At 40.0% G+C, this 72,089-nt stretch overlaps 1 pseudogene; it reads left to right on the top strand.

Moving 5' to 3' along the window:
* The first annotated feature begins 62,230 nt into the window (after window positions 1-62,230).
* LOC127187104 (ral guanine nucleotide dissociation stimulator-like) lies at window positions 62,231-66,930 on the top strand (annotated as a pseudogene).
* Window positions 66,931-72,089: the final 5,159 nt, after the last annotated feature.

Here is a 72,089-nt window from a genome sequence, read left to right as displayed (position 1 = left end):
ACAGCCCGAGCATTGAAATGTATTGAGACAAAAAAGGAAAAGGCAACAAAGGAACTTTGGTTTGCATCAGCAAGGTCATGGTCACTCGTCCCTAAATGACTTGTCAAATTTTAACAAAGAACCGTAAGCTAATATATTAAGCGAAGGGGTATCTGTCACATGTGTAAACGAGGGGTAAATTGGCCTTTGATAGATGAGAACATTCCTATTTCCAGTTGGTCAAGAGCCAACAAAACTCTCAATCTTTGTTCAAGCATTGATCTCCCAACTTCAGTCTTAACATCTCTCAGACAGGGTATTTTTTAATCATTGGCTGGCTGGTTTTGTAAACGCAATAAAATTATCAAGATGAAGATTGATCTTATCACCTAGTGGGTTCTAAGTACTCAATAGAAGACAGTCTGCTCTGTCTCTACTTAGATATAATACTATATTCCCCAAACACCAACAGAAGCCAGTGTTTGGGATGGGTTGATATTAAATAAGAAAACTTTTTGGGGATCCGATCACATTAAAAGGAATTTTATTTTTATAGCAAAACCCCCTAATTTTCAAATAATTCCGCTAAAGCGAAACTAGTAAAAGAATTCCAAGAGCTGGCCAAATAAGATGAATGTTCAGGAATCTATCATCATCACTAGTAAATCCTCCAATTCAAGGAGTTAACATGAAGAGTAATAGCACAAGCAAGTATAGGAAACAGCAAGGGCTTCCATCAAGGGAAGGCAAATGGGACATTTTCCTTTCAGTCACATTCCTCCCACAGCACATGGGAGACTGCTCTACATTTAGACATTCCTTCTCTTTGGTAGCACTGATTTGCTTCTTCTCTTTTTAGTTGCGAGTCTAGCTTTTAACAGCTGAGCCGTCTCTTCAGCCTACCAATTTGTTTCTTCATCCTACAGGTATAATAGGTGGGGTTTAGGAGGTATCTATGAGCAGCTCAGTCTTCATTTGGTTGCATCTCAGATGGAGTCCCTTGATACAGGCCGGCAGGGTGTCTTCCAGGTGCATCCCATGTATAGTCCACTGATACAGCAGGCAGCGGTGGTATCTCTAAGCCTTTCTCCTTGAAGCTTCTAGAGCCTTGTTCTCCATCCCTAGTTTCAGAGGCTATTGTACAGCAGCATGGTAAGGAAAAAAAAAAAACCTAAGCCTCTCCTGTTGTACTTGCTGCTGCTGGGTCTGGGTGAGGACATTGTCAGCCCCAACGTAGAAGAGAAAGAGAACCATACCTTACCCACTGATCTCATAGGAGATTAGTTTGTGTTACTTGCGCCTGAGATTTAGAAGCGATCCCCCTAGACAACGAGGGAAGAGTTAAGCATCTCTTCACAGGAAGAATAAAATCCTGTAGCTTATGAACAAAATCTGAATACATAGATACCAGAGCCAACCAAATAAAAGCAATAAAAAATAATAATAATATAAATAAAGAAATAAACAAATAAAGAAAGAAATGAATACTCTGTAGAGAAGTAAATCAGAGGAACAAAAGATAAAGTTAAGAACATATCGTACTAAGCCCCCATACCACCTCATCCTTCATTTTCTCTACACAATGTTACCTGTTGTGTTAATTCATGTCCTTTTACTGTTGGAATGCTGAATATGGACAATATACCTCAGTTATCTTTGCATTCCTAGTGTCAATTAGTACATTGCAGGAATAAACGAAATTTCAATGAATAGAAAAATAGTTTAGAAGTAAATGATTAGATATAGCATGGAGATTCATGCACCAAATGCTAAGTATTTACAAACACAAACATAAACAACTACAGATGTAATAGAAGAAAACTTTGCAAAACTGAAAATAAGCATTAAAGGATGGGAGATAGGAAAGTGAAAGAAATCATTAAAAGCTCACCAAAGTTAATCACAAGAAAGTATGCCAAGGCATATCCTAAGGGGAGGGGAGATCTTTCCATTTCAAAGATAAAGACTCTTACAAGCTTTCAAACCAAAAGGAAAAAAAATTGACATGCCATCCTTCAAAAAGATCCTTTGACTTACAAGAATAAAACCTTGAGCGTTCCGGATTCAAAGTAGAGGAAAATAGAGCAGTTGATGCTACAGACAGAGAAGGTTTTAAGAAGAGATTGCCTTTGTTTTGGCATAACCCCTTAGCCCTGGGAGGAGGACGACTCCCCCCATGAGACTACATCTTCAAAGAGAACCTGCTGTCTCAGCCTCTGCGGGGGAAGGCAAGCCCCATGGCACCTTGCAGCTCTGGGATCCCACTGAGCTGTTAACTGGCCCTGGGAGCACAGGATACATTATGGCATTGAAAAGACTTAGCATTTTAGGTCCAACCTGCTATACTTTCAAAAATCACCTGTTGCAAGACGTGCTCTAGGGTCATACCTAGGAACATACACTTCAAAAGATTATGGGTTCCTACCACTCACTAATAATCATAGTGGTTTTTTATGGCTAAACTACTTGTGCAAAAATAAAAAAATAAAAAAAGTAGTTTAGCTGCATTTTCTTTATGTAGTCTGAAGTTAGGATGCACCCTCAGCAGCCTATGTGGTCAGCATGGGACTCAAAGTGTTGGTTGTTGGATCTCTAATGGACTTCCCTGGCTCTCAGGACTGTGACTAAATTAAATCTATCTTATACAATGCCATTGGGGGAAGATTCTAGAAGCCTGAGACAAATCTCTCAGACATCCTTCCAAACATGGGCTTCCTTATTCTGATCATTGTGTTTGTTATCCTTTTGTGACAATGAATTATAGCTCTGGGTACAAATATAAGCTGAGTGCTGTTTGTCCTCCTGGTGAAGTCAACCCAACAGCACTACTATTTCCATTGTGCCACTCACTGCACTACACACCCAGTTCCAATGAACTCTATCTGCAAAGAGGAAATTTTTAGAGTAATGGCCTCTGAGAAATATGATAGGCAGATAATCTGGAGAGGAGTGAGATAAAGTGAGGAGGAAGCAGGAAAAAGGCAACCTCGAGGACATATGGCTACCATGCAGAATCTTTGCCAAGCTAGATGCCTGCAGATGATTCTGGAAAGCAGCACCAACATGTCGAACAGATGCTCAACATTCTTCTTGAGCACCTTGGTGTCCTGCCAGGTTCTTGCCCATTCCTGCTGGGGTGATAAAGAGCTTTATAGACCCTGTGAAGCACAGACATTTTTTCCAGCTGTGCCATCTGGTTGACTTTTTTTTTTTTTTTTTTTTTGATAGGCAGACAGCATAAGACTTATCTGTGGAGAAATAGATTGCATTCTATCTCTCTTTCATGCGTGTGTGTGTGTGTGTGTGTGTGTGTGTGTGTGTGTGTGTGTGTGTGTTTACTCACTCATTACCATATGTTATATACGTAGAGAAAACTCTGTGGGGGTGTGACAGAGGAAGATATCAAAGCACACTGAGATACAGGGGAAAGGTTAAACCCCAAGTGACTCGATTGGTTCCCCAATGTTAAATTTGGAATAGTCAACCACAGCTTCCTTCTGCCTCACCAGCCTTGTTGGGGCTCCTCTACTCTCATTTTGAGAACAAACCCAAGACTGTCCATATAATCACAAGAAAAGGTATTATGCTTAAGAGAAAATGCTACTGCCATTGGAAAGGTTAAAAATGACCACATCAACTCCATAAATCAGCTAGCTACTATGTTTTCTGAATGCATCTGCTGTCAATATTTGCCTAGTAATGTGAGGGTGAGGTCATTTCTTCTTGGAAACCTTATATTACAGATACGGTATTGTTTTATCTATCCCCCTGACTCTGCCTAAATATTTAAGTATCTTAAATGCTCAAAATATCTGCATATGTAATAATAAGTATCCAACAACGGTGACTTCTTTTTCATAGATTTGGAACGAATCAGTTCCTCTAAAGTTGCTGATCTAGTAATAAGGATTATTGCACATTTACAGCATATGTAGATGCAGGAACTCATTGGAGTTCATTTAGGAAGCTCTCCAAAGAGAGGAGATTTCAAGTACACAAAGAGCATAGCAGCAAACAAGTGAAATAACTATGGTTTAAGCACAGGTCCACAAAATTACAGCCTGTTATCCCCTTAAGCAGGACATGGGCCAGGTGGTTTTTGTGGTAATGCTGTCTTTCCCATTATAGGATCTTTAGCAACATTCTTGGCCTCTACCGACTAGATGCCAGCAGCAGCAGCACTGTAGCTGTGATGCCTACAGGTCTTTAGACACTGCCAAGTATCCTCAGGAAGGAGAGGGAAAGCTTACTTTCAGCCCCAACTCTGTGTTGAGAACCTCTGACTTGTAGCAAGGTACCTTGGAAGCTTTGTTGCTTGACCTGTATTGGGGATGAGTAGCCTACACATCATTCAAATGCTTATTTAAGATGCAGAATTTCAAACCTCTTCTTAGTCCTACTGAATAGAATCTTCATTTTAACAAAATTATCAATCGAATCTGTATGCACATTAAATTTTGAGAAATTTAAATCCATGGTACTGGGACCTTATGGTCACAACTCTTTCTCTATGAGTTTTCCTGGACAAATACAGTTTGTGGAAGTAAGACTCCAAGAAAATTGCCCCTGGACCAAACCACATTGTTTACATTGTTCACAAGATTTTTGACAAGTGACTGTATTTTCTTTAATTCCCATTAAAGAATTATGGGAATTATGTTGCCACAATATTTCTCTGAAAGAGACCCACCTGGGATAAGGCAAATAGAATAAGACAAGGCCTTAATCAACTCATTTGTTCACTTATTTGCTTTTGCATTAGCAATCAATAAGAGCCTGCATTGTCTAATGGGAGCCTTTTCTGGTGTTGCAGCTTCCAAGGTGCTCAGCATTGATGTGAACAGCTGGACAGAGATTTCTCTGTCTGTCTCTGGTTTTAGTCAGTGTAAATAGCCCATGCACGTCTGAGAGCACAACTTGTCCTGAGCTCCCACGGAATCCGTAGCCCAGGAATTCACCACTGCCTAGGAAAAAATATTGACCCTCACTTTTGCTTCATTTGAAATATATGACAAAATCAGACATCACCGTCAAGGTTAGTGTATCTGATCCGCAAATGAGAAGGACTTAGTATGCCATAAGATATTGTAGGGAGAAAGTATGAGGAAGACGTGAGCCCGGTGATCAAGGTTAGTCTGCTCTTCTTCCCAACAATTTGACAGAACAAATTAAGCGTGCTACATTTTACTGTCTACTGATACCAGAATTCTTTTAACTGAAATCAAAAGTAAGGAGAGGGGCAACAGAAACGAGGGATGTCATTCCAAAGGAATTAAGGGCAAAAAGTAGAATGGACGGTCTTCAGAAAATAATTAGCTCTCATGGAAAAAAAGATTTTCACAGTCAGTACTCTATGACCACACACCTACTAGCAACAAGTTTTACATGTAGAGAGAGAATGTTCAGATCCAATAGGACTGGAACTGGAACCCAGACGCTGGAAGAACCTGTGGGCAATACATTCTTGGAATTGCAAGAAGAACTGAGGGCTAGAGAGGGTTGTTGCTGGGAAGCAGGGTTGAAATAGCCCAGAATATTAAACAGCAGAATCACCAGACAGGGAGGTCTGAAAGAAGAATACAAAATGAGCAGAGAGAATTAGATGATTCAGACAAAAGGGGCTGATGTTGTAGGAAGATGCCTTAAAATCAGTTCAATCCCTGTAGTTCTCAGTCAAGACTAGCCCAGTTCTGCTCTGATCCTGTATGCTTGTGCTTCAGGAGCAATGGGAAAAGTCTTTCTCAGAATGGGAGAAGAGATGTACCCAGGACCGTTCAACAGTTACAACTCACATATTCTCAACAGTTACAACTCACATATTCTCTTCTTTATATTGTAAAAATGAGAGGTCACCATCTTCGATTTTTTTTTTTTTTTTTTTCGTTTTTCTATTTGGTTTTTCAAAACAGGGTCTCTCTTTGTAGCCTTGATTGTCCTCACTTTGTAGACCAGGCTGGCCTCAAACTCACAGGTGCTGGGATTAAAGGCATGTGCTACACCATCTCCCAGTTCCACATGCAGATATTTAATTGTTGGAGATAAAATAAAACTATCTAGTGTAGTGCTGTGCCTGTGCACACATAGGTACCAACATTGAAAAGTGAGCCAGATATTATGTATGAATATAATTTTATATTTAATATGAATGTGCATATGTATTCATAATGACTGTGTATTATATAATAGATTCTCATAAACAGAGAAGGCTTTTAAATTAATTATTGAACTCCCAAGTCGAAAGTCCATTAAAATAAACAACAATGTTGCCATATTTCAATGGATGATTTAATTAGTAATAGTTTTTTATGCTTTCTCAAAATTCAAGAAGAGAAATGAAGTGATTTTTGTAGAAAAGCTCAATGTAAGCTATGTATATATAATTTAGCAAGATCAAATTCTATTTAGATTGATGACAATAAAATCAAGGACATATACTTTGTGGAAAAAAAATACATTGGATGACAGGCTTTGTATTTTGCATGAAAACTGCTAAGATAAGAAAGTCACAACCTCTCCTTGAAAGAATGCAAATTGACAAAAGATGACATAGAGAATTTCTCCTCTGCTGTGTAATCATATTGTAAAGTAGGTTCAAGAAGGCTCATTGGTACCAACACACTCCATATTCAACCAAACATTTTAATCAGAGCTCTGGAGAGTCTTTGGTCAAACTGATATAACAGTGACCAATCTGTCTACCTTGCAGTCATTTGGAAGTTATTTATTATATTTCTTGTTTGTTTAACCTCACAGTGCTCACTGCCATTAACAAAAAGATTGACTAATCATGCCCCAACTTAGCACACACTAGTTCTAAGTATATATTTGAATATTTATGTATTTGTGCATATACTTATAGTTACATAGTTTAGACCTATGGGTTTATATGTATTTGAGTATATATAAATATATAAATATGTGTATATATTTACACATATACATTAATAGAACCACCTGAAGGTACAAATACAAGCAAAGCACATTATGGAATGTAGGTGTTAATAACATATATATGTATAATGTGTGTATGACTATATAAATATATATTTATATAGATATAGATATTCTATCATGTACAATCCCCTCTATGTTGGGGATTAGTCTGGTGCTATGTATTCTGATGCTAATTACTGGCTCCTAAGATCTGGTTGCCATCCAGAGGAGCATGTTCTCACGTATACCTTCCTTGTTGTGTAAACCTTGCTCTAGCTATTTAAAGTTGATTGGTCAATTTTTTTTTTTTTTTAAATTCTGAAGCTTGGGATTTGGCAGAAAAGAGAGAGGCAGAGTTGGAGGTGCACAGACCTTGGGTTGGGGTGGGAGTAGGGACCATGAGGCAGAGGGAGAAAGAGAGAGGAGAAGACAGGTACAGGAGGAGGAAGAAGAAGAAGTTGCAATGGGTTAGCACGGAGAGAAGCACATGGCGGGATCGGTGTAGATGGAGGAAAACAGTCCAGATGGAGAACATTAGCAAACATGTTGGGATCATGGATGAGAAGTAGCCCAGACAGGAATGATTAAACAGATGGCCTGAGATAGGTGCTGGGAGGTGAGCTGCATAGTTTAGAAGGTTAATATCTCCCCAGTCCCATGTAAAATAAGGCAAGTGTCTGTGTCTTTCTTGATTATGATAGCTGTTTAAATAATATCACCATAATAATTGTAGGCTAATTTAATAATAAGCATTAGTAGATATTTTTATATATTTTCTACAACACCTCCAGGGTTAGGATCTTTCTATTACTTTTTTTTTTTTTTTCAAGAGCTTGGAATATTTCATTCTTCTCCATGAATTTTATTATTTTTTTATTTCTTAATTTTTTTTATTAATTTATTCTTGTTACATCTCAATGGTTATCCCATCCCTTGTATCCTCCCATTCTTCCCTCCCTCCCATTTTTCCCTTATTCCCCTCCCCTATGACTGTTCCTGAGGGGGACTTCCTCCCCCTGTATATACTCATAGGGTATCAAGTCTCTTCTTGGCTACCTCCTATCCTTCCTCTGAGTGCCACCAGGTCTCCCCCTCCAGGGGACATGGTCAAATATGAGGCACCAGAGTACATGTGAAAGCCATGCCCCACTCTCCACTCAACTGTGGAGAATGTTCTGTCCATTGGTTAGATCTGGGAAGGGGTTTAAAGTTTACCGCCTGTATTGTCCTTGGCTGGTGCCTTAGTTTGAGCAGGACCCCTGGGCCCAAATCTGCCTATCATAATGTTCTACTTGTAGGTTTCTAGGACCCTCTGGATCCTTCTACTTTGCTATTCTCCCATGCTTCTCTCATCTAGAGTCCCAATATGATGTCCTCCCTTCTGTCCCAGTTTCCTGGTAAGTGAAGGCTTTCCGGACATGCCCCTTGGGCTAGTATGCAGATATAAGTGAGTATATACCATTTGATTCTTTCTGCTTCTGGGTTAACTCACTCATTATGATCATTTCTAGCTCAATCCATTTGTCCACAAATTTCGGAAACACATCTCACCCATAACGATAGGCATTACCTCAGGGTTCTTTCTATTACTTAACGCCTATATTCCCATGTGTATTTCTTGGGCATTTGACATTGGGGTCAAAGCAAACTAGAACCCCCCAATTTTCTTCTGAGATTATAATATTCAAATCTATGCACATGTATGTGTGCATATGAATACATATACACCTAAAGCTGAATATATATGCACTATGGTATGTAGGTGTTAAAGCAATAGCATAAACCATTCACATGTGTGTTAATAGTCATAGATGTATGAATTCCATATCATTCAATCCTCTCCAGGTTCAGGGTTTTGCCAGTCAATTTGGAGAAGAGCCCAAGGAAAAACCTGGACCCCAATTTTTTTAATAGAAATGTAGCCTTGTAGCCTCCTTCCCTGTTCCCCATCCCCTACTCCTACTTTCTCATAGCCCAGCACATCAAGTCACTTCAGGACTATGTACTCTTTCCCTCCCTGGAGAAGCAACTAAGAAGCAGGCTACAGAGTCCATGTCAGAAACAGTCCCCACTCCCATTACTATGGGACCCACATAAAGACCAAGTTGCCCATTGGCTACATTTGTGTAGGGGTCCTATGTCCAATCCATGAATGGTCCTTGGTTGGTGCATCAGTCTCCACCAGCCCCCATGGGCCCTGATTAATTGGTTCTGTTGATCTTCTTGTGGAGTTCCTGCCTCTCCCAGGTTCTTCTATCTTTCCCCAGACTGACTCTTCCACAAGACTCTCTGAGCTCCATCAATGTGAGTCTTAGCATTTGCTTTGATCAGCTGCTGGGAGGAGCCTATCAGGGGACAGCTATGTTAGGCTCCCATCTGCATGCCTATCAGAGTATCCTTAGTAGTGTCTGAGGATGGTCTCTCCCATGGAATGGGTCTCAGTTTGGGCCAGGCATTGGATGAACATTCTCCCAACTTATGCTCTATTTTTATCCCTGCACATCTTATAAGCAGAGTAAAATTTGAGTTTTTGTTGTTTTGTTGTAAGTTTTTGTGGGTGGGTTGCTGTTCCCCTCTCTCTACCAGGAGTCCTATCTAGTTAAAGGCTGGCCTCTTCAGTCACCATGACCCTGGCTACTAGGATTCTGAGCTAGAGTTATCTTCATATCATCCTAGGAGTGTACTCCATTGTAGGTCTCCAGTTTGTCACTGAGGTGCCCCTGCCCATGATTTTTATTCTCTCTGAAAGCCTCTGTCCTCCTGTCCCTACTCTTCCCAAGTCTGATCTCCACCCTCATTTTTTTTTGGGGGGGGGTTTCTTCTTCTACTTTGTTCCTTCTCTTCAACCACTTCTATTTCTATTTCCTCTTCTGTGTGAGATTTAAGCATCCTCCCTTAGATCCTCTTTGTTACTTGGTTTCTTTGGGTCTGTGAATTGTAGTATGGTTATCCTCTACTATATTGCTTAAATCCACTTATAAGTGAGTACACACCATGTGTGTCTTTCTGGGTCTGCATTACCTCACTCAGAATGATCTTTCCTAGCTCTGTCCATTTGCCTGCAAATTTCATAACGTCCTTGTTTTTAACAGCTGAGTAGTATTCCATTGTGTAAATATATCACCGTTTCTTTATCCATTCTTTGGTTGAGGGACATCTGGGTTGTTTCTAGTTTCTGGCTATTATTAATAAAGCTGCTGTGAACATAGCTAAGCAAGTGTCCTTGTTGTATGGTGGAGCATCTTTTGGGTATATGACCAGGAGTGGTATAGTTGGGTCTTGAGATAGAACTATCTGTAATTTTCTGAGAAAGTGTCAGGTTGATTTCCAACTTGTTGTAAAAGTTTTCACTGCCACCAGCAATGTAGGAGCATTATCTTCTCTCTAAATCCTTGTCAGCGTGTGCTGTCACTTGAACTTTTGGATCTTAAGCCATTCTGATGGGTATAAGATGGAATCTCAGAGTTATTTTGATTTGCATTTTCCTGATGACTAAATATATTGAGCATTTCTTTAAGTGCTTCTCAGCAATTGAAGACTCTTAACATTTTTGAAATGCAGTATATGGTCAGAATAATTCAATTTTTAACCAATAATGAGCTTTAATGGTTGGGTGTGGTCTCATAAAAAAGTTCCCCAATAGAACACCAGTAGGGGAGAAAGGGAAAGAATTCACTAATTCTAAAACCTGGAGGACAGGAATAAGCAAAACTATCTAAGCTGAGATGCTTCAATGACTTCAGAGTGGCATTTTTAATGGATAGGCAAATGAAAAAAGAGATAGAATATGACAGAACCTAATCAAAGGTAGATTATCAGGTACCAGAGCTCAAGCACAGCAGTTAGCAGAATTTCCCTACATCTCTTGGGAGCATCTCAGCATGAATGAATTCCAATGGGATGAGAAAGAAGAATATAATTACTGAGGAACCCTATAATTGTCCTAAAAGGAGGGAGTTTACAGCCAGGAGCTACAATACCTTTAACTGACTATTAGAGGCCATTACTCAATAAAAGCAAAGTTGGATTTTGAGATGTATGGGCTTAAAAATTATAGAGGTGAGTAGTTTGGTATCTTGAATTCATTTCTCTTTAATTCATTCTATCTTCGGACGATCCTTACCGTGTAATGCAATTTTTCTTCTCTTCATTTTTGTTTTCTGTGTTACACAGTAGTGTTTCCAAATCAAGCTTACCTTCCTGGATCCTGGATCTCCCATTGTAAAATGAGTGCAGATAAAATAATCTCCACCCCTCTGGGCTCTGAGGTCTGTCATCTCCTTCATCCATCACTTGATGGTCCCCTTTAGTCCTATTCCTCTTATCCACTCCATTTATACCACAGTCATAGTTCTATTGTATAAGCCCAGAGTTCTTATACAACTCTTGAGCATTATTTATTCCTAGGTAGGCATATTATACGACTCTGTTCTCTGAGAAGATCAGGCATCCCTAACATTGGAGCTAGACTTTACTGTATGTGGGTATGTCAGGTAGGAAAGGGAAGAGAGGGCTCTCAGGAAAAGCAGCAGCATCTTCAAGACACTGAGGTTCCTGAAATGTATGAGGGACTGAAATGCAGTGAGTGATGATGAGCAGGTGTATCACAGGGCTTACGAGAAGACAGTAGATGATACACACCTAAAGTAAAGTGATGTCATAAGGGAAAGTAGTGATGCCATAAGTCACCGAGGGGTCAAAACAAACTGAGCCTCTAAGATTTATATCTGAGATTATACAAATTTCCAGTGGATGGTTGTTAGTGGTTAAAATGAAACAAGAGCTGAGACTACCTCATAACATTATTTGTACTGCAACAAAAAGTAATGCTCACTACAACATACCCCAAATCTTAAGTCTGTTCTATATGGATTCAAAGTCCCCTTAGTTCTGCTTTAGTCACAGTTGGGGATCCTTACGCTCTCCAATAGTCTGTTCAGTCTAATATGCCAGGGTTTGGGAAAAAACAACAGGGAAATTAATCTTCCCACAGATTTATCTGGATTCTGTTATGTTATTCACTATTCCAAACTCTGTGAGATATTATAAGAAAACTGGGTTATGGCTGAGAAATGTCATGGGATATTTCATGTCATTTGGGTCCTCTTGTTATGATGAATCTATCCTTTGGGTTGGAAATGGGCCCTTTTTGTGGTATTTATAAAGCCAGGCCAAGGTGCCCAGCTGTGCAGGCAATGACAGGCCAGGAATTTGGATTTCATTTCATTTGGGTCCTCCGATCCAGGGCTGATGGCCTGTCTACAAGGGGGGAGGTGGTGCTGGCAAGAAACATCCCCAAACACTCAGTTGCAAGTGGTAAATTTCAGCAAAGCTATTCAATATTCATGTAATTACCCTGGAAAGCACATTTGACATTTCATAAATACGGCAGAATATTAAGCATTTGTCTCTCTTGAGCGCTGCTACCAAAGCATACATGGAAAAATAATCCCCAGGGATCCCTACAGTCTGAAATGGCAACAGTTATTGAATCCATAAATTTGATGGATCAAAGTCTTCTCTCTTCATCCCATTCATAATTTACAAATGGAAGTGAGGCCACATAAATGAGGTCGCCTGCTGGTCTTCCTCATGGAACATAACTGTTTCTGGGAAAAGACCTGCTTCCCTCTGGTTCTGGTTACAGCATTAGTCTTCTAGGCTGGATCTCTTCTCCAAAGTGAGCTTGCAGATCCAGGCAGGGCACAGACCTGCAGCCAGACCTTAGCAGTGCAGCAGCACTGACTAAAAGCTTATGTAATAGTCCCACGGCCACAAGACACATTGGATTTCCCAAGGACTTTAGGGCTCTGCAGATACGTAGAGAGGACTCATGGTTTTTAAACACAGTCTTGTCCACCTTTCCATTGCCTCTTATACACAGGAATAAAAAGCACAATTTCTCAACAGTTCATGCTAGAACATAGCACAAAAGGAAAAAAAAAAAAAAACCACATCTTTTTTTTTTTTTTTTCTGATCAGGCCTGGTCTTCAGAAACCAGCACAGACTAAGATTCTATAAGAGAAAAGCAAAGGGCAGGCTGGCTTTTCATGCTAGACTGAGATGTCTAGGAAGTTTTATCCATCTTGCATACTTGCCATGAAACAATAATCTCCATAAAGAAATTATGCATGTTTACCCCTGGCAAAAAAGTCACAGCACACCCCCATTATGGGCAATAAGGAGAGCAATCAATCAGAGGTTATTTTTTAAACCATGTAATGAAATAAGACCATTTGTCTTTGAGGTAAAGAAACATATGTACTACGTAAAATGTGAATTTTATTGACATTCATGAATGCACATACATGCTCACTTACCTGTCATCTAAAGGTGGTGTGTGTATATATATATATGTGTGTGTGTGTGTGTGTGTGTGTGTGTGTGTGTGTGTGTGTGTGTGTATGTGTGTGTTTCTACTCAAACATATATGCCTGTATTTATATGAATGTATGTGACTATTAATGCTACCCATGTATACACATTAAAATCAGTATGTATACTGGAATTTATAGCTATCACATGGTTATGTGTATACATATTAGTGAGTATGCAGAGATTATCTACATGTGGTTTATATCAATTTAAATATGTGGAAGGCATTTACAAAAGACTATATGTTTATTCTCACGCCGTCTGTCAATAATTCCTTTCATTTTGTGCATATAGCTAAGAGTTTGAATGGTTTGTGGAGGATTGCAGGGGCAGCAAAGTCAAAAGTGAGATTGAATCTCTATCTCACATATTGTCAGTACCCATTGTTCCTAAAATATATCACACATGAGGATACACACACACACACACACACACACACACACACACACACACACACACTACCCTCAGGGGGTTGGTGCCAAAGTCCATGCCAGGTCTCCAAATGAGTGATGCTCAAGGCTTATGTCCCTTTCAAATCCATGGCCTCTCTTTATTAATTGTTATTACATACTGTAATGTAATTTTAAGGGAATAACGGCAAGGAAAAACTTTCCATGTCTGTTCAGTACAGGCAAAAGGTCTTTCAGGATACTTTTCATCCAGTGGATTGAACCTATGGATGCCGAACTCTTGATGCAGTAAGATCACTGTATACATATGTACATTGTGTAAGGATATGGATGTGTGCACATATGTGCGTGTGTACATGTACAGATGCGATGAAATGATATCCTCGTGTAGGGGTCTTTGTTTACAGATAGCACCTGGTGATTGCTGCACACAGGATTCTTCAGACTACAGTTGTAGTCTCACTGCCATCTCTAACTGACTCTTTACTTTCCCTCAAAGCCCTGCCGTCCTCTTTGCCAGAATGACCATCTGTGTCCCCTTGGCCCCTTGAAGAACTGCTGCTACAACAGAAGCAGAAAGCAGATGTGGGACCAGACACTTTCATGGAGCTATTCCAATTTATCTAGCACATTCCAGATGCCCAAAAGAGACAGAAGATAAGAGAATGTGGAGTGCCAAGAAGCATGCTCTGGCAACAGAGGGCTAAGGTTTAGGTCTGATATATCTGCTGTTTTTTTCCTATTCATTAATTAAGCAGACCACATCAGTGAACTAAGCCTATGCACTGGTCATAAATCAGAGGCCAATATTATGCTGCCTAAAGTGCCTGATAGAAAAAGGTGAGATAAAAGTGCCTGCCATGAGGCCTTCTGTAAACATGTTTAAAATCCCAGCATCTTCTCCTTGTTACTGGAATTTCAGTCAATGCTACTCAACAAACAGTTGGATATTTCTCTGTTAATCTTCTTTGGCACTGGTACATTTTATATATATGAGTACCCTCTCAGTGTAGCCCCCCCCCCCAGTGCCCAAAATGCACAGGGACAAGCCAATGAAATTCTAATCTTCCAGGAATATGATCTTAAGTGAAAGGGTCTGGTCTGCCTTTGTGGTACATTTGGATGGAGCCAAGGCATGGTGCACCCTGAGACTGCTGGTGTATAGCAAATTGTTTGGAAAAGAAGATCAAAAAAGGTGATTAAAAGAATGACAAAGCATGTTGTCCCCAGAGGGCAGGTGGTTTGTTTGTAGCAATGGCCCTCATTCTTAACTTTTCATCTCTGTGTTTATCCCTAACAGGCCTACCTATAACTCCTCATAAACTTGCATGACTGATGTTCAAGGAAACCAGAAGAGGGCATCAGATCCCCTGCAACTGAAGTTACAGTTGATTGTGAGCCACCCTTTGGGGCACTGGGAACTGAACCCAGGTCCTCTGTAAGAGGAGCAAGTGCTTTAACCACTGAATCATATCCCCAGCTCCACTTTGAGCTTCTTGAGGGAACTTCTATGCCCCTCCAAGATTGTCTTTTATTCATTCATGAATTATGAATGAAATGAGTTGTTCCTTTCTGCTTAGTAACACTCAAATAAATACGCTCATCTATTTCTGGTGCACTTGCATTTCTAAGTCTTTCCTAGTATTCTCTTCCACATTTAATAAGGACATGTCAGTTCTGGTACCCCCATGATCTGGTACTATCCTGTCTATAGTCTTAATAAAGAGAAGACTGTAAGAAAACCCAAAAAACATCAGAAATCCTAACTGAGCAACAAAGATGGCCATGAAATTTTATTATATAATTAAGGATCTTAATTTTAAAATAGCCTCAAATGAGCCATCCTTGTTTCCACTGAAGATGCAAATATCTTTACTTTTTGCATCATATATATTGCATTCTCAAAAGCCATTATACATGCAAATGTTATGGGGACATATGACATGCATGTATAGCCAAGAGTGACAGCTGGTATCTCTTGTTCTTTAATATTTATATAACATTGATTCAAAAGTGTGTGCAGTCCCTGCTCTGCAACTCAATGTTTTGTGCCTCCAGGGGAGCTTCTGTCTGAGTCATCAGAGTTCTGCCCTTTCCCTTTATTGAAGGCTCCTGTCCCTTCTTCCCTTTACATAGCTCTGCCCTAGAACCAGCACCTGTCCCCTGATGTCTCTTAGATGCAACTGTTGTGAGCTTCTTCTTCTTCTTTTTTTTTTTTTTTTCTTGAACAGCTGCATTTCCTTGAACAAGCATGACAGCTTTTCTCAGAAATCAACCTGAAACCAAATGAGGGAAGGCCTCACATTTCCCAACACCCTGGGTAGCGCCTGCACCAGAATCTCTCAGTGAAGAAAACATCTCTGGTGTTCCCTTTTGTTCACTTTACCCACCCACCATGCCTGGTTCTCCTCAGGCCCATATCCCTTCCTTTCCCATCCCCACTTCCCCTTAATTCCACAGCACAGTTATTTAACACTGGTTCATGCACCACCCCTAGCACACTTAGACAATATTCACAGGTCCTCCAGTCACTTTCAGAAAGGACCATGAAGGCCTATTTTTCAACAAACACAAATCTTGTTCTGAGAAGAACTGTGTTCCGGCATCCAAAATAGCATTAATTCTTTCCCCTTCTTGTGGCAAAGTTGGAAATGCCATTTTCAGGAGTTTGGGGACCTTCCTCAGTCCCTGATCTTCTTTGAAGCTCTCTCCTCTGACACCTGTCTCCTGAGAGCTCCAAGTGCCTACCTTGGAGCCATTTTTCACACCCCTCCCACAAAAAGTTGGCCCTAGATTGCCTTCCTTCTTGCAGACCTTTCACTCTGCCTGGAGTACCTGACCTTTCCAACTGTCAAAATCCTCCTTATTCTTCTCAAATCAACCCAAATGCGGAATTCTGAGACTTCTTTCTAATTCTGTGTACAAAAAAAGGAATTAGAGGTTCCCTTAGATCATTGTTTTCATGGCCTGAGAGAAACATATTCATACATGCATACATACATATCTGTACACACATGTACACTGTATACACACACACACACACTCACACACACACATACACACTCACACACACATACTCACACACACACATACACACTCACACACAGACACCACTCACACACACATACACACTCACACACACATACACACTCACACACACATACACACTCACACACACATACACACTCACACACACACATACACACACTATTCTAATTACAGCAAGTTTAATAAATGCTGTAAGCCCTGCAGACCAACGCTCCTTTGAGGCCCCTTGTTGTTATAGAAACTTCAGCTTCGCCCTGGATATCTAGACAAGAGGCCCTAGTGTTTTGGCAGCAGCCAAGAAACAGAAAAGTCCCTGAACTGTGGTTCTGGACCACTGCCTCTTAAATTGGCCAGTTTGGAGGGAGCTGCTAACCATTTCGTCCAACACTTCAATAATATTTGGATTATGACCTGTTTGCAGAGAGATGTGTCATATTCTTTGCTAAAAATCAAACTCTATAAAGTCTTCATGCACAGCCATCAGCTAATATTGACATAACAACAGTGAGAAGCAAGAATAAGGACAGTTTATTTGAGTCCATGAAAACAAACATTTACTGTCCTTGTTTGGCATTGAAAGCAGCCACAGTAGCTAGCATGAACTTCTGTTTGTGGATGTCTGGGGTGAGAGATTGGGGGTTTGTACAAGAGCACACACAAGAGAGTACAAATCAGCATATACTTGAGATGTTGCTGAGTATTTACTAAATAGTACAAATAAAACTGATAGCCAACTACATCAGTTAGCTATTGCTGTGTAACAAACCACGCTAAGATTTGTAGTTTAATAGTGATGCATTACTTTTCACAAGTCTACAAATTGTCGAGGTGCCTCACTGATCTTGGCTCAGCTTGGTTATATATCTGTGGTCAGTAGACCAATAAAGTTGGTCTACAATGACTTCAGCTTGACTTATTCTGTTCTGCACCATGTGACTCTTCATTTTCCAGCAGTTTAACTTGGGCTTGTTCTCTATGAACGAGTGGGAGCTCAAGAGAAAAATGTAGAGGGCAAAGGAGCTCTTGAGGCTGGAAACTAATACACTATCACTTTTGTCACTTTATTTTGGAGAAAAACAACCCAGTGGACCAGCCTGGACCTCAAGAGTGGGGAGCAGATAGCACCATGTGCTCAGCCATGTGTCAAAGGGCAAGCAGTTCACTGTATTGCTCATCAGTAACTTGGTGGGGGTTGAATTCCAATTGGTTCAACATTTAAGACTCAGTATCAACCACTTATTTTCATACCTGCTTCTATGATGTCAGTGCTGATACTTAGAGGAATAACTTGATCATGGCCATAGATCTGGAAAGTAAGAAGCCAAGGTTTAAGGCAAATGGCACATGACTATCTGTGTCTTTCCCATTTCATTGAATGGATCCACCAGCTCTATACACTGTTGAATGTTGATCCAAAGAAGCAGCTACACCTGGCTTTGAGTGTTCATAAAGAATGTGACAGTAGAAGTAAAAATGACTTGAGATGGGTCCAAATAACTGTACAATATCTTTCCTTACATGACAAATGAAGATAGAATTCTTGCTCTGTCAAAGTTGTGTGAAGAATAAATGTACCCTGGGCTCATAGTTTCAGACGCAGGATCTTCCACTAGATACTGAACCTCAAACAGAGTTCTCTGCTGTTTTGTCTTGGTTTTCTCATCTGCACAACAGCAATCTCAAAGGCGCTTATTCCACAAGGTTCTTAAAAGGATCAGTGAATTAACACCTGTATACTTGTTAGCATATATGGCATATAATGACCAATACAAGAATATCTATGGCTATCTACATTGTGCATTGAATTGCAAGATGTCACACAAGGCTGGTGGATTAAGCCCTCTCGAGAATCTGATCAAAGTCAGCATTTGGTAAGCTGCATGGAACATTCAGGAACCAGGGGAAATGACAACTGGCAAACCATAATAACCACTGTGACTGCTTGCTCTGTTTGGGAAGTTCTTCTGTCCAATTCAGAGGGCCCTGACTGAGGTGAGCATCAAGTCCAATCTTTGTGGTTATTCTTGGGGTTATTTCGCTATTTTTCCAAAGGGTATAATTGGTATTCTCCTTGGAGGTACACTACTAAGGGAAATCCTTGCATTTAGTTGTTAAAACTAAGAGACAAAGTATTTTCAAAGATAAAATGAGTCATCTTACATTCATTCTGTACTGCCTACTTTTATGTGTCATCTTGACACAAGCTAGAGTCACCAGAAAGAAAAGAGCCTCAGTTGAGAAAATGTCTCCATGAGATCCATCTGTAAAGCATTTTCTCAATTACTGGGGGAGGGCCCAGCCCACTGTGGGGGTTGCTACCCCTAGGTTGGTCCTACCTCCTGTCTCCCACACCCCATATTTGGGACTAGGTTGTAAGGATGTGGCCAAAGTTAATGAATTCATATGGTTGGACCATAATCCAAATGGCTTGTGTCTTGTAAAAGAAAAGAGTGTACTTGGAGAAAGACACAGACACATGGAAGACCATGTGAGACAGAGGGAGGAGACAGCCATCTATAAACCAATAGGATTCAAAAGAAATCACATCTACTAATATTTGTGTCCTGTGCTTCCAGCCTTCAGAACTGTTAGAAAATAAGTATCCATTGTTTAAGCCAGCCATGCTGCTGTAGTTTCTTATCATACGCTATGCTAGTTAATTTTTTTTCTTTTTTTTTTTTGTCAATTTGACACAATCTTGCATCATCTGGCAAGCAGGAACCTCAACTGAGAAAATGTCTGCATCACATTGGCTTTTAGGTAAATAAATATATGGGCACATTTTCTTTATTAATAATTGATATGGGAGAGTCCCTCCCACCAGGGACAGATAGTCCCACTGGTAGTCCTGGGTTGTAGGAGAAAGGAAGCTACATAAGCTACCAGGAGCAAGCCAGTCAGAAACATTCCTCCACGGTCTCTGTTTCAGTTCTTTGCCCCCAAGTTCCTGCCTAGAGTTCCTTGTGTGATAAACTGAGACTTGGGATGTGTAATCCAAAGAGCCCTTTCTTCCCCAAGTTGCTTTTGGTCATGCTGTTTTATCATAGCAACAGAAAACAAACTAGGATACACTCTAAAAAGACTAGTGCGTGTTTTAACTGGTCATTGATGTTATAACAAATATAGGGAAAAAAAAAAAAAAAAAAAAAAAGAATCTGAGATTTCCAGACCTGGGTCAGGAATTATAGAAAAAGAAAAAGAGGAGAGGGGCGCTCTGGCCCACAGAACTGTGGGTGAAAGCTGAGCTGGGAGACATTCCTTTTCTTACCCAATGGAACTCCTCTGGCCTAACTACTGAGCTCCTGATTGCACCATCGTTCCTGGAAGCCCCCTAGCATGTGCTTATGGTCAGTCTTTAGCTTTGCCCTATCTCCTTTTACTCTCTAGCATTTTGATTCTTCCAAACCCCATGCTTTTCTCTTATCAGACCAGAGTCACTCCCACATAGACTCCTGTGTGCTATCCCCTGCTTTCCCCACATCTCCTCCATATTTGGGGGCTGAAAAGGTGTGAGAAGAAAGCATTTTCTGTGCAGCTATTACACCCGCTGATTTTGCAAGGCTCTTTTGGTTTGAATTTCACTTCACATTGATGTAAATAGTAGGCATTTTTAAGGTTAATGACCCAGCTGTTTGTAAAGCAGGCAGGGTTTGAAATCAAGCAACTCCTGTGCTCTTGAAGCCTATGAAACAACATTTATTATACTGCTCAGTAGAATCTGAGAAAACTAACTTGTCCTTTGGCACCAATACAACCACCCAGAACCCCTGTCTTCTAGCCAATTTGCACTTCAAAAAAATTTCCCCAAGTTGTCTCGCTGTGGCAAGTGTCTTGTGGCTGTTTAGAAGATACGTGTCATGACTCAACTTGTTGCAGATGCCTAAGGTGAGCACGGGGCTTGCTCAAACTGAAGAACATAAATTGCTCTACATGAAATGGACTACAATGGGTAACAAAAGGAAATTATGCTGATTTATAACAAAGATTAAAACAGCCTAGTTTTCCCCCTTATCACAATTAAAACTGAGAGCTTTCTCAATCATACGACCTGCAGTGCATTTTCTCATTTATTCTCCATTAAATGGGGTGTAAGTCATTTATACTCTTCCCACATCTCTCTCCCTCCAGTCAGCCCATCTTTCTATTTGTAAGATGAGTCTTAAGTCAGTGAAGTCACTTTAATTGAAAGACTGAAACCCCAAGCTGGCCATCTCCTTGTATTTGTGGTTGCCATGGATCACTGTGTTGTTGTTGCTGCTATGGTTAGTGTTTTAAGATTTATTTTTATTTTTTGTTAAGTGTATGTGTGTGTGTCTGTGTGAAGGTAATGTGCATGTGAGCACAGGTGCTATCAGAAGCTAAAAGATGTCAAATATCCCTAGAGCTGGAATTATGGGCTATTTTGAGCCACTCAGTGTGGAAACAAAACTTAGTTCCTACCCAAGAGCAATACACATTCCTAACCACATCCCTGCAGCCTGATATTACTGGCCTTTAATTGGCAGTTGTATGCAGGAGTTTCACAAGCACTTTAGTCCCAACTGACTGAATTGCTCAGCATTAGCCGTTAGGTCTGCCTGCATTCACCTTTACCTTTTCCTATGATTGGATGAAGACTACACACAACTGCACACACACACACACACACACTTGTTTAAAAATATGATGATATCTACATGACTTTGCACTTGGAGTTTTTTTGTTTTTGTTTTAATTTGGTGACCCTTGAAGGTCATTAAGCTCTATTGCTCACACATAGACAGCTTTGATCTCTTAAATGTAACATACTTTTAAAATTATAAATGTTTTGAGATAGGTCCTACCATGTAGGTAGAGATCGCCTGAAACTATTGATTATTCTGCCTCAACCTCCCCACGTGCTTGGGTCACAATCATGTGTAACCATATCTGGATCAGTAGTAGCATCAAACTTGATAATAAAAATGCTCTGCAACATGATTAACCAACCCCTTCTGGTCATGTTTAGCTTAATTTTTCCTTATCCTTTGATTGGTTTTGGTACTATAGATTATATTCCTGTGATAAACATGGTTGTGCCCATATATTTTTATTGTAAACATTTCAAAAGTCAAAATAGATCTTTCTACTCACTTTTAACATACTTTCAGTCTTTTTCCAAAAAGGCACAACTGCATATCTCTTATAAAATAGACTCACTCATATACATACTGAAACGTAGTAATTCTTGATTTATTTAGAAAATTGACCACTAATACTATCTGAAATTTGGGGTTCTACCTATGGCCTCACATTTTTCTTCTGACTCAAGCTAGTTTCTCTTGTTTCCTTTCACTTACAAGTGAAAAAAGGTCACTAACATATCTTATGTGTTATATCTACAAATGAGGGTTTTTAAAATAAGTCTCAATTTTTCTTGCCTAAAACGTGCTTCCATTGAAATTTTATACAATTAGCCTCTTAAATTTCCACCCAGATTTTTATCTAAAGACAGTATTACTATTGGTATATGGCTTTAGATTAAAATGTCCTAGTAGCTTAAGATTTTCATGAGATCAGAGAAGTACTAGGCATTATACCTGATGCTCTGTGTTTCATTTAAGAGGAGATCAGGACAATTTCTTAGATAATTAAAAATGTAGGGAAGATGGGAGGAAGAGAGAAGGAAGGGATACAGGAAGAATGGAAGGGGGAGACAGGAAGGAAAGGAAGAAGGGCAGAAGGAAATAAGAAAGGATAAAAAGAAAATAAAGCAAAGTCAAATTGAAGAGAAAAAGAGGGAAAGATGTAAGCATCTTTCTGCATCACAGGGTAAGAGGGCGGACTCGAAGCTCCCTCTTCTTTGTGATACAGTGAATGAGAAGAGTCAGGACAGCACAGAACAGATTCTATTCCAAAGACAGGAAGATGGAAAGAGGCCCACATACCACAGAGGAGGTGACAGGGCAGCTGAAAGACACACAGAAATAGAAGGCTAATGTCCCAAAAAGGAATGTGTACTGCACACCTCCAATCATAGTGCCCAGGTGGGAGGAGAGGAAACGGAAGCCCCATAATGTAATTTAGGTGATCCTTGTTAAACGATTGTGGCAGCCATGTGTATAGGATAAAAACACAATTCTCACAAACCTCAGATCTAGAGTTGGAGTATTTGGTGAGACCTCTTGCTTAATGAGTCAACACATAAGAGGACTCTATGTCTCTTAGGGCTATGGTTGAGTGCCATGTTTGGAGGGAGCCTATTGTTAAAGAATGAGGTACGTGGGACATCTTTAAAATAACAAACAGTCATAAGTCGGAGAGCCTGGGAGCAACCACCCACAGCCCTTGGATCGAAGGCAGCCCCAGTGGGCAGTCATACACAGGGATGATCAGATATGGACATGCTGAGTTCAGACAGAAGGATACTCAGGCATTGGAAGGTCCTGTTTATCAGTAGGCTGACCCGCCATGAAAAGGATCAGATCTCACCATCTGGGGATACTGGGGAGGCTGATAGCAAGTCTGAGGTTACACATTGCCCAACCCCAAAGCCATCTGTCTACTGTAACCTAAGACCTCCACTGAAATTCCATCTAACCTTAACCAGAAGGGCTATCATAAAAAAAAAAAAAAAAAAAAAAAAAAAAAAAAAAAAATCAAACATGAAATGCTTGTTTGGATGTGGAGAAAAGAGGAACTCTCAGTCATTGTGGTTGAGAATTTAAATTAATGTATTCAATATGGAAATTTCTCAGAAAGCTAAAATAGAGGTGCCATATCTCCTGGGGAGGTATCCAAAGTAGTCAGTGTTTCACAGAAATACCTGTATATTCATAGTTATTGCCATACCAGCTTAGATACCTATCAGCTGATGAATAGATAAGGAAAATGTGGCATACATTCATAATAAAATTTTATTCAGTCATGAAGAAGACTGAAATGATATTACTTATTGGGAAATTAATATAACTAGAGATCATCATATTAACTGAAATAAACCCGCCTAAGGAATTCAGAAATACAAATATGAAATGCCTTCTCTTGTGTTAGATTTTTATATAATACATATAAAAGCTATAAATATATAAAAATAGATGTGTGGTATTAGGAAAACTAAAAGAAGACCCTTTGAAAGGGTGGAAGTGTCCAACTCAAGAGAAGAAGAATGAGAGTATAGGGTAATGTGGTACTAGATATAACTAATGTGGGGTGGGAAGAACAGAATATACCCAGAACCCTGGCCACTGCCACAAGGCATGGGAGGGTGCTGCTACGATGAGCAAGTATGAGGTGGAGAGAAGACAGAGAGAAATGGAAATGTCTGTGTACTATGGAGAGAGGCAAAGCTGGAAACATGAGGGTAGTGAGGAACGGCCTGATGTGAGTAGTTTATTTATTCTGGACAGTTTGCAATGGTTAGTATTAATTGTCAAGTTGTCATCTAGAAGGCAGGCAGGCCTCCTAGCAAATCTGGGTGAAACTGTTTAATTTAAGATCAGGGCCTCTAAGGATGTATGTTAGGGACTGTCCTGGTTGAATTAGCTGATGTGAGAAGACACCCCTTAATTGTTGGTAAGATCATTTGCTGATCAGAAGATCTGAACTATGCAAAGCAGAGAAGGCAAGCTAAGTCCATGCCTCTTCCTAATATTGGATATGATGTGACAAGTTCTCTTCAGCTTCTGCTGTTCAGAATTACCTCAGAGTGGCTAAACTGTAACCTGGAAATTATAGAATATAGTCTGGAGCTTTAAAATAAAATAAAACATTTCTCCCTTTAGTTGGCTTTGTCAGAGTGCCTGATCACAATGTTAACAAATGTGGGTTCCCTAACAAGTGAAGGGGGGACTGTCTCTGACACGAACTTGGTCACTCCTAGCCGGCCTGCCATGTCTGCCCTCAGTGGTAGAGGATGTGCCAGGGCAAGGGCTTCCCTTTCTAAGGATAAGGGGATGGGGAAAAAGGAGAATAAAATGGGAGGGTGGGATTGGGAGGAGAGGGGGGAGGGGGTGCTTTCAGGATGTAAAGTAAATAGATAAATGGATTTTTAAATAAATAAATAAATGAAAAAAAAAAAAAACAGAACTAAGCCAGAAATTGGTATCAAGAAGTAGGACTACAGCTGTCATAAACCTTATCATGCAATTTGTGTGCATTCTGAAACTGTTTTACAGGAAGATTGTGGAAGAATAGGATACTTTGGATTAGACAATACTTTTAATGCTAATATAAGCGTATAATGGAGCATACTCGTGGTATCTTGGAAGATAAGAACACAGAGATGAGATAGAGAATGGAAGTTTGGCTCACGAGGTTTCTGAGGGGACTAGAAGTCTACCAGGAACAGTACTAGGGACTATTAATGTGGTGTTTTCTTAGAGTCCCCACATAGAATCTAACACAGCTGTCCTCTACGGAGGCTAGGCTGCATCTCCAACTAATAGCATACCTTGATGGCAGCTACCACATGGTACTTATTTGGGAGACATGCAAGGGTCGTGGTATTATGTACCAGGATTAGAGTACCTTTGAGAAACCACAGCATTCTCTCATGGTAAAGCCTAGGTTGCAGTAGAGAGACCTGGATACTAGAAGTTACAGAACCACAGGACATCTTCCAATGAGAGCTGCAGGCATGGATATAGACTAAGCCTGTCAGAGAAGCTGCGTGGGGTACAAGTAAGAGAACTAGAGATGTGGAGCCGCCCAGAGTTGGAACTCAGTTGATTGAATTAGAAGCCACAGATGCTGACAGAAAGCTTTAGGATCTGATGCTTTTTTTTTTCCTGCTGGATTCTGGATCCATTTTGTTGGGATCGATTGTTCTTTGGTACACCCCAGTTCTTCTATTATGAAACAGGGGTGTTTACTCAGTGCGATTGTATGTTTAAGGTCAATTACTTTCTTTTTAATTTAAAAGAACTCACTTTTGACACTTTCTATTTTAAATTGGTAGAATTTTATAAAGATGTTATAGACTTTAAAAACTGGATTGTATTTTATATTATGGCCACAAATCTACAGGAAAGGGTTGAAAGATTATGGTTAAAAGTAATATATCCGGATATCAAATTGGCAAGGTGTGGAGTTGTGAGAAGAAATATTTAAGGCCTGATTTTTGGTAATTACTTTTCAAATTTCTGCAACTGGTGTCATTTAATTCTTCTATGTTACTTCCCTAATTTTACTCAGTTTCCTTAAGCTATTAGCTCTGCCTTGCCCATGACACAAACAACATTACCTAACACTGTTTTTGTTTTTTCTATCAGTCCTGGTGACAATCATGGCTCTTCCTGGATTCAAGACTGAGCTACTTCACTGTCATTACTCTGGAGAACACACACTCTTGCCTGACCTGAGTAATTTTCATGTATATGTGTGTGTGTGTGTGTGTGTGTGTGTGTGTGTGTGTGTGTGTGTATACATATATATATATATATATATATGTATATATATATATATATATATATATATATATATGGATTTTTCCATCCTTCACTGCACAGCCATTTCCCCAGCTCTTTGTGCCTTTGTGATTCTGCAACTCAGGTCAAAAAATCAATACCCTAGGGGAAAGTTTAACAAATTATTACCCAGTGCCCAAACCCAGCAACTCCCACTTCAGTCAGCCTCTTATATCCAAGCCTGCTCCTCCTAATGTACTCCCATCCCTCATGTGAAATGGAAGCTGCACAAGAAATAGCTAAAAAGCCAACTTCAGGCACATATTTGAGTCCCAGGACTTTAACTTCCCTGACCCTCCCTATCTGAAATCCCTAGATCTACATTATTATTTTTCCACATACACAATACAATGAATTACTCTTCCTACCATGAGTATTTAATATACCTTTTCTATTATGATTGTCATATTCTTCATCATCACTAGTGCAGATTATCTATGCCAAGATCCAGCCCAGCTCTCCTGGTAACTTTCTGAAGAATATCAAGAAGCCTTGTGGTTTCGTGTACACTCATTTTAGAAAGGAGAGGTTCTTGCTTCAAGCTATCAACCCTCAAGAGTGCTGCCACTATGCTTAGTCCCATCCCAGGCACACAGCAACAACTGACCAAGAGTTCACACAACATGGCACAGAAATCCGTGGCCATGTGTGAGGACGAATTTGAGAGGGAAGGAAAACAAGCAGGTACCAATGATAAGATGTGGAAGCCCAGACATGGCCAAAATAATTGCAACACATCTCTATAGGCTGAATGCTGTGTAATCCAATTTTTGTGGCACCACATGTTATCTCAGAACTATAATTGACCTCTGTCCCTTGGTCTGCAAAGCTTCCTGAATCCTCCTTTCTAAGATAGATAAATTTCTCGACAAACAATACCCAGGGGGAAGTTTTGAAAGCATGCAATATATTGCTGCATTTGCCATAAACACTTGATTCAACAGAACTAATTTTGTGTGCTTCAACTTGTCCTGGGGATAAAATGTGAACAAGAAAGACAAGGGCATAGCCTCTTGGTCTCTCCCTTTCGCAAGTCAGATAGATCCTAAACAGATAGAGACATAAATAAGAAATAGAGTTTCAGAAAATGGTAAAATCTAATGAAAACAGGCATAATGGAAGAACGAGGTAGCAGGGGCGGGCGAGAGGGAGAAAGGGAACGGCTATGCAGCCATTGAAAGCATGAAAATTTCTGTAACATAAATTTGTGTATATGAGGAACGAGGCAATAACACATAAAACAGAGTGGTGTGGAGAAAGGACAAGGTGATATGTACTGGCGCGTAGAAGAAAGTCAAGAGTAGACAGGCCTTTTGTGCCATTATCTTCTGGATGCCTTGGACATAGAGTCACTGGACTCAGGGGGAAACTGAGCCAGGCGATCAGAAACAAAATGGAGGTGCTTCCTCTCAGAAGAAGGTCCCTTGAGCAAGCCACTGGCTGCAGTCTCCAACCTTCAGTGATGCCTCCCAGCCTCGGCTTCCAGAATTCACCTATCTGAAACTGACTAGAAACCAAGAGGCTTTTTTCAGGTAAAGCACAGCAACCTATTCTGTTCTTTTTTCAGGTCATAAATAAAGGAGCATTGATCTCAGAGGATGAGCATCTCTGGCTTTGGTGTGAGCTAAGTACCCGAGGATAGATGATTGTAACTTCTCAGGATAACTGAGCAGAGAGGAGCAAGGCCACCTCCATGGACCAGGGAATGCTCTGGAGTGGAACATCTGGCAGCATCACGTGTGCTCTAGGAAGCTACATTAAAAACAACCAAGCCAGAGCATCTGCTGAGGTCACAGCCAAGCCCAGGTAGCTCACTGCTTTTCTTCTTTCTGACTAATTGTGCTCCTGCTGATGTCAGAGATCGCTGAGGAACAGCCAGAGTCATGGAGGGTGGGAGGCGAAGGTTAACTAGGGCACATTCTGGTACAAGCACAAGAACACCAATTAGGAAAAGCAGGAGGCAGCCTATGCAGCTTTGACCTCTTCTCTGTACCTTCCCAGGAACAGAAAAGATTTTACTCTGGACTTTGTCACAGACAGCTCTCAGAGCAGGAAAGCTCCAGGGTGCTAGGTGAAATTCAAGGCAGAAGACTCCTAAAAGTGTACCCCAACATTGACGGCCCTGTGTGATTCTTTTTCTAGGCAAAAGGCTAACACTTTCATTATATTCTCAAAAGGACGCATGACCTCAAATAACTGCAGGTGACAACGCTCTCATAGCCTTACTGTATCGAATGTGATCTAGAATCCGAACCATCTCTCCAGGAAAAAGGTACATGAAATGAAAAAAGAGTCCCTGGGCCTGATGCTGTGTCTGTCAGTGCTTTGCCTCTGATACTTCATGTGTTTGCCCTTAATAAGTTTCAGGACTGCCTCATTTTCCCCAATTTATTCACAAGAGCATTAAAGCCCCCAAGAAGTTAAGTATGCTGTCCCAGATATATATATATATATATATATATATATATATATATATATATATATATATATATATGATTTGATGCAGTAGAGTCCATTGTCAAACCAAGTTTTTCCCATCTGTGCAGAGTGATGCTTTCAAACATCAACCACTGAGGAGCTGAGTCCCATGGTAAGACCACATCAGTACTTCAGATCCACACAAGATATCTTCTCCAAACTCTGGAGCAATTCTTGAAGAATACCATTTGGGAATTCAACTCAATAGTACCTTTTAAGCATTTTAATATATTTGAATGAAAATAGATTTACACACATCCCTCCTTCCCTTTCCTCCTTCCAATCCCTTCCTTGCCCTCCTCACTCTCAAACTGATAATCTCACTTACCTTTATTATTGTTAATACACATGTATATATGTCCATATATGTGTATATGTATGCACAAGTATATATATAATCTCCTGAGTCCATTTTTATTGTTTATGTGTATAAAGTTTCAGGCTTGACCCCTTTGTATTGGACCAACGAAAATGTGTGTTACCAACATCTTATTTCTACCAAACAAGAACAGAAAGCTCCAAGTGGCTTTAGGAAATGGCTCTTGGAACAAAAAGACTTGCAAAGAAGATTCTTCTTGCGAAAGATCTGTGCTTAGACTCTCATGTCAGGTGAGGATGGTGGCTGCCCTCTGTTTAAAATTCCCCTCCAGCATGAGGGTATAGCCTGGATTCCTTTTTTTTAACCTATATGTGTCTAGGCAGATCATTAGACAATGGTCTGGCTAACTTACAGTTTTATCAAAGGTAACTTGAAAAGCATAGCTCTCATTACATCGAAATGCCCAAGTCATAGATGAGACATCTGGGGCCGGAAGTGTCTGATGTTACAAACTTGGTTGTTAGCAACACCCGCATCGGATCAACGTGTGACATCTGGCTTTGGCTTTCCCAATGGGAAGAGCCTCTTTTCTTACATGTTTCTTAATTCTCTGAGTTTCACATCATGCACCGCAATCACAGTCTCTTTCTAGTCCTTCCAGTTCTGCCCCTACTCTAACCCTGCCCCCAAGAAAAGTTAAAAAAGAAAAGAAAGAGAAAAAGAAGAAAAACCAAACAAAAGCCCAAGTCCACTCTGTGTTCTCTATACACTCACTGGAGTATGGTCAGACTCCCAGTGGCCTGCTCTTAAATAGAACTGAGCCCTTCCGTTCCCATACCTCTGCCAGAAGCCATCAATTGTAAAGCTACTCCTCAGCATCTCAGTCATACTTTTTAAGAGTTCTTTTCCATGGCTTCCTATCTAGACTGTTATTTCTTTTGTTTAGAAGCTTTTTTGTTTTTTGGGGGGAGGGGGGCTTTACGGGGGATTAGTGTTGTCACAGAATCCTTCCATGTCCCTCCTTCTCATCTGTGTGTCTGCAGTCATCGATACTACAGCAAATGCAGCCTCCTTGATTTATACAGTCAGTGAGCATGCATCATGGGCCTCCATGTGGCTTCTGGGAACAGCACAGTAGGACCCTGGACCTTGACAAGGCCCTTGGAGGCAGCCCAGACCACAATCATCGACATGGCTTCAGGTTGCAGCGCAGACCTCTGAGTGGCCTTTTGTGGTAACTCAGAGCACAGATGTCATCAACACAGACCACAGATGCATCAGGGCCTCAGACCCAGACATGGCTCTCAGAGGCAGCAAGAACCTGGACATCACCACAGCAGTGTAGGCCACTCACATCAATATGCCATATTGTGTGAGTATGGCCCATGGACATTGACATGGCTTCAAGTTTCAGTACAGACCACAGACCTCTGCCTGGCCTTTTGTGGTAACTAGGACTACAGACATCAACATAGACCCCAACTTCTGTAGAACCCTGGAGGGAAGCGCCTCTTTTTACACGCCTTAAGTTCCTGTGCAATTTTGTTTTTGTTTTGTTTGTTTGTTTGTTTTTTCCATCTGAGCTATGCATTGAGTAGCCTGTCTGTCATCTCAGGTGTTATCACTGTACCTATAACAACATGTTATAGAAAGACTGTGGCTTTAAAACTAGAACAGTCTTTACCTCCAAAATATCTTAACTTTTCTGATTCTCAGAAAGAGGTACCTAGAGAGAATGAGGAAAATAATCCCAATCTACAGGCTAGTCACAAAGGGTTAATTGGATTGAGCAGCTAGAGCACCCAGTATGTGCTCAATGCATACATAGCCTGTAGCTCTCACTATATTCCCACATTAACTGTGACTGCAGCTGAGCCTGTAGGGATGACCTGGAGTCAGATAAACTGCAATGGCTGGCCCCAGGTGGCATCCTCTGCCCTTGGGCTGGTCACATGCCCTTCCCTTGCCAGTTGCTCTTTAAGAGGGACCAATTTCACACTCCCAGATAGATCCACACTCCAAATTATGTTTGTTTTAAAATAATGAATAGTGGCATTATTATCTCCACTGCTCTCCAGGGCGCTCTGTGCTGAATGTATCCTCTTGCATTAGCAGCTCTTCACTGCTGCAGATAAATGTGCCAGTGCGAGGGGAAATGCACAGAAAGAAGCGAAAGCTGGCCCTGCATCTCTGTGCAGGGGGCTTCCCAGGGGGCTGCCAGAAAGCCTTCTGGCACCCAGAGAGGCGGTGAGATGTTGCAGCAGGCTCTGGGAACACTGGACAGGCACAGAAGGAAAAAACTGCCAGGCATCTGTTATGGCTCTGTCACTTGGATTGTCTGTGAAATTGTCAGGTGACCACCAGTGGGAGGTAGGGATGTTGAGAAAGCCAGGAAGTAACCCCTGGTAAATGGCATCTTGTAGGAAATAATCAAGCAGAAAGGCTGTCTGTGCCTGGGATGCATGGTGAGATGGAGAAGCTGACCTGAGATGCAAGGCCGTTTCCAGGGATCTCAGGGAAGCTGTATCTACACAGGGATATCAGAAGCTGGAAGTTCTGACACAGTCATGGTGTCGCTTTGCTTTTTGTGTCCTCACACGAGTTGCTGCCTGTCTTCTCTGAGACTGAAGATGAGGTTTCTGTTATTTTTTCAGGCGAGGAAACTGAACCTCTTCCTACTCTCAAAACATTTTGGGTATTTAGGGCTGAGAGTCGTCCTGTCCCAGGAAGGCAGGCTTGACTGATGAGCAGAGTCCTATGCTGGTCCAGGGCCAGCAACGGTGTCTCATCCAGCACTCTGCTGTCTTCTCTGCTTCACTCCAAGGAGGGCCAGAGTTAGAGCAGGTCTGGACCACCATGAGGTTGGCAATACAGGAAGGATGTTCAGTTAATTACCCAGATGATGCAAAGCCTTCTAAAGTATCCTTCACATGTCATGTTCAAATATAATTACTTGCTTCATCATAGAGCTAATTGACCAGTTGAAAGTTGAAGACATATTTCTCATTTGACTTTAAATACATGCTCTGTTCATGTATCACCATTCTTGACAGGCCGTGGGATTTTTTATTTATTCACTTTACATACTGATCATAGCTCCCTCCCTCCTCTCCTCCCAGTCCCACCTTCCTTCCCTCTTCCCCTGTCCCTGTTCCCCTACTCCTCAGATAAGAGGAGCGCCCATGCCACTCCCCACTCCCCGACCCTCCCACCCCTCCTGCCACCCCTCCCCCCAACCCCCCTGCACACACCAACCCACACCAGCAAATCAAGTTGAATCAGGACTGAGTGCATCTTCTTCCCCTGTGCCCTGGCAAGGCAGCCCTACAAAGGGAAAACGAGGGGCTGTCTCTAAGATAGACTCTGTTGCCTGTTCTTTAGAGTGTGTTGTTTTCAGTCTAGGATTACATTGCACAGTTTGCTGTCTGTGCTATTTTTATTAAAAAGCACTGACTGTTTAAGAATTAATATTTAGAGCAATATGATAGGCAGATTTGGGCCCAGGGGTCCCGCTCAAACTAAGGCACCAGCCAAGGACAATACAGGAGGTAAACTTTAAACCCCTTCCCACATCTAGCCAATGGTCAGAATATTCTCCACAGTTGAGTGGAGAGTGTGATACGACTTTCTCACATACTCTGGTGCCTCACATTTGACCATGTCCCCTGGAGGGGGAGACCTGGTGGCACTCAGAGGAAGGACAGCAAGTAGCCAAGAAGAGACTTGATACCCTATGAGAATATACAGGGGGACGTAATCCCCCTCAGGAACAGTCATAGGGGAGGGGAATAATGGGAAAATGGGGGAGGGGAGGAATGGGAGGATACAAGGGATGGGATAAACATTGAGATGTAACAAGAATAAATTAATAAAAAAAAAAGAAAAGAAAAAAAATGAAAAAAAAAAGAATTAATATTTATATTTTAGGAACCCTATTCACTTTACAATTTTAGCAGATATAAATTCTCCAACAATCAAAGTGTCTCTAGATTTTTCTCAATTTCTCATACTCTCTGTAAAGGTGTGTAAGGATGTTTCCCCATCCTTCACTTTCTTAGCCAGTGTTTACTTCATGAAATTAATGCTTCTCTGACATTCCTTTCTATATCTACTCTCTCTCTCTCTCTCTCTCTCTCTCTCTCTCTCTCTCTCTCTGTGTCTCTCTCTCTCTGTCTCTCTGTCTCTCTGTCTCTCTCTCTCTCTCTCTCTCTCTCTGTGTGTGTGTGTGTGTCTCTCTCTCTGTCTCTCTGTCTCTCTGTCTCTCTGTCTCTCTGTCTCTCTGTCTGTCTCTCTCTCTCTCTCTCTCTCTCTCTCTCTGTGTGTGTGTGTGTGTGTGTGTGTGTGTGTGTGTGTGTATGTTTTAGACTTTTCAAAACTGTGAATGAGATTCTGAGACAGACATAAGTTCTCCGTGACTACGGTCAGAGTACACGTCTAAATAAAGGCATAATGTAGATACAGGCAAGTATTCTGCATTTGTCCGTGCTGGCAATCAGAAGTGTGTACAGAAAGAAGCCACAGCTATACTTTGTGTATATCCCATGATGTCGAGACGTAGGGGGACATTTGACATCCAAATTATAGAGTGAAATAAGTAACTGGTACCACCTGATGTGATTATTCTTCAATCATTTTGCAAAACATGAATAAAACACTAGCTGGATGTCTTTGAGTAAATCTGATCCAGGGCATAGTAAAAGCTATGACATAATGAACACTTTACAGCATTTATAAATCCCGATGAGGGCCTGCAAGATGGCTCAGCAAGTAAGTGCACACCATATGAGTCTGCAAGGCTGATGGCAGTGCTTAGAACCTGTAATGGAAGGAACTGACTCATGAAAGGTTGCTCTCTGTGTTCTACACACTTTCCATGGCAAGAGAATACCTGTGCACACACATATACAAACACACACACATACACACACATACATAGCCTATTAAATAGGTAGACTATTTAATAATAAATAAATATATAAATAATAAAATAAGAATACATTTAAATCCCCAATGAGACAGTCATCCACCAACTTGAGGGCCTCAGAGGATACAGAGCTGAGTTTGGTGTCTAGACAGGGATTAATGGTTATCAGGGGTGATGTGTTCTTGGACCTCTCATCTGTGATTTTATTTTGTTTGGTCATGGCTACTACATTATGGGGTGCTTCTTGGTGCCAACATCTCAGTTCATGAATAGAGATGGCAGAATAGCTCCCTTCAGCTGCTCTGTGCAGGAATAGTGGGTGATCACAGCTCTAGTAGGTTCCACCAGTAAGGCTTTTATCAGCAAGGTTTCTGAGGAGTACGATCAAAGATGTGTTGCACAGGCTGAGAATTAGAAGCAAGGCATGACCCGGAGCCCTCCGTATAGACTTGAGTTAAGGGGCTGGCAGAGTACAGCAGGTAGAGACAATCATAATACACAAAGGTAGTGTATTAGTCAACTTTTTGCCATTGAAATAAATAGTTCTATAATTCACTTTGAAAGTAGAAAGGCTTATTTTGGCTCACAGTTTTGGATGTTTCAGTCTATAGTCTACTGGGCACAATGTCTTAAACATTATGGTGAAGGAGCGGACCAGGCAAACCCATTCTGCTTAAAAACTAAGGCGATAGGCAAGAAACCCATCTATGTCAAAGTCTGCTTCAACGTCACATTCATGACAGCCAAAAGATCTATCTACTTGTAGTCCCCACCTCTCACACATTTTAAACCATCCAATAGCACCAGGCTGATGACTAAGCTTTAAAGGACAGCCTTGTGGGAACATTCTAGATGCAAGCTCTCTAAAGAGATGCTATCTGTTTCCCCTCCCCCTGCCTAGCTAAAAACCAAAATGTTCTCTGGATGAAATCTGAGAGGGCTGAGCTCTTTGCCCCTCATATAGACTTTCTTGCTCCATACACCAAACCTCCAGGCCTCTTCTTTTGTTCCTTTGGTGGTTGCGCTGCTTTCTGAGGAGGTGGAGGCATGGGAACACTATTTCCACACATCAGCAGATGTTGAGGCCAGTGGCAGCTATAATATCAGATTTGTAACTAAGTCATTCTCAGCATCTAGCACAACGTCACAGGAGACTGCGGGGCTCCTCCTTGGAGCTTCTGGTTCCATGAACGTAGGCAAAGCCTGAGAGTCTCTCCATATTTACATCCTGAGCCCAGTACATAGAGAACAACTGTTGAAGCACAGAACTATGCTGTACATTAGCAACCAGAGCAAGGCGAGCCTCGCCACCACAGACTTATTCTGTTTCGTCCCTTTCTTGCAACTTCGGTATTTTCTTTATACCAGCTCCCTGAGAACTGTCCACTACTGAGCACAGTGCCATGTCCTTGGATCTGTCCCAGCTTCTCCTCTCTTATAAATAGTACGAACATCACCTTGGCAGGTGAAAGGGAGCCAATGTCTTATCTCCCTGGGATGTTGCTTTTTTTCCCCCCTCAGTTCAGAGCTAGGATTCCACTTTCCCAAAATCTAGTGCATTCCCTCAGCCAACTCTAACCCTGCTTCTTAGCAAACTTGTCTTCTCCAGTCTGCCAAACAGGTACCTCCATGTTTGGGAAATGTCATCCATCACTTTTAGAAGAACAGTGAGGTTTGAGGAAAGATGACATTCTGTGACCTGTGCACATCATTCTGCCACTAGCAGAGGGCATGTCAGCACTCCAATTGCTGTGGAGAAAAGCAAGTGCTCAGTAATGGTTCTGATGTATCTTGAGTCCATTAATTTTTACTGAGCAGTCTCATGCACTAAGCACTGGGGTTACCCAGAGATGCGTGGGAACAGTCCTGGAAGTTCATAAAAATGATAGTAATGACACATGATGTTTCTGTAACTGCGCGGTTCCTTATGCTTGCATATGGTCCACTTTTCCTTTCCATCATAAATGCATTTTATAATCTGCATGGAGTCCTGATCTTGTGTGAGATGGTCTAGAGAAAAAACCAGGGACTGACAGAGTAATGTGGGAACACAGAATCTATCTCAAATTAGATAATATTAAGAACTCTTGATAACAAGACTATTTTCAAAAAATGTAAGCGGGGCTTTGCTTAATAACAGTGGGATAAGCCTTTAGCTTGCAAACATGCACCTTACTACAGAAGTAACAATACAGACATGCTGAGTACCTGAATGAGCTCTGGTTTTCATAAATGAAATTACAGTGAAGCCATTGGGCCTGCAATGGGCCACTATCTTTTATTTTGGGGGGCTTTCCTATTAGATAAACACAAACCAAAATTCTTCAGCAAAGGAACCCATCGATACAGTCCATAGAGTTCAGCTTTGAGGGGCTCACTGCACAGTGTGGGAGGGTTCAGAGAGCAATTAGAGAAGGAAGCAGGAGAAAGGCAGCACATTTCTCAAAGGCTAATATCTGTTGGAAAAGAAAATGTTTCTGAAACCGAGGATTAAATCCCAGACTGGGAGATAGGAAGAAAAGAAAAATTAAAAACTTCCAGCTATTCAGCCAGGCATCCCTAGTATTTATTAAAATGAAAGATATGGTATGAATTTTAAGTGTTATAAGAAACAAAATAGTATTAAATGACTCAGCCCTTACTGCAACAGGAGGAGCATTCCTATAGTCAACCTCAGGAAAGGTGAAACTAGGGAGATTGCTCAAGGGATAAAGTGCTTGCAGTCCAAGCTTACAGACCTGGGTTCCAGCTCCCCAACCTGCACCTGTGAGCCCAGCCCCGGGGAAGGAGAAGCCCGTGGATTCCATGGTCACAGCGGTCAGCTAGTATAGCTAAAGCAGTAAGCTCTAGGGTCAACACAGATCCAGTTTGAGAACAATAAAGAGAGACTCCTGACGTCAGCCTCTACTTTCCACATAAGCTCACAGGAATGAGTGCACTCATACGCACATGTGCACATTAGCATACAATACATAGACATAGAATACTTAAAAAGTCAGTAAACAAAACAAACAAATATAAAGCAGCAGAATAACACGTTTATTAAGAAGTAGACAGAAATCTCATATAGTTTGAAAGGACATTAGTATTTCTACTCAGTCTGGAAGAAAGAGGGGGCAATGCAACAGAGGGAAGGTCGGAGCAGGAGGACAGAGTTTGAACAAAGGTGTGAAATTGGAACAATAGAGGTGTATTCAAGAATTAGTCAATTGCCAGGAACAGTGCAGAGCACAGTACACTTGGGAGGAAAATGATGCATGATTTATATGAAAAAGTAGCATGGTGCCAAATTGAGACAGACGATTTGGAAAAGGAGACATAGGGAGACACAATGTTAAATGTTTAATAACTTTTGTGTGAATGGGTATGAGTTGCTCAGTCCAAGATGTGCTGTGGTTCCAACATTGCCAGGGAACTCAAATATAATGGGACAGAGTGAAGGGCAATAAATCTGGGAGCAGAAGTTTAATCAAGAGGCAAACATCAAGGAGAGAAAATAACTATAGACAATGGAGTTTGAGAACGGACGCATGCAAAAAGCAAACTGAAGTCAACATCCAAGATTACAGTCACCTCAACAAGTTGGGCAGAGAAGGGAAAGGGATTTTGTCTCTGAAATTTCTTGACTAGCTTTCTAAAAAGCTGTTATGCCTATAGTCATGATGGCTTGGGTGTGGGACACAGACTGCCCAATCATGAAATTAAGCTATTGATGTCCATTTAAATAGAGATGATGAATCTGGTAGGAGGGAAGATATAATATAGGAAACTACAGTGGGATAATGAATTTTGTAATGGAGTAGAAACAGAAACAAGAAAGTTGGGGATTAGTGACCAGTTAACAATAAGCTGTATCTATTTAAACACTCTGTCATAGGAATAGCTCAGCTGACTAACACAACCACAGGCATTCAGGAGGCAATGGAGAGAAGGATCCAGCACTAAACACAGTTTACAACTTGATGAGCAGTCTAAGTATTTGCTGAGCATCGAGAAGCTCTGAAGTGAAGGCAGGAGATTTAATGGAGTAAACAGTATAGGGAGGACCACATATTTTCTGATTTGGAGCTCGCTTACTTCTTTGGTCTGGTTCACAATTTCCACAATTAGCTGGGTGTGGTGGAGCATACTTTTGATACCAGAACTTGGGAGGCAGAGGCAAGTGGATCTGAGAGCTTGAGGCTAGCCTGGTCTACATAGTGAGTGTCAGGCCATCCAGGTCTATGTAATGTGACAAAGAAAAACAATTTGGGAATGTGTTGGTTTCTTGCTGTCACTATGATAAATTACATTGACTTTGTGAGTTAAAACAACAGTAATTTGTCATCAAGTCTAAAATGGGTAGCAAAGGCCCCAAAGCCAAGGCTGCCATTTCTTTGGGGATACAGTGGCTCTGAGGTTCTAGAGGGGGCTCTCTCCCTTGCCCTCTCCAGCTTGTACAGACTGCTGTCATCCCTTGGCCCATAGCCCCTTCCCTCACCTTCAAAGACAAATTAATGTCTCTGTTACTCCCTTATTCTGGGTACAGTTTAAGATGGATCCGAAAATGGAAAACATGCTAAGACATGTGAAGGAAAAGAAGTCCCTCTACCCTGAGATCTAATTTACACAAATCAAAGCGCTGGGAAGACATGCCTACAGAGACAACACTGCCTTTTCTGAAGGATACTTCAAACAAAAGTCATAAAACAATAAGTAAGCTGTGCTTTGAGACCCCCAAGTGTACGGCACCTGTGAACGTAATAATCATATTAGCAACACTCTCTCATTTTCCAAATCTTCACAAGCCACCTTAGAGTTTCATTTACACAAGGAAACTACTGATGATATGAAAACTAAATACTCTAGCTCATGTATTTTTAAGTTAAGTTAGAAACTTCTTATGTAACTTCAAAATCCATAAAAATCACAACACACACACACACACACATACTTATTGTGGGACTCTACTAGATAAGGTTCAAATCTGACTTCTTCTGATAGCCATTTTTGCACTTGGTCTATGAAGGCGGATGTCTTTTTCTTAGTAGGATTCTCATGCCAGATTTTGTAAGGAGTACCATATAGACCTCAAGGAAGACTACAGGCCAGACCCTTTTAGGAACTTCTTCAACAAGCACAGGGAATTCCTGGAAGCACCCCACCCAATGCTGAGATACTAGCCTCCAGCAAATGACCTTTAATTGTGCCTAGGTGAGGGAATGACTTCTAAGTACTGTTTTCTCCTTCTTGTGATAGGATCCATAAGAGTTATTTCCTCACTGTATGTAGATTAAGCTTCCTGGCACCCTTAGCCCTAGAGAATCAGACACATTCACCCTCAAAACCCCTCCCTAGTGCCCAGTGTTTATATTTGAAGGCCGGCTGCCATACTCAGGTGCTCGTGCTCACCTCCATTCTTGGCCATCTGAGACTCACTTTTTTTTTTCCAGGAGGAACAACTGCTGGATGTTCAGTCCTCAGGCAGCAATGGTGGAACTGCCTTTTTAGCTGCTGGGGCCTGATCTACCACTGTTGCTTGTTAAGTGCTGCCCCCACTGGCTACACTGAGAACTTGGCCTCATGCCCAGGTGACAGGGTTTACTCTAAAGTGCTCTAGCTGCCCCTGATTGAGAAAAGGGCCCTTGGGATCTTTGATCCTGTCTGTCAGTTCTTGTCCAAAAACTGAACACTGAATGACAACTTATTATTATTAAGATTATATATATATATATATATATATATATATATATATATATATATATATATATTTGGTTATCTGTTTCTCTCTTTTTCCCTCCCTCCTTCCCTCCCAATACTTAAATCTAAAGTATATAATATAGCGAGGTTGCTTCACACTGGCCCATTCTGAAATTCCTTTATGCTGTTGTTCAAGACCGAGCCATGCATGACTAGAAAGCCTAATCAGATTCTTTGGCCTCCTGCCTACAGCTAGCAACATCTCCAACTGGCTCTTTCTTTTACCTGTAAGGATGCTTGTGATTACACTGGACCTACCCGCATGACCATTATCTTCTCATCATAGCATCCTTAACTTAATCACTTTGGTACCCTCCCATTTGCCATGCTAGGAACATTTTTTAAAACCCTGAGGATTAGGATGCAAATGCTTTGGAATCCTTTTTTTTTTTTTTTTTTTTCCTCATTAGAATAAATGTACTTGATGCTGCTTGCAATCCCCTAGATATTAAGAGATCCTTTAAATTGCAGTTTATGTTATTCTTAGTAGTTTCTTATTCGCTGAGTGAACTCCCAATCTTTCTCCTGCCCCCGTGGAATAGATACTATCTGCAGGAGTCACCAGGCTAACTCTTCTGTCATCACAATCTTCTCTGGTTAAAAGAAACTTGGCCAAGGTCTTTCCATATACCAAAGGAACATCACAGAGTCTAGGTTTTAGGGTAGATAGACCCTTTAAGGAATGCAAGAAGGAAGCAAGAACAAGGGACAGTGAAAGGAGCATGAAGTGTGAATTACAGTGCAGGGAGTGGTTGAGGTCATTTGAATTAAATCTATTCTACATGCACTTTCCTGAATCCTCAGTCTAGAACAGCAGGCATTATAGTTTGTATTTTATTCTATGGCAGAATGGGACTCAGAAAGCAGAAAAGACTATATTGAGCTACTAAACAACAGAATAAGCTATGAGCCATGCATATGCTGAAGGTCTTTTATCACCATATTGCCCACCATTAGCTCTTTGTTTTTTCCACTATGGGCATGCTGGACAGCACACTCCTCTATAAGCAGTTCCACTCATCTAAAGCAGCACCCTCCATGTGTTATACTCTGGGCCGGGAATAGTTTTCCCTTTACGCTGCATCTCTTGTTCTCTAGCCTATCTGGTTGAGGCTGACCTCTCTACTGAGAGATTGTGTGACCATTCTTTTTGTAGTAAGTCTCCAACCAAATAACCTTGAACCCCTAGGTGTAGTAAAATTTTCATTATAACATTTTCACCGGACAAAAGCAAAATGTACATACTTTTTTTCCCTAAATAAAAAAGCCACAAAAAATAAATCTCTATATTGCATGCACTTTTTGTCCCTAGAAGCAAAGAACAAAAACCAAAATACTGGCTGGCATAGAATAGAAACTTTCTAACTGACTGTTGAATGAGTAGATGAATATATAAACATGTGATAGAGGAATTTTCAAAGAGTAAGGGTACAGTAAGCATGAACTGCAGATAGAAACTACTGGGAATAAATTAGCACTCTCTGGTTCTTAAATAATATTGGAGATGAATGTTCCATGAGCTGGGATGAAAGTATGGCATTTGGCCAATACTTTCATCCTTTTAGAAAACCAAAGAAATGTGTGGTATGTATAGACATCTTGTTCTGTGATGCCCTACTTTGTTTTTGTTACAAATGAGATGTGACATTAGAGAAAGCAGGGTCCTATGGTGCAGGGCATGAATCTGGAGCCAGGCAAGCTTAGACATCATAGCCTCTGCCACTTACCAAATTTCAGGAAATTAATTATGCTCTCTGACCCTGGTTTACTTCCTCATATTATTAAAATGATAAATTCTAGGTTCCAGCATTGCCCTAAATGTGCAAATTTAGTGAAGGCATTTAAATCAATGGATGGATGACATGTAGAATTCTGGTTTGTTTAGTGTTTTGTTTATTTGATTGATTAATTGCTTTTTCTCTATCCAAGCCTCCCTAACTTGCTTGGACCAGCCTGGAGGATTCTGGGTTGTTTTGTTTTGTTTTGTTTTGTTTTGTTTTGTTTTACGGGCTGTTTCGGCAAAGTGTGCTGACATGTTTTTATTCTCAGTAATTTCTTTAAACTTCAGGGTTAGAGCTAAAGATTATTATTGTCTCCCGCAGATACCTCGAGGGAAGGCTGAAGTTTAATAGAATCTTTCATTCCTCCACAGAGATGGCCCTGCAGGGATGTGTCTGGGGGCAGCCATCAGCCCTAGCCATGCCATACTCACCTTGGGTAAGAAGGAGGACAGGAGGCTCCCTTGAGCCACACATGCAGGGAATCAGATGATGGAAGGCCAGCTCGGCTTTGGCTTCCTGTCACTGTGTCTGCCTCCAGCATCTACTCTCTCCCCACAGACCAAATGTGCCACAGTGGGAAATTGTTCCTAAAGAAACTCGCGGGCCCTTGAGCAAAACGTTGATCCTATTACCCATCAGTCTCCATTATAATAAGAAATTAGGGCTAAGGAGTCCCCATGGAGATCTCAGAACTGCCTCCTCCCCTCCCCTGCAGAGGGTCATCCCACAGTTAGCCTGTACAAAACTTCCGGACACACAAATTTTACACTGAAAGCTCCATTTAAAGAAACCCAGTGCCAGACTCCTTCCCTGGTTTCTCCTAGCACTTTCTGCTGTTTGAAAGACGTGAAAGAGCCTGGTGTGGCTGCTGGAACAATTGCTGGTGTGTATGAGCAGATAGCCTGGTCTCAGAGTGCAGAATCGAGCGGAGCACATCCAGATCACTTGTGAACTAAAGTTCTGATATGGAAGGAGGTTTTGCTTTCTCCAAACTTCTGCACTCTGGAGAAAATCAAATATGCTTATCAAAGTTTCCATACTGATAGCATCAGAATCTCTGGAGAACTGATAAAAATGTCAACCTTTGGACCAGTGATGACCTGCTGGTTCTAACATTGTGGGGGAGAGCCCAATACACCTGTGTTGTCACAAGCCGCCCAGGTGATGCTTATTCACAGTCCAGTTTGAGAACCATCAGACTAGATCAGTGACTTCCATTTCCAACAGTGACTCAAACCATCCATACTGTTGCCATTTTCTGACTTGGCTGATATGACAGAAAAACAAGCTGCCAAAAGGTTGTGTCGAAACCGTTGGGGGTCACCCAAGAGAGGCATAAAATGATCAGATGCCAGAAAGGGACAAAGCAGGAGTCGTGTCTTTGGTGCTTTCACAGAAGGCTGAGGCAGGTACTTAGACTTCAAATGAAACAGGGTAGCAGCAAGAAACTGAAAACAATCCCTGCTCCCAGATACAGGCCAGCTGTGCCCTTCTGAGCATCTCCCTCATCCTGATAACACAGAGGTAGCTGGTAAATTGCAGTAGAAGAGTTCAGGTCCTGGTCAGTCAGGACCAAACAGGGTCCACAAAGTCTGAACCCATCATACCATCTTTTAGTAATGATGACTGGACACTGGAAACAAATTGCAGAGCCCTTTTTTACCTAAAATGACATGGAGGGAAACTGTTGACAAGAACTTTTTTATTTAATATGCCCCTTTGTGTGTGTGTGTGGTTTGGGTAGTCACTGGGCTTCCTGCTCACAGCCAGAGTTTTGTCTCCTGGAGAGTTCAAGCAGATCCTCTGACAGCAAGGCAGACTTATATTTCCTTGGGTCCAGACTCACTTCTACCATCTTCTAGACAGAACACTTCTCTGGTTATGATGTTGCATCTTTGACTATCTTGTCTAGAAGGTGAAGCGCATTCCTTCACAACTTTGGGGTTCCCCTAGTGGCAAACAGCCTGGGATATTTTAAACTCTGTGTATCTTGAAAGAGGAGAAGTTCTGATGAAGCAGATTCTACTCTACAGCAAACATAGCTAAATAAAAACAATAAAATGAGCATAACGCAGGCCTTCCGCGCAGCTTTAACAGGCAGAGCTGTGTGGTATCCCAGAAGCCCCTTTGTGGCTTACCCATTTCATTACCCTTTCGGAGAAATTTTACACTAATCACTCCTTTCTGTTTTCATAGATTCTGACATTTATCTACATTGCCTTAAAAACAGATTTATATTTGTTCTTCTTGGGTTTTACATAAACAGAATTATAATGTTGATTTTTTTTCTGGTCTGTTTCTTCAGCTCAATATAGTATTTTTTATATTTATTCACCCTACAATTTGTAACTACAATTCACTTGTTCCTGCTGATGTCCAGTATCACATGGTGTGGATATAGTGATATATTTTTATTCCTCCTACTGCTTCGTGTGCATTCATTGTTCCTGTTTGCTGGTGGTGCTTTAAACATTAATATATGCATTTTTCTCATGAGCTTTCTCCAGAGTATTGCAGGATGTGGACTGATGAAATGAACTGCTAAGCTATACCATATTCTCATTTTTCAGGTTCAGTGGGAAATGAGCAACTCTTTATGTGTAAATGGAATTTGACAACAGCCGATAATGATGAAGATACGTAGCATAGGAGATTTTCATCTACTTCCAGAAGGGGCATATTTTTCTGTAATAAAACTACACTGTAAAGCAATGTATAAATATATTCCATAGCCAGGAATAATGCTTAGATAAAAGGATAGTGAATATGGCATTCTATAAATCCTTGGATGGTGCTTCTGCAAGCCACGTTAGGATACTAAAACAAGTTTGCATCTGAGTTAGAGGTTCCCCACTGAACGTAAGCACATTCATAGTGGTAAAACCTATTAATAATGGAAGAAGCCATTGTAGTTATTCTTCTAGGTAACTGGCTGATTCCTCATACTAACATGGCGACATTGAGACCAGCCTGGTTCTCTACCATAGGCAGACAAAACATTAAAGAAAACCAGCCAGACTACTGGTGACCACAGGAAGCCTGTATCACTTACACCTTACATATCCTTCATCCCCACTGATCTGGCTACTTCTATTCTTTAGTTTTATAGTCAAGAATATTCATGGTTGAAAGGCAAAAATATCACAAACATTCACAATACTGTAATTCTTTCAACCCGATTATCGAATGACTCCTTACAAGGGTTCTCGTTCACACAGAGGGACTAATTAGTGTCCTCTATTTAGCGCACACTTTGAGAGATCCACCAAGTTGATACATAGAATAACCTAAAGCCTGAAGGAAAGTCTGGGAAGGTAATTTTGGGTGGGGGATTGAGAAGGAAAAAGCACCATTTGTGTGTGCTTGGAACAAAGTGCATGTTCAGAAAAGATCTAATAGACAAATGGTCTTTGCTGACCCATCTCTGCATACAGAACAGCAGCCTGGCACAGTGAAGGCATGCCTGGCACAAAGCCAGCCTGAGCACTCAGGCAAGGTGATTTGTTGTGTTCTCATTGTCTCAGTGTTAATAGTATATGAGGACATCTGTGTCAGAAAACTGTCTGCACACAAACTGGAAGATCAAATGCTCCCTACAGTGAGCCAAATCGAAGTAAGTCAGTTAGTACAGAAACCAGTTTGGAAAAGCTTAAAGAAGGGGGCTAGAGAGATTCTCTGAGATTAAGAGCACTTGTTGCTCTTGCAAAGGACCCTGGGCCCATTCCAAGTAAACACACGTGGTGGCCAGTCATAAGAACAGTTACAGGGGATTCAAAGTCCTCTTTTGCCTTCTGTTGGCACCAGACACACATGGCACACAAAGGGAAATGTATGCAAAGCATTCATACACATAAAAAATAACTAAAAATAATTTGTAGAAGCTTAAAACAGATGCATAATTTTAGAGGGAAGAGATAAAAAAGCAGGCAACAGAGTCCATGTCAGAGATACCATGCACTCCAATTGCTAGGGGGCCCACATGAAGACCAAGCTGCCCATCAGCTACATATGTGTAGGGGGCCTAGGTCCAGTCCATGCCTGCTCTTTGCTTGGTGCTTCAGTCTCTGTAAGTCCCCATAGGCCTATGTTGGTTGACTCTGTTGGTCTTCTTGAAACATTCTTATCTCCTCCAGATCCTTCTATCTTTACCTTCTCCCTCCCCACCCCCGTGTGCACATGCTCACACACACATACACACACACACACACACACACACACACACACACACACACACACACTTCCACTGGACTCTCTGAGGTCTGCCTAATGCTTGGCTATGAGTCTTAGCATCTGATTTGATCAGCTCCTGGGTGTGGCCTCGCAGTAGGAATTTTAAAAAATGTTAGATAACAACTCAAAGCTGCCCAAGGAAGCATGTATCTATGACAAAGGTGATTTCAATTTCTATGTGATTTAGATGATGAATGAATAAAATAGTTAAAAACCCATGTTACTGAACACAATGTATAAAAATGTAATTTTGGACAACATAGTGAGGCTCAAGATCTGTGGAGCATATATTCTGCTTATTATTAAAGTGGATATTAATTCATGCCAGATTGTTATAAATTTAAGATTTTTTTTTGTAACTTACTATCATAACCCTTAATTATAATCCATGGTAACCACTAAAAATATATCTAAAATATACACACTAGAAGAAATGAGAAGAGAAGCAAAATAGTATATTACAAAAATTAGGCCAACACAAAAGCAGATAAGGTGAAGAAAATCAAGATCAGAAAGATAAAAGGCATAAAAATCAAGTAAGAACGTATATTCTTTATTCAAATGATTATTTCATATGCAAGAATATTTTCCAATCAAACTGTAAAGCTCAATAAAATACAATTTTTTTAAAATAACTGAATTAATGCAGACTAAAGAGATGTAATTTTGACTCAAGGACAATGCTACTGATTTAATGTCCCCTTCCCTCAAAAACAAAACATGTCAGAAATGTACATCTCAATGCAAATATATTAACAAGTGGGATCAGTGAAAAGTAATGACGCTGATAGATTTCTGCCCTGTGAATGGATAAACACTGATTATAAAAGGGCTTGAAACTGAACGTTTGATTTCTGCACCTTTCTTTTGCCCTTCTGCTTTCTTGTTATGAAACGACAGCAAACACATAGAAAGTCTTGCTATATGTCAACTGCTTCAACTAAGACTTCTAATCTCCATAACCATAAAAACTAAATCTGCATCCACTATAAACTATACAGTCTATGCTATGCTGGTACAGTAGCACAAAATGGACCCAGGCAGAAATTGGGTACTGAAAAGATAGGCTATAGCAGATAATAGAAAATGTTGAAAGCAGTTTTGAAATGAGTGATTACAGGCTGGAAGAATGTAGAGGAAAAGGCTGGAAAAAGCCTCAATAGCTGTGAACAGAGCATCAAGAGAAATTCTGTTAAGGGCTTGGGGGGAAAAAAAGAAAAATATAAGAGAAGCTCAGAACACCTTAGAGACTGATTAAATGGACACAATCAGAGATGCACATGGTAAAAGTCATTGTGATGAAGACTGGTATGAAATGGAACAGGGAGTTATTGGGAAATCGAGTAAAGGTCGTCCTTGTTATGTGGAACCTGGAATAGCTGTGTCTGGGTCCTAAGACTTCATGGGAAGCCGAACTCAATAGTGACATACTAGATATCTGGAAGAAGAATCTAAACAGAAAACTATTCAAGGAATGAAAATGGCTAAATGTGGCTGTGTACAGTAAAAGTAAGAGGAGACAAGTTATTTGAAAATGGAATATATGGCATTAAAGAGTTTTAACTCTGATCTCCTTTTAATAAGCTAGGTGAAGACATTGTTTGTGGTGTTAAATAGATGCTGTAACTAATCTAGGCTGTGGCTAAATCTGTATTATTGTGATCATTGTAACTGAATGTCTTGATATCCCTGTGTATAAAGGTCAGCATTTAACACAGACAAGAATATGAAAGGCATGACCATTTAACTAGTTATTAAACATACTGCTATGGATAAATGTTATATTCCTTAAAGTGACCCTGAAAGCATTTTAGAAATCTTATTTCTTTTTCTACTGATTTGTGTATAGGCTGGATTTCATGGTGCATGTGTACAGGTGGAGCTCAATGTTCAGTGTCTTCCTCTATTGCTCTCAGCTTTGTTTGTTTAGTTATTTTAATATAGTATCTCTCACTGAACATAAAACTCATGGTTGACTAGACTGGATATCCAGGGAGCCCTTGGGATCCTACCTTCTCTGATTTTTAATATTGAGATTATAGGTACTCAAGACATTATCCAATTCTGTTTTTTAGAAGTAGTTGAAGCAAGTTAGAACCATGGAGTCAAAGTTTCTACAGATGCCCATGGAATCTTAGTATTCATGTCTAGGGTTGTCTCTAAACTTTGCTCCCAAAATTCCAGTACATAACTCTTCTCCTTTCCAACCCATGGCTTTCATTGGCCCAAGTTTGGCATTTGCTTTGGCCTTGGGCATATGTGGTCAGTGTTGGTGACATCAATGGGTTATTAACTGTGCAGATTATGGCGGCAGATGAGCCAACGAGTAGTTATCAAAGGATGCTTTGGATATTCTGATGGCCTAATCAAGGTATAATATAAGGGTGAAGCTACCACAGGTAACGTAGAACATTTACCATAGGTAACATAGAGCATGCCCCACTGCGGAAATGTTTCTGGGATCCCTGAACTGTAAAGTTATCAATGTACTAGTGTAGCCTAAAAGAGTTACAGTAAGAGACTGTGATTTATAAGAGTAGCTGTAAAGCCTATGGATCACAGCAATAATTGGGCTTTCAAATTATTCAGAACAATGTGATAGTGGCATTTTCATATTGGCAGTAACCAACAGCTGTCTAATTCATATTATGGCTCAATCCACAGGAAACAATTCATGACAGATATGTGAGCTTCACCAACTTCCCTTGGCTTCAGAGGCTTTAGACTTGAGAGAACCCACTACTACCAGTTTCCTAAGACAGTGTCATTCTTAGCACTATTTTAAATAAGTATCTTTATACTCACTTATAAATATAGCTCTCACCCCTTATCAAAGGAGCTTCTTTTTGCAATAGAGAGTAATACAGAGATCCACAACTGGTTAAAATTTAGAGACTAAATAACTAGAGTTCTAAGATTTAACTGACACATCTATAATACAAGTCTTATACCCCTGATACCTAAAAAGCTTAGAAAAATCTGGAAAGATGGAGATATAAAGATTATAACATCCAGAGGCTCAGGATATCTGCTTATATATAGCATAAATTAGACTTCAGATGGAAAATGTACTCATAAAATTTCAACAATGGTTAGCACAGTAAGATTGGAATGATGAAATCCATGCCAATATAGACAGGTAAAATTCCACAGATGAAGAGCTATAGTAGTCAATGGCTGATGAGAAAAGGAAAAATTAGTGTCCTTGAAAAATATGCAACTTCATAGATTATCCAATCCAACCAATCAGCCAAGGACATATGTAGATGTGAATGGCACCTAGTTGGTTGCATATTCATGTGTTCACATATATGTGTGTGTAAATAATATATGCATATACAGGCAACAATAATAATTAAAGAAGATATCATGAAATTTGGATGGAAAAGAGAATGCTCAAGATGACTTTGAGAGGATAAAGAAAAGTAAGAGAGATGTAAAAGGAATCTTCATATATGAAATTCTCAAAACTAAAATAAAATTATAAACTGATTTCCACAGTGAATGTAGATGCACAAATTCTTAATAAAACAAGAGTAAAATGAATTCAAGATCACAACAAAAATACCACATAATGACCCAGTTAGTTGGCTTCATTCCAGAGATACAGGGACAGTTCAATATATATATAAGTCAAATTAATATTATCCATCATATAAATAGAAACAAAAACAGATATCACATGATCATCTCAATAGATGGTGTGGTAGTTTGAATAGACTCATTCCCCACAGAGTCATATGTTTGGCCCATGGGTGACGTGCCCTTGTTGGAGTAGGTGTAGCTTTGTTGGAGGAAGTGTGTCACTGTAAGATGATCATGAAGGTCTCCGATGCTCAAGCCAGGCTTACTGTGATAGTTTCCTTCTGCTGCCTACAGATAAAGATATAGAAGTCTCAGCTCCTTCTCCAGCATCTTGTCTACCTACATGCTACCATGTTTCCCACCATAATGATAATGACTAAAACTCTGAAATTGTAAGCCAGCCTCTATTAAATGTTTTCCACTATAAAAGCTGCCATGTTTATGGTGTCATTTCTTAGCAACAAAAACCCTATCTAAGACAGATGTTGAAGTTATTTTTATAAAACTGTGTTTGTTTCTCTTAGCTTATTTCTTAAGCCAGCTATAACACAAATAATTGAGACTCTTATAATTTTGTTTAAAACAAGCTTCACAATGCAATCTTGAGCTGTTTAAGTGTGTTCTTAACCCTCTATGCTATTCTGTCCCACTCCCAGCAAACATCCCATCAATACTTGCACTTTGTCGCTTTCCTCAGCTCCATCTCCTTCCTCCTGATTTTCTTTGGACCTCTACCTTGGCTCAATCCTGGCTTCCTCTCCTAACTCCTATTCCCCAGGCTGGTATGTATTCCAGCCCTATTCTCTGCCCTGCTCATTGGTTGGCTTTAATTTGCTTTATTGATATATCAGGGAGACAATCAGGAACAGAGTTTACACAATATTTAGACAAGAAATCAGAATTTAAACTACACAATAACCTTATACCTACATTTCCCCCTTTTAGTCTAATAAAAGACTTCTTTTTTATAATAACAAAGTGTATGTAATAACAATTATGAAAATTATTAGGCAATACATTTGTATATTTGATAATCCTTGGATAAAATATTTTACTACCAATGTCTATAATCCTAAACAATTTACGTTTAACTGTGAGACTATAACTATCTAGTGGAACCCACCTGAGAATTAAAAATGAATAAATATTACCTAAATATATAGGAAGTGCAGGGAAACAGCTTCCAAAGTATAAAAATACAGAGATATTTAGCTGTTTAGACAGTCCCTCAAATTTTTTCTATAGTGTTGGAGTGTCATCTTCAGACTTCTGGCCCAAAATATTTGACAGACTTTTCTGTGAAGCAGGAAGTATAAAGGACTTGCCTACCTTATCCTTGCAAAGCTTGCCAGTGAACTCTCCTGCATCCAGTTTGTCCTGTTTGGACAGTATCCTGTCTGTAATTGACACAAGATTTTCTCACCCAGTGCCTAGCTTGCCACATATGAAACCGTAGATGCTCTCTGGAGTAGAATGGTATGCTGCCAGGAGCAGACCTGTCTCATTGTCAAACAAACAAAGCCTTTAAGTTACTAAAATCTTTAAATGAAAAAAATCTTTAAATGCTATATTCTGTAGATCTCCTAGGTTTTTGAAGACCATCTATGTATCTATCTTATCTAAACTGATTGTTCCTAGCTATTTTTATCTGTCAATTTAGGAAAATAATTTTTGTAATTAATTAAACTAGTATCTAACATGACTACGAGTTTGATGGTTTGACAAATATGCATTTTGTAATTATTCTAAAAAATGGTAATAGCAGCTTTCAAAGGGACTAGAATTTAACATTTCTGTTTTAAGAATTACATAGGTACAATGCTTCAGCATGTTGTAACTAAAAATGCAAAGATATATACCGATGCATGATTTTTTGCTTATTAATGTTCTTTGGTCTCAAAGTAGATTCAATAATCTACCCTTTCGCTTACCATTCTTATTACCAACCCCTTTAAAACACAACAAATATCCATCACCCATAGAGTGACCAAAAGCCATCTACATCCCCCCATAGGAATGGCACATAGTTTTCTTTTGGGGTCCTGTTGAATAATTATTAATATTGAATTATTTTAGTGAATCAGCTGTTACTGCTTAACCAGCTTTATACCCAAATAACCACACAGAGAGACCAGGGTTTATTTAATTAGTCCACAGCACAATGCTGCACAATAATTATTTCATCCTAAACCTCCATGCTAGTATAGTTTCTTCCCATTTCGATTTTCCACATTATACTTGCTTTTAAATCATCTCCTAGGACTGGTTCATTTTGGTTGATGTTACTTGGTCTTCTCCTCATGGATCCATCCTCTCCTTCCTTCCATTTTTTTCCTCCCCTCACTCAATCAGGATGATCCACCACATTCTCTGATATTGCTAAGCATTGGCTCTTTTGTCTTATTGGCAACACAGAGAACAAATGGTGACATGTTTACACAAACTTTAAACAAGAGATAATTAAAATGAACATCACAATGTGATGTCCTGGTTGAAACCCTAGAGCAGGGTAGAGAAAATAACGTTTGAATGAACAATGGTAAACTGTACACAGTCTACAAGAACATTATGCCAACAGGGGCCCAAGAAAATTGCCATATTATCCAGTTTTAATAAAACTAGCTGACACTTTTGTTGTCTAGTCTGAATGCTGAGAAAATTCAGAGTTTTTGCTGGAATCCCGAGTGTAACAGTCTGTGATGTTGGATGATCTAGATAGTCGTTTTGAAATTATCCCAGATGAAGATTTTCAAGGAAACATTGTCATTGAAATCATCTATGATGAGGATAACCTGGGCTACTTTTCTTGTCTTTTTTGGTATCTGGTCCTCTTGCTCTGTAAAACATTAACTTTCAAAGGTATAATATTTTTGTATTAATAAATTTATGGACTGTCCACAGAGCACAATTCAATTAAAGAAGATCTATGTAAAATAACATTTTGTCTATGCCTTTTAAAATAATGGCGTGATTAGAATTTTGTAGCCAAAGATTTATTGGCCATGCATACCTGAGGTCCTGGCTGGAGACATAGTCATGTCTCAGTCAGTCTCAGGCCTATGCCTATTTGGAAGGATCAGCAAATTACATTACCTCTCCTGTTTGGTCTTGATTTCTTTCCTTCTGTCTGAAGTCAAGATCATTAGGAGGTCTTCCCCTGTCAAATCTGATTTCTAATAGTTTGGATGGAAAACATAGCCTTTTGTTTCCTGTTGAGACAAGAGCATATTCTCTTCCCTAACACAACATATTTCCTATCTTCCATTCTGTAATTAGGAACTTTATATGCTGATTTAACCTAGTAGTTTGTTCTAAAACCCAGTGTATCTTAGCAGGTGTGCTACTTGCCTCATTTAAAATTTTAAAATCAACATGTCATTATTTACTCTATTTTTGGGAGATATTATATTACCCTTCTGTTTTATGACCACCTTTTAAAGATTACTGTTAGATCTTTTCATAAATTTTTTGACCGATAGGATTATATCTATGACAGGTTTCACATTATAATGTCTAAGAAATTGTTGTATTTAAATGAATATACATGCTGAAGCACCATCAGCCCCAATTTGCAAAGGCTTCTCCAAGATAGTCATGATTCCTAACAAATGTGTAATGCTAAACTCATGCTCTCCAGCAATGAAGGTAAAAACCCATTGGAACTCTGAATATGAACCTATGGCATCGTGCATATAATTCAGCTCTCCAAACTCTGCAAAATGAAGCACACAAGCCACTGTATAACCTGTTCCAAGGCAACACCAGAGAGAATCTGCAATTCTACTTTAGCATATACACCTTTTTCCAGCAGTTGAACCTTGACAGTACACATACAATATACAGTCTGACCATGTTCCCTCTTTTTGAGCAGAACTAAGAAACTGCTTTGTAGTTTTATTTTCTACATAAAGTCTTGCTAGATTACTGTAAATTCTGCCCCATTTTGGGTGCCATTTGTCGAAGTTATTTTTATAAAACTGTGTTTGTTTCTCTTAGCTTATTCTTAACCTGGCTATCACACAAATAATTGAGTCTTATACTTTTGTTTAAAAATGTACCCCACATTTGACCATGTCCCCTGGAGGAGAAGACGTGGTGGCACTCAGAGGAAGGACAGCAGGTTGCCAAGAAGAGACTTGATACCCTATGAGCATATACAGGGGGAGGTAATCTCCCTCAGGAACAGTCATAGGGGAGGGAATAATGGGAAAATGGGAGGGAGGGAAGAATGGGAGGACACAAGGGATGGGATAACCATTGAGATGTAACAAGAATAAATTAATAAAAAAATTTTTTTAAAGAAAAAAGAAAAAAAAATGAGCTTCAGAACACAATCTTGAGCCACCTAAGTGTGTTCTTAACCCTCTATGCTGTATGGTCTCGCCCCCAGCAAACATCCCATTGATATTTGCACTTTTTAGCTGTCCTTGGCTCCAGCTCCTTCCTTCTGACCTTCCTTGGACCTCTCTACCTGTGGCTCAATCCCCTGAGTCATCTCCTAACTTCTCCTCCCTAGGCTAGCAGGAAGCCCAGTGCTATTCTCTGTCCTGCTCATTCATTGCCTATAAGCTGCTTTATTGACATATCAGGAGGACAATTGGGGAGCAGAGTTTACACAACATTTAGACAAGAAACCAGAATTTAAACTACACAATAGCCTTATGCCTACCGACAGACGGAGAAAAATGTCTTTGATAAAGCAAAATATGACTTCATAATGGAAGTCATGGAAAAGCTAGATATGGAAATATAACAAAACTATAGCCAACATACTGTCTAATAGAGAAAAATACAAAGTTTCCCCACTAAGATCAGTACTAAGACAAGCATGGGTTGGGGAAATACTAGGAGGAAGGCTTTACCAAAATGAAGAGTTAACAAAAATCTATATGGAAACCTATGATCTTGCAACACAAGAAAAGTCATAATTAGAATGGTAATAGAATACAAGTGATATGAAAGAACTGGGTAATAATCCATGGGAAAGTTTAAGTGGGGATGAAAATAGGTGGCAGTGATTAGAGTAGTAGTGTGTAGGGGGCAGGTTAACCACAATTAAGATGCATGAGGAATACTTACAGAAACCCAGAAGTGTGCTTGCTAATAAAAATATAATATAAAGAGGAGCATTTGATCTGAAGTACCCTGCATGGGTGGGCAAAACTGATACCAAAAGGAATGAGTATTTAACAAAAATCTAAGTGACAAGTATAGGAATACCTTCCTATTAATTATAAATAAGGGAAGCCTCAGAGACACACAAAACAGGACAACCTATTGCCATTTCTCATGATTTTCCTTCATAACTGAATTGAAAGAGCATATCTGAGTTAGATAAATAAGGCTGTAATTGGGCCCTTGTGAACTGGTGCTGGGATATGCTGACTTTGAAGTATTAAAAGGGAATTAAATGAATCTGTGAGAAAGACACAAATTAGGGGGGTAGTGTAATGGCACACTTTCAATCTGAAGTTAAAAAGCATATGCTTGAAAACGTAGTTGCTACCACACTGCTAAGAAGTAGCACCTTTAGAGAGTGATTGGGAATACACAACATAAACAGAATAATAGCAATTATAAAAGAAATCATTTCTTCAAGTATGATCTATCACTCTCTAGTGTTTGTTCTATAATTCTTTCCCTTTCCACAGGGTGACACAATAAGGTCCCAACCAGATGACATCTACTTAATCTCAGTCACTTCCTTTTCCAGAACCATATAAAATAAATTTCTGCTCATTACAAATTACTCATCCCATTCTACCCTGTTGTAGAAGTAGAAAATAGACAAAGGCAGGCATAAATATGTTGAAAGTGAAAGTGTGGGAAATATATCCCATGCAAATGACAGCCAAATGAGTCTTAGAGTAGCTGTGCTAATTCCAAATGTAGTAGACTTTAAGTAAAATACTATTGCACGACCCAAAGAAGTAAACTGTATATCTTTTAAAAGGCAAATGTATCAAGAAGCCGTAATGATTACAAAATGCATGCACCAAAGCACACAAGATAAACAAAGATGAAACAAACAACAAGAAAACAAAGAGCTAAGAGCTCAGTTTTGCAGTACTATTTACATACTTTAATACACCACCACCTTTAATGATGGGGATGGCATATAGATTGAGGTAAATAAAGATATCGAAGAAGGTAAGAATACTACAAAACACTTGAATGTGACAGATGCATATAAAACACAGCCTAAAAGCAGCAGAAGATGCATTTCCAAGTGTTCCTTCAACATTCTCCATAATAATAATATCTTAGTCCACAAACAAGATATAGTGAATTAAAAAGTGTTGTTACCCCAGTGGAATAGATAAATATTAGCAAGTACTGGACAAATTTTAGTTTAAAAAGTCACAAAGGGATGAAAATTAAACAACACGTCCTTAAACAAGCAGTGGATAAAAGAAGAAATCCCAGTGGAAAGTTAGAAAATACAAATAACTAATAGATACAAAGCCAACGTAACAAAACCAGAGGAATGCATTAAAGAAGTCTCATGATTGCAAACTACTTCAGGATGAAGAGGTATGTATCTGTAATTCTATCACTTCAAGAGGCATTAATATAAAGAGTTTGAGGCCACCCTGGGCTACAAAGGAGTTCCTGTAATAAAATAAAACAAAAACAAACAGGCAAAAATAGTGTGTTACACATTTGCAGTAGAATACTTGTCTGCCATAGATTTAAAATGCTTCATAAAATAGAACAATCTAAATTTAAATCTAAGAACATTAAAAGGATTATATACTAGGAGCCAAGTGGGATTTGTTCTAGAAATGCAAGAGTAGTTTAACATAAGAAAGCCAATCAATACAATATATTATTCAAATGAATGAAGGGGAAATAGTAATTTCAATTAATGGAGAAAAAGTATTTTGAAAAATCCAATACTTTTATGTTATTTTCTTAAAGACTCACACTGCTTTTTTGTTTCGTGTGTGTGTGTGTGTGTGTGTGTGTGTGTTTTGCCTATGGAGGCTTGAAGACAGCTTGGATCCTCCAGAGTTGTATTTATATTGACCTGACATGGGTACTGGGACCTGAACTTCAGTCCTCTACAGGAACAGAGAAAACTCTTACTTGCTGAGCCGCACTCTAGCCACATCTTCTGTCATTTTAAAAAGCACAGAGAAAAGCAGGAGTGTAAAAAAGTTTAATATTGTGAAACAGATTCATGAAAAACCTATGCTTACACAACAGGTGATAGCAAAAGTCTCTAAGATCAGGGAAAGTTAAGGATTGTTTTCAATGGCATCAATATTGTTTCATGTTGTACTAGAAGTTCAGGCCAGACTAATTGGGCAAACAAAAACCCCAAAAGATATATAAGCTGGAAAATAAATTAGGTATCTTTAATTTCAGGGGGAAGTGGTGTGACCTTAGGTACACAAATGGCAAAGAATCTATAAAACATTACTAATATTAACCCAAAATTCAGAGCATCTCAGAGTAGATATTACCAACCTGTGAAAAAGTATCTTTTATGTATCAGTATTGAAGAAAGTGAAAAGAAATTTACAAAGCATCCTGTAATAGCATCCTCTGAACAGAAGTTTAACAAGGAAGCAAAACTTGTATCACACATTGACAGCTTTAATGAAGGAAAATAATACAAAATATAAAATATAAATACATTGGATCATAGATTAGAAATACTAATATTGCTACCATCAAGCATTAACCAAAGTGAACACAAATTCTATAAAATTCCTGTTAATGTTTCAATGGCCATTTTTAAATTTAAAATTGTTTTGACTACGAGACATACTGGGAGACAAACTTGTGTCCCCTGCAAGAACATCGAGTACTTTTAACTGCTGAGTCTTCTCAACATAGAGAACCATGAACCTCAAGATGATATAAACTCAAAAATAATCCTCCTGCTTCACCCTCTTGAGTGCTGGCATTATAAGCATGAACAACCATGCTTGGTGTACAATGGTGTACAGAGCAATGGGTCCTACATTTGTAATTGTGCCATGGACATTACACATGCACGATGTCACTCACACTACTCTGACTTCTCACCTGCTTACTCTCTAGTCCCCATTGTAGTCCTGCATCTACTTTCGTGTTTTATGTATGGATTTTTTAAATCTACCTTCCTTGTTAGACAGAAAACATGTCTATGAATCTTGCTTCTATTGCTCAACATAATTATCTTCAATTTCATCCATTTTCCTGGACATGATATAATTTTGTTCTTTTATATGGACAAATAAAACTCCATTATGAATATCTTACCATATTTTAATCTACTCATCTGTTTACTGAAATCATCTAGGCTGATTCCATATCGTGGATGTTGTAAATAGTGCCACAATAAACACGACTGTACAGGAATCTCCCAACAGCCATTCTTAAAAGAATGGACCATACATCCTTCAAAAGAATTTATCAAGGCATTCTAAAAAAAAAGGTAAAATAAGCCAAGGCAAAAATTTTAATATCTTCTGGACACTATTTCCTTATTTCAAAATTAACATATAAGCTATATAAAGGAAAAATATGGTACTGGAATAGGGGTACCTAGAAAACATAAAAGCAATTCAAGACATTAACCTTGTCATCTATAGACACCAATAGTTGATCAGAAACCAAGACCGTGTTGGAAAAAAATGTCTTTACAATAAACAACCCTTAAACAATTGAATAGCAACATTAAAATGAACAAAGTTTTACCTCTATCATATGTAAAAAAATTAAATACACATTAATAAGAAAAATAATAGCAGTAATTTAACATTAATTTTTCATAGCTTTGGATTTGGTTATGAATTCTTAGATAAGACATCAAGTGTATGAAAAAAACAATAAAAATGCAGAAGAACAGGACATTACCGAGGAAAATTTTTGTACATAAAACAAAATGTATCTAAGCCAGTCCTGGTGTCACAGATCTGTGATCCCAGTTACTTAGGAGGTTGAAAGAGGCAGTCAGAAAGTGCAAGAAAAACCTGGGCAGCTGAGTAGGACCTTGAAAATCTTGTCTCAAAATAATAAGCTCTGGATTGCAACCCTATGACAGAGTTCAAGTACATATAATGTGTGTGTGCATCAACTAAAAAGAATGTCTAGGAAGGACAGGTGATTGTCTCACCTGAAAACTGACATGCCTCACACCCCAGACTCAGTTCTCAAGAACCATTCTAATGCTGTTCTCCTCCCACATTATCATCCACCCTTTTGGCCAGCACTTTGCCCCCAATTCTGATGGTCTCCAGCTGCTCAGATGAAAGCCACAGATGCCAGACAAACAGAGACTACCTGCTGCACCAAAGACCAAGCAAGTTGTCAGAAGTTAAGCCCCAAACTTGGTCAGAAACTCCTTAGTGGTTCAGAGGTCAAGTGGGCTGTCAGAAGTCCAGGCCACAAGCTCAGAAGGTCTAAGACAAATCAGAAAATAAGGAGGAAAACACCCACCCAACAAAAACAAACTCAGAAATAGGCATCTAGACCTATAATCATCCCAAACTCAGATGCTTGAGTGACAGTCTAAGACACAATCAACAACAGCCTGGTAGTATGACACCACCAGAGCCAATCTAGCGCATGACAAGAAAAACTCAGTGTTCCAGTGCAGCAGAGGCACAAGAAAACGACCTTAAAGCAAGCTTTATGAAAATGATAGAGGTTCTTAAAGAAGAAAAATTTTTAATCCCTTAAAGAAATTGAGAAGACAAAAACAAAAACAAATAAACAAAAAACAAAAACAAACAAAAAAAAAAGATGACGAAGAAGAAACAAAAAAAGGAGGAAATCAATAAATTAAAGAATGCCAAGAAACCCACAGGGGAAAGCAAACAAACAATCAAGGGAAGGAAATCATTGAAAGAAACTTTTCAACTGAAAAAATTTTAAAAAGAAGAAATAAAAGAAACACAAACTAAGAGAAACCAGGAGATGGAAAATCTAGATGAGTGAACAGGAACTGCAGATGTGAGTGTAACCAACAGAATAAAAAACATAGAAGAATGTCAGAGGTTGATGGTACCATAGACTAAACAGATTCATCAGTCAAAGAATATGTTAAACCTGTAAAGTTTCTGACATAAACCATCCAGAAAATTTGGAATACAATGAAAAGACCAATCCTAAGAATAAAGGAATAGAAGAAGAAGACTCTCAGCTCAAAGGTCCAGGAAGTATTTTCAACAAAATCACAGAAGAAAAACTCCATAACTTAAAGAAAGAGATAAATATAAATGTACAGGAAGCTTACAGAACACCAAGTAGATTGGACAAGAAAAGAAAGTCTTCTCACCACCAAATAATACTCAAAACACTAAATGTACAGAACAAAGTAAGAATATTAAAATCTGAAAGGGGAAAAGGCCAAGTAGTATATAAAGGCAGACCTATTAAAATTGTACCCCCTTCTTAACAGAGATTCTAAAAGTCAGAAGGTCCTGGACAGATGTCCTGCAGACCCTAAAAGACCACAGATACTGGCCCAGGCTAGCATACCTAGAAAACTTTCAATCACCACTGAAGGAGAAAACAAGATATTCTATGACAAAACCAAATTTAGCCAATATGTATCCAAAAAGAAAGCCCTAGAGAAGATACTAGAAGAAAAACTCTAACCCAAGTAGATTAACTACACTCCCAAAGAACACAGAAAATAAATAATTCTACACCAGCAAAACCAAAAGAAGGGAGAGAGAGAGAGAGAGATGACAAAATCCAATGCCTCTTCATGTTAAAAGTTTTGGAGAGATCAGGGATATAAGCCTAAACACAATAAAAGCAATTTACAGCAAGCCAATAGCCAACATCAACTTAAATGGAGATAAACTTAAAGCAATTCCACTAAAATCAGGGACAGGAAAATTCTACCCATTCTCTCCATATCTATTCGATACAGTACTTGAACTTGTAGCTAGAGCGGTAAGACAGCTCAAGGAGATGAAGGGGATACAAATTGGAAAGGAAGAAGTCAAAGCATCTCTATTCAGAGATAATATTTTAGTATATATAAGTGACCCCAAAATTTCTACCAGAGAACTCTTTCAGCTGATAAAAAAAAAAACCTTCAGCAAAGTAGCTGAATACAAACTTAACTCAAAAAACTCAGTAGCCTTCCTTTATACAAAAGAAAAACATACTGAGAAAGAATTTAGGGAAAGAACACAATAGCCACAAATAATATAAAATATCTTAGGGTTATTCTAACCAAGCAAGTGAAAGACCTGTGTGACAAGAACTTCACATCTTTGAAGAAATAAATTGAAGAATATATCAGAAGATGAAAAGATCTCCCAGGCTTATGGATTATTAGGATTAACATAGTAAATTGGCCATCTTATCAAAAGTAATCTACAGATTCAATGCAATTGCCATCAAAATACCAACACAAATCTCTACAGACATTGAAAGAAAAATACTCAACTGCATATGGAAAAATAAAAGGCCCAAGATGGCTAAAACAATCCTGGATAATAAAAGAACTTCCAGGGCTATCATCTTCCCTGGTTTCAAACTGTACCACAAAACAATAGTAATTTTAAAAAACCCGCATGGTATTTGCATAAAAACAGACAGGTTGATCAATGGAATCAAATCAAAGACCCAAAAGTAAATCCACACACCTATGGACATATGATTTATTATAAAGAAGCTAGAAATATACAATGGTAAAAAGAAAGCATCTTCAACTACTGGTTCTGGTTAACTGGATTTCAGAATGTAAAAGTATATAGATAGATCCATGCCTATCACCCTTATCAGAACTCAAGGCCACGTTTAACAAAGAGCCCAACATAAAAATAGATACATTGAATCTGATAGAAGAGAAAGCAGGGAATAGTCTTGAATGCATCAACAAAGGAAACAACTTCCTGAACAGAACACCAATCGTTTATGCATGGAGTTTAACAATTAATAAATGGGACCTCATGAAACTGAAAAGCTTCTTTAAGGCAAAGGATACTGTTAAAGGGACAAAAAAGCAGCCTACAGAATGGGAAAAGATCTTCACTAACACCACATCTGACAGAAGGATGGCATCCAGAATATATAAAGGAATCAAAAACTAGACATCAACAAACCAAATAATCTAGTTCAACAATAGAATACAGACCTAGAAAATTCTCAACAGAAGAATCTCAAATGGCTGAGAAGCACTTAAAGAAATGTTCAACACCTGCAGTTGTGAGGAAAACACAAATCAAACAACTCTGAGATTCCATCTTACATCTGTTGGAATGCCTAAGACAAAGATACTAGAAACAGCTCATGTTGAAGAGAATGTGGAGGAAGGGAGATACTATCCCATTGCTGCTGGGAGTGCAAACTTGTACAGCCACTTTGAAAATCAGCATTACAAATTCTCAGAAAAATTGGGAATTGATTTACCTTAAGACCCAGCTATACCACTCCTGGGAATATACCCAAAGGATGCACCACCATACCACAAGAACACTTGCTAAACTATGTTCATAGCAGCTTTATTCATAATAGCTAGAAACTGGAAACCACCTAGGTGTCCCTTAAGCAAAGAATGAATAAAGAAAATGTGGTACATTTATACAGTGGAATACTACTCAGTTATTTAAAACAATTACATCATGAAATTTGTAGACAAATGGATAGAACTAGAAAAGCTCTTCTTGGGTGAGGTAACCCAGACCCAGAAAGACGAACATGGAAGTACTTAATTATAAGTGGATATTAATCATGAAGTACAGGATAACCATGCTATCATCCATAGACACAAAGAAGCTGAGTAACAAGGAGGTCTTAAGGGAGAGACATGTGAATCTCACAGAGAAGGGGAGACAGAATTGAGATCACAGGCAGATAAGGAGAGGGAATTGGAGTCGGGTAGGAGATTGGGATGGGAACGGGAGCAATCAGGTGTGAGGAGGATGGAGGGCGAGAGTACCAGGAGAGATAACTGGAATCAAGAAGCATCTCTGGGACAAACTAGAAACATAGGGCAATGGAAACTCCCAGGAATCTATGAGGGTGAATCTAGCTAAGACTCCTAGCAATGGAGGCTATGGAGCCTGAACTAGTCATCTCCTTCAACCACGTAAGACTTCCAATGGAAGGATTAGAACACCAACCCACCCACAAAACCTTCAACCTACAATTTGTCCTACTACAAGATGTACTGGGGTAAAGGTGGCACAGAAAGTCTGAGAGTAATCAACCAATGACTGGGCCATCTTGTGACCCATGCCAAAAGAGAGAACTCATCTGTGACATTGCACAAAGTGACAGGAGCCAGAGCCTGGATATCCCAGAGACCAAGATATGGCATTAATGGCAAAGAAAAAAAATCAATGAAATGGTTTCTAATGGTATTCTTCTATACTTGTAGATTGCTATCTATCTAGTCCTATTGTCATTATGAAGGCTTTGCCTAGTAACTGATGGAAATAGATACAGAGAAACACAATCAAACATTAGGTAGAGCTTGGGGAATTCTGTGGAAGAGTAGGAGGAAGGGTTGTAGGAACCTGAAGAATCAAGGATACCACAAGAAAACCCACAGACTCAAACAGTCTATAAGGACTCACAGAGTTTGAACCACCAACCAGGGAGCCTGCCTGGGACTAACCTAGGCCCTCATCACACATGCTGCAGTTGTATAGCTTGGTCTTCTTGTGGGACTCCTAACAGTGGGAACAGGAAGTTTCTCTGTCTCTGTTGCTTGCCTTTAGAACCATTTCCTCCTACTGAGTTGTTTTGTCTAGTCTCAATGCAAGAGGAGGTATGTAGTCTTACTGAAACTTGATTTGCCAAGACTGGTTGGTATCCATGGGAGGCTCACCCTTTTCTGGAGAGAAATGGAGGAGGATTAGAAGGAGGGAAGAAAGGTGGAGGAGAGGAGGGAGGAAAAACTGTTGTCAAGACGTAAAATAAATACAAATTTTTAAAGGTAGGAAAAATCTTGAGCACAACACATAGCAGAGAAAACACCGCGACAGAATCAACTGATAAAGAGAAAACCCTGTATTATCATGAAGAAACAGAGAGAGAGGCAGAGATAGAAAGAGAGAGACAGAGAGAGACAGAGATAGAGAACAGAGAGACACAGAGAGAGAAAAGAGAGAGACATAGAGAGGCAGAGAGAGAGAGAGAGAGAGAGAGCAGAGAGAGCAGAGAAACAGAAAAAGACCCTCTACAAAGCAGAAGGAGCATGGGAACACTCAGAGACCCAAATGTCTAGTGTTTTCTCCAAGGCTGGTGTTTGTAAGGGTCTTTAGGAGGTTTTCCTCCTCTTATTTAAGGTTGGTCAGTTTGGAAAAAAAAAAAAAAAAAAAAAAGGCAAAATGAATGATTAGCCTTTAGCTTTGGAATAAACATGTCCTGATCAGGCTTTGAACTTGTTCAGGTTCAACAGCAGCAGGGGAGCTACTGAAGGAGAAAAGCCTCAGCAGGCCTCTGTTTCAGACTAGCAAGTTTTATCTCAGATCAGTAGGGTGAAGAAGAAGCCAGTGGTCTTGGAATTCTACCATTTTTGTTTACCATATGCCACTTTTCCCCTACCTGTCAAGCTAACTGTCTAGCTAACTAGCTAACTAGTTAAGTACCAGTCCCTCTGTGTCAGTGGTGGTTCCTAGTCTTGCCCTGTTTCTCTCTCAAAATTAAATGTATTAAGATTAGCAGGGCAGGGTCTCTACCTGAGTTCTGCCTGTGCAGCTATGGAAGATTTGTGGCTGCAGTCCTTGGTGTCATGTTCAGCCTCCCAGATGTGTGGCACCTAAGGATTCTCTTCCTTATGTAGGCTGTATGCCTTTTGATAATTTCCAGATTATCAAGAGGAGCTGGCCTCTTGAGCAGTGCAGCCTCTGAACTTAGATGTCCCTATTCTCATTACCAATAGCTTGAACTCACCAGCTAGTTGTAGGCCTGCAGCCATCAAAACTCCCAGAGTTTATCCATTCTCCCTTTATTATAGAGGATGTAGCTTTGGGCCTTTATTTGGAACTAGGTTCCTAAGAAAGAAGAGTTAGTTTCCACTATTGTGTGTGTATGTATCTAGTTGGTTTCCCATAACCTTGGTTTTTAGCCTAATGAGTAATAGGAAAGCTCAATCTACACACACACTCTCACACACACACACACACACACATACACACACACACATACACACGCACCACACCACACCTTGAGGGGGAAATAGCAAAAAAGGAAAGAAGCCGTGAAAGCATTGCAAAGAGGAGTAAAGGAAGAATGAATATATCTGCACTTCGTTTTGACAAAGGAGAGAGGATTTCAATGAACTCTAAAACTGCCCCACTCTGTAGTTGCATGTGACATCCCAACACATGCACACGGTAGTGACTCACCAGATCACTGGCTTGCTAAACACTGACCCATTGCTAAACAATGACTAGGCTGGCCAGGGACTGAACAGTGAATGACAGTCAAGCAGAGACCACTGGAAATACAGAAAAGCAAGCACTGGCATACAGAGGAAGAGGTAGGATGCCAGGGAGTGAGAGACAGGAGGAACTAGAGAAGAGGTTGGCTGCCAGATAGCATAGGATGGTGACATAGAAAATGTGGTGTTCAAGTTTCATTGTTGCCGTGACAAGCCTCATAACTAAACTCAATTTAGGGAAGGAAAACGTTTACTGCAGGACACAGGTCACAGGCCATCACTGAAGAAAGTCAGGACCGGAATTCAAGCAGGAATTTAAAGCAGAAACAGTGAAGGGTGAATCAGTTCTGAAACAGTGCTGGAGGCTAGCTTCCATCTTGTCAGCTGATGGATGTGGCTGAGCCAGCTCTTTACAGAAAGCTGCAACACTCTGGGCTTGATCCCTAAAATGAGGATGAGGTGGGGGGGACAGATTCTGGGAAAAACAATTCCTATTCAGGAACACTGATACTGTGGGGCTGGGGGCTGGCAGCATGTGCTCTCAGTCCACAAAGAACACACACACACACACACACACACACACACACACACACAAGATAGCATAGACACAAGGCAATGTGGCTACAGTTTATGGTGGACTCAAGTAATTAAGGTTGAGTTTAAAATTAGGGTAACAAATAAGATTCTGAATCCAAACTCAGATTGCAAATCTGAGGGGCTGTCTATACCCAGACATTCCTGGGAACAATGGAATGGGAAACACCTGTGTAACTATGTCTAGTTGTACACCTTGGAAAAGAGAAGGGACCTAGGAGTCTTTGGGGGAAGCCCTTTGTGAAGAGGGGATGGTAAAGGGACCCCCCCGCAAGGAATGACATCACTTCCTTGACAATGACCCAACAATGCAGAACCCTGGTAACCAGGCAGCCAACTAGTTAGAGCCAGCCCAGCAGGCTCGCTTGTCTGAGACACTAGAGAGAGCAGTTCCTTTGCTGTCTTTGGATTACTGGAGGGTCAGGCCTCAAGAAAGACAACAGTGAAGGCCACGGAGGTGTCTGGAGACGCAGGGTTTACTCTTGCCTCCAATGCTTCTGGCCATTTACCCGGAAGGAAACAAACTTGACCCATGGCAGCCAAAGCCAAGACCACATAGACCAGGTAACCACTGTGAAACCTCAAAGTTTCCCCTAACTTTGCTCTGTGTGTTTGGCAGTTTAACGAGTCGGGGAAAACAGACTATTACAAGCCAATCAGAACCAATCAGCCCGGTGCCTGTTTGAATTATGCACTTTGATCTCTCCTCAGGGGGAGCAGGAGCTTGCCCCAAAGGACTTGAAGGAGACCTATAGAGAGTCCCCCATCAGAGAAGACACTGTGGAGAAGCTGGTGAACCACCTGGTGCCTTCCCTGCCAAGTTGGGACCCTTTCTTTGCCCCTGCCTTCCTGTACACACACCAAAGGTGTGCCACTCCCCAGCAGGTGCTGGACCTGCTGTTCACGCAGTAAGTGCTTTTCTCAAAGCCCAGAGGTCTCAGATGCTCTGGTTGGTTCTGAGTAGCACTCTGTCTACTTATTGTCTAGAGAATTGTCAAGCCCCTGCAGAATGAAGTCAAAAACAATTCTCCTAGGCTTGGTCCAAGGGTGTGGGCTGTCCAGAGCTGAGACCTTAGTGGGTGTGACTGTCCCCTGTACCCTGAAGAAACACTCTATCCCTTACCCAGTATTTCTGAGGCCTTGGTGAAAGCACTTTGCCCATTAGTAACAGAGATTCTAGAATTATTGGAGTACCCAATAGAGATGTGTCCAAAGTGTAGACCCATGCTGGGTAAGCCAAGGGGCACTGTGACCATTGAAATATCTGGGGAGAGGTGTTTTTGTTCACCCATTGCACAAATATATTGAAAGCACCTACTGTGTGTGAGTAAACTAATATCTCTGAGAGGAGAAAGAACTTCCAGTCTTTGAACTCCATTCCTCTCCAGGAGTCAGCCTGCCCCCCTTAGGTGGAAGACCTTGGACCTTACAGGTAACATCCTTTCCCATCTCCTCCAGATATACATACTTCCACCTTTCTTGTGAAGAGGATGAGCAAGCAAAGAGCACCATCTGTTCCTTCCTGGACACATTGATGGACATGAACCCCGAGGAGTGTTATCAGACCTCAGACTTGTCCATTCTGAACAACCTGAAGACCTACTTGGTTGTAAACATGCCCTACTCAGAGCTTCTTGTTCACGTCCATATGCTCCTGACCCAGCTGCAGGAAAAAAATGGCCAGTGATTCCGAGGATGACGATGAGGAAGACTCAGATCTGGGGAGCCAGTCATCCACAGATCCAGAGCTTCAAGTGTGTTAACCAGCCATGAAATCAGCAACTCTGGAGCCAGAACCAGCTTGTGCACTAGAGCCAGAGAGCACAAATACAACCAGAAGGTTCTATGACATCTCTGATGTTGAAACCAAATGTGGCGGCAGCAGGCCAGCCAGCACATCTGATAGCAGTAGTGGAGCCTCTGTGTCAGCATGTTGACACATAAAGTGCAACTTTCACATACCGTAGCCTTGGTGTAGTGGGTTGGTCTACTTAGAGAATGGCCCTGCCACACCCTATCACCAGTGGGGTCTATCTTATATCCACTCTGCTGACAGAATCTGTCCTTTGCCTCCACACAATCACTTCCTGACTTCAATCCAGCTGCATTCCCAACCTTACTCCCAGCCTTTCCCTCCCCTGAGAAATAGCCTTTTTATTCTTCTGGTTCTTTTTAGTGTTGTGTTTAAGTATCTTAATACATTCTTAGTGGTTTTTCTTTTATTCTTTTCTTTTTTATTTAATTAATTTATTCAGATTACAACTCAATTGTATCCTCCCATTCCTCCCTCCCTCCCGCTTTCACTCTATTCCCCTCCCCTAGGTCTATGACCAAGGGGGACCTCCTCCCCCACTATATGGTCATAGGCTATCAAGTCTCATCTTGGTAGTCTGCTTGCTTTTTCTTTGAGTGCCATCAGGCCTCCCCACCAAGGGGAAGTGGTCAAATATGGGACACCAGAGTTCATGTCAGAGTCAGTCCTGGCTCTCCACATAACTGTGGAGAATGTCCTGTCCATTGGGTAGATCAGAGTAGGGGATTGATGTTTACTACTTGTGTTGTCCTTGGTTAGTGCAATAGTTTGAGCAGACCTACCCGCCTGGGCCCTGATCCACGCATCACGATGTTCTTGTAGGTTTCTAGAACCCTCTGGGTCCTTCCATTTCCCTATCTTCTATATTTCTCTACCTAGAGTCGCAGTAGGATGTCCTCACATCTATCCCAATCTCCTGGTAAGTGAAGACTTTCATGGGACATGCCTTTTGGGCTAGTGCCCAATGATAAGTGAGTATATACCATGTGAGTCTCTTTACCTCTGGGTTAACTCACTCAGTATGATCATTTCTAGTTCCCTCCATTTGTCCACAGATTTCAGGATTTCCTTGTTTTTAATAGCTGAGTAGTATTCCATAGTGTAAATGTACCACAGTTTCTTTATCTATTCTTCTGGTTCTGGTTATTATGAATAAGGCTGCTATGAACATGGTTGAGCATATGTCCTTGTTGTGTGGTGGAGCATTTCCTGGGTATATTCCAAGGAGTAGAATAGCTGGGTCTTGAGGAAGCCCTATTCCCAGTTTTCTGAGAAAGCACCAGATAGATTTAGTGTTTTTTTTTTTCATTGCCTAAAAAAAACTACTATTGAGAAAATATATGCAAATCATGTATATGTTATATGACAAAAAATGATTCTTTAAAGCTTTTATGACCAAAAAATAAAAATATAAACATAAGCATTTAAAGGATTAAGTGTGATGCCTAAATTATACAAAAATACTTAAATAGCAATTTCTCCTAAGAAAATATACACATCACCAATAACGCACACGAAATGATGTTCAACATCATTATTCATCAGTAAACTACAAACCAAACCTGAGCCACTGAGCTGGCTGTACTTTTACAAACAAATTCCAAGAGTTGGTAAAAATGTGTTATCATAGAATCACAGTTCCTTTTTAGTGTGTATGTAAAATGGCTTAGCTACTGTCTGAAACACTTCGTCAAGTCTTCAAAAGGTAAAATAGAATGATTGTATGCCTTTGCTGTTTTATTGAGAGGCATATCCCACCCAAAAATTAAAATCAAAAGTCCAAGCATGTCAACCAAAATCTTCAGAGCATGAATAGATTGATTAAAGTACGTGCTGAGGCTTGCTACAGCACAGGCATCTTTTAGTTACTGTGCTAAGCTAAGAAGCCAAATACACCAAATCTAAAATTAGGCAAACACTTCTTTAATAAATACATCTGGAGAGAGAGAGAGAGAGAGAGAGAGAGAGAGAGAGAAGAGAGCTGGTAGGCAGTTTCCAGTAGCTTTGGAAAGAAGAAACTGCTTAATGAGTAGAAACATGCTCTTCAAATGAAGAAAATATTAAAATATTTTACACAAGTTTACAATACTTTGATCTTATCCACCCCTCATCACCTCCCTTCAACTCATACCAGGACTTAACCAGTCTCCTTCCTGACATTATTTCTATTACTATTACTATTATTAATTTTATTATTATTATTACTTATTATTATTTTATTAACACTGGGTTCAATTAGTATGAACCATGTATGAATAGATATGTGGCCATTGACTAGTGCACAGGCATGGGCAATCTGCCACTGGTCATATCCTCAAATTAAAATGATTTCGCTTCCCAGAAGTCAGCAACTACAATCAGTACTTCAGCTAGGAGTAGGAACCTCAGAAAATCCCTCGACCAGGTACAAGAAAGAAAAGGCACAGGCAGGCACACACACACACACACTCACACTCACACACACACACACACACACACACACACACACACACACACAGATGTACAAGAATCTCATAAAAACACTAAATTGGAAACTCTGATATATACACAAAGGACACGTAGAATAAAAATATAGAAAAATTAAGTACACAAAAATAAAATACTAAAAAGTAAATACACTTTTTTTTTTTTTAAAGTCCTGACAGAACATTATGGGAAAAGGAACCTCCAAAGATGTCAAATGGCTTCACTTTCTATTGACCATGTACTGCTGAGCATGTGGGCTACCCTGAAGACTAGCTTGTTTCTCCAGAGACTCTCAGAGAAAAATAACTTTTCATTTCAGGTGGTTATCACTTGGAGATATTTCTGGCTTGAGGGTTGGTGTGTGTGTCTACTATCACTTCTCAGACCCCATTTGGTGCAGGCCCTGTGTGTGCTGCCTCAGTCTCTGTGACTTCATGTGCATGTTGTTCCTGTTGACTTAGATGCCCTTGTTTTCTTGGTGTTCTCCAGCCCCTCTGGCACTTATACTTTTTTGGCCTCCTCTTCCGTAGAATTCTTTGAGCCATGGGAGGATGGATTTAACGATATCCAACTTAGGGCCGAGTGTTCCAACTCTCACTCTCATATAATGTCTGGCTGTGGATCTCTATTTCTTCTGATCTGATACAGGAGGAAGTTTCACCGTTGATGGCTGAGCAAGGCACTGATCTACAAGTATAGCGGAATGCCACTTGGAGTCAATTAATTGCTATTTCTTTAGTAGAACAGGAGCATTTAGTTTTAATTTAGGTCTCTGGACCATCTGGTCTCAGGTTCTTGATACTCTAAGCAGTCTCGGGTATGGGATTCATCTCAGGGAGTGGACCTTGAGTCAAATCAGAAATCAATTGGTTACTCACACAATATTTACATCAGAATTACAACAGCCGAACACTATTGTAAATCAAAGATGTTGTTGATGGGTTAGTGCTCATATTTGTTCTTTGGAAGCATGCAGTGTACTTTCCATTACTAAAAACACTAGCACATCGGGTCTATGTAGAAACCAGCTCAATTTCTCTGTGTTCAACAGATTATGTAGGTGTTGTCTTCAGCAATGGAAGCCTTCCTGTCTGTTTATAGACAAGAACCTATAGCCTAGGCAACAGCCTGCATTGTTTGGGGCTTCTTATAGAACCCCTTATGACCAACAACTCAGATATAACCAATTCATGGTACAAGAAGCTTCATTTGGTAAGAAGAGATGCCAGTTTAGGGCCCTGTCTCCCATTACCTGGCAGTTTCATCTAGATAGCATTCATATATATACATATTTTAGAAAGCTCTTATTCTATTAGGTTTCCATGCTACTCCTCAAATGACACCCCCCTCCAATCCATAAGTATCCATTCTATTTCCTCTTCCTAGGGAGAGTTATGTGTCCCTCGCCACACAGTTCCTTGCTTTATACCTAGCCTCTGGTTCTATGGATTGTAGCTCAGTTATTATTGACTTAAGAACTAATATTCACATATAAGTGAGTGAATACCATATTTGTCTTTCTGGGTTTGCTTTACCTCATTCAGGATTATTTGCTCCAATTCCATACATTTACCTGTGAATTTCTTTTTCTTTTCTTTCTTTCTTTTCTTTTTTTTTTTTTTTTTTTTTTTTTTTTTTTTTTTTTTATGTCTGATTAATATCCCATCATGTAAATCCATCACATTTTCTGTATCTATTCACCTGTTGAGGAACATCTAGGTGATTTCTAATTTTTGGCAATTATGAATAGAGAGGCAATGAACATGTCTGGGAAAGTGTCTCTGTGGTAGGAAGAAGCATTCTCTGGGTATGTGTCCAAGAGTGGTATAGTTAGATCTTGAAGTCAATTGATTCTCAACTTCCCAAGTTCCATAGTGATTTTGCAAGTTTGCAGCCTCACCAGAAAAAAATGAATGTTTCCTTACTCCACATCCTCACCACTGGGCTTGAATTTTCAGTGAGCTGACGTTGTGCAGGTACTCTGCATGCAACCACGGGTGTGGTAGGTTGGTGTGTGTACCAGTCATATCATGTCCAGAAGACATTCACACTTCCCTTCCATATCCCCCCAGCTTAGACAGCCTTGCCAACATTTCCCTGTTGTTCTGTTACCCCAGCATAGGAAAGGGTTGGTATAAAAGTTCTGCCTATTTCTGAGCATTTACACTCAGTTATTCTAAGTAATTTGACCAGTTATGAATCTTTGCGTTAATCACTATTTACTTTTAAAATTATATGTTAAGAAGATAGTTTGACAGCATAACATTGAATGAAACAACAACAATACCGTCCCCAATAAGGTCTATGATTTCTCTAGTTACTTTTGACCAAATTTATAATACTAGACATGAAATCTTTCTCGTGGATCAATTTAATTGGTATTGTAGTAGTGAATGAAATTAGTCTGGAAGCTCTATATTTTAGCATGCATTTTCCTGTATGGATAACTCCATCAGTGTCTTCTTTTCCACCAGAAATCTCCATAGCAACTTACCGAACAGGTAATCTAGGAATCAGGGGAAAATGTTCATGGGCAATTCTAAGATGACTTCTCAATGTCCTGCAACCAAAGTGAGTTGTGTCTTCAGCAAAAGACTATATTGTCATTTAGTTATGGCAGGCAATACAGTGCAACAGCAATAG

This window comes from Acomys russatus, chromosome 3, assembly GCF_903995435.1.
Source record: "Acomys russatus chromosome 3, mAcoRus1.1, whole genome shotgun sequence".
In the NCBI taxonomy this organism is placed as follows: Eukaryota; Metazoa; Chordata; class Mammalia; order Rodentia; family Muridae; genus Acomys; species Acomys russatus.
The sequence above is the reverse complement of the archived record's forward strand: the minus strand, read 5'-3'. Positions and strand labels throughout refer to the sequence as shown.